Source organism: Colobus angolensis, unplaced genomic scaffold (genome assembly GCF_000951035.1).
Source record: "Colobus angolensis palliatus isolate OR3802 unplaced genomic scaffold, Cang.pa_1.0 Scaffold137, whole genome shotgun sequence".
NCBI classification, from domain to species: domain Eukaryota; kingdom Metazoa; phylum Chordata; class Mammalia; order Primates; family Cercopithecidae; genus Colobus; species Colobus angolensis.
In genome coordinates this window covers 719,245-781,028 of record NW_012114455.1, presented here as the reverse complement: position 1 = coordinate 781,028, position 61,784 = coordinate 719,245, and the positions used below count along the sequence as shown (strand labels likewise).

General features: G+C 47.3%; 2 protein-coding genes and 1 pseudogene across 6 annotated transcripts; 1 reads left to right on the top strand and 2 right to left on the bottom strand.

Annotated features, from left to right (window-relative positions):
* Positions 1-10,978: 10,978 nt before the first annotated feature.
* On the bottom strand, positions 10,979-12,662 carry LOC105506534 (annotated as a pseudogene).
* A 1,748-nt stretch (positions 12,663-14,410) lies between these two features.
* Positions 14,411-29,771, top strand: TMEM218 (transmembrane protein 218). Of its 4 annotated transcripts, XM_011934591.1 has the most exons (6): positions 14,517-14,543; positions 15,371-15,473; positions 21,697-22,387; positions 23,210-23,306; positions 24,191-24,198; positions 26,764-27,485. In XM_011934591.1, exons 3-6 carry the CDS (start codon positions 22,176-22,178, stop codon positions 26,846-26,848), a joined length of 402 nt encoding a protein of 133 aa, XP_011789981.1. In that variant the 5' UTR covers positions 14,517-14,543; positions 15,371-15,473; positions 21,697-22,175; the 3' UTR covers positions 26,849-27,485. The 4 variants fall into 4 exon arrangements, with proteins under 4 accessions (XP_011789980.1, XP_011789982.1, XP_011789983.1 ...); XM_011934592.1 differs by lacking the exons at positions 15,371-15,473; positions 24,191-24,198 and having other exon boundaries at positions 14,420-14,591; positions 21,697-21,772; positions 22,217-22,387; positions 23,210-23,312; positions 26,764-29,771; XM_011934593.1 differs by lacking the exons at positions 15,371-15,473; positions 24,191-24,198 and having other exon boundaries at positions 14,420-14,591; positions 21,697-21,772; positions 22,157-22,387; positions 23,257-23,312; positions 26,764-29,771.
* A 3,975-nt stretch (positions 29,772-33,746) lies between these two features.
* On the bottom strand, positions 33,747-59,769 carry SLC37A2 (solute carrier family 37 (glucose-6-phosphate transporter), member 2). 2 transcript variants are annotated; one of them, XM_011934588.1, is made up of 19 exons: positions 59,407-59,769; positions 46,026-46,107; positions 45,593-45,686; positions 45,388-45,466; positions 43,637-43,772; positions 43,124-43,200; positions 42,140-42,306; positions 41,458-41,495; positions 41,010-41,162; positions 40,583-40,673; positions 39,060-39,122; positions 38,633-38,718; positions 38,081-38,129; positions 37,813-37,886; positions 37,481-37,559; positions 37,279-37,376; positions 36,935-36,999; positions 36,690-36,746; positions 33,747-34,866 (listed from the first exon to the last, which is right to left on the bottom strand). In XM_011934588.1, exons 1-18 carry the CDS (start codon positions 59,463-59,465, stop codon positions 36,695-36,697), a joined length of 1,542 nt encoding a protein of 513 aa, XP_011789978.1. In that variant the 5' UTR covers positions 59,466-59,769; the 3' UTR covers positions 33,747-34,866; positions 36,690-36,694. The 2 variants fall into 2 exon arrangements, with proteins under 2 accessions (XP_011789978.1, XP_011789979.1); XM_011934589.1 differs by lacking the exon at positions 36,690-36,746.
* Between the last annotated feature and the right edge of the window lie 2,015 nt (positions 59,770-61,784).

Sequence of the window (61,784 nt, the reverse complement as noted above, 5' to 3'; positions counted from 1 at the left end):
TGGACTTTGGAACTAGTGATCTGCTCAAACAGAGACTCTTAGACTAATAAAGTGATGAAGGGTAGAATGTCTGGTGCACTTTGTTCCTTCTATGAGCTCCTTAAGGAGAAGAAAAATACAGAGAAGTCTGTCTGACTCACTGCTCCAGTGACCTGGAGAAGAGGTGTCATCTGCCATGTCAGTCTCTCATCTGGCTATCATGCTAGGCTTCTTGGAACACTTCTGACCCCAAACAGGACCTAGAACAATGGATGAACATGGAAAGTGCCCAATAAATATTCGTCAAGTTTAATGAAAAGTAGTTTTAGCATTCTACAATATCTCTGCAGTATTCAGAGAATTCTTGCTCCGGTGTAGAGGCTAAAAGACGCAGAAAAGGAACTGAAATGAGTTTGGCACTGAGACAGAGTAAAGAAGTGTCTATAGCCTGGTGTGGTGGCACACACTTGTAGTCCCAGCTACCCGGGAGGCTGAGGCAGGAGAATCATTTGAACCTGGGAGGCAGAGGTTGCAGTGAGCAAAGATTGCACCACTGCACTCTAGCCTGGGCGACAGTGCGCAGTGAGCTGAGATCGTGCCACTGCACTCTAGCCTGGGCGACAGTGCAAGACTCCATCTCAAAAATAAATAAATAAATAAGTGTCTAAACATGAGCTAGAGATCATGTCTTCCTGTAAAATCCCAGATTCTCCACATGTAATGACTCAGGAGCTAATGTTGGCAGACAGAAGAGAATGAAAACTTATTTCTAAGACTCTCAAATCACTGGAAGTGCTCCATCTCTATGATCCAAGGAACACCCAGGCCTATTTCTGACGAAGAGAAAAAAGGAAATAAAAATTCTTGCTCAGGAAACTAAAAAATTTTTGCAGAGCTGAAGAACTGGCTGTTTCATAGCTTTAGCTAAACACGTCTAGGCTTGATTATCAAATATTAGAATTGGGAGAAACAAGCACTGATGCAAGTAAAAGAATATTCTGCTGCTGATTTAAAGACAAGTGAATCGCTAAATATTTTTATTAGCAGCAAATTTGCTGCTTGCTGGAACTAATTTCACGCCCTGTAGATATGGTGCTTAAGTTGGAAATGGCGTTAAATTGCTCTCTCCTTGAGGCGGGTAGGATTTCTGGTGGCAGCAGCCACTAGATGGCACCGACAAGGTAGCTCCTCAAAGATAGGCAGCTTTGGAGCCAATGATAGGAAAGTCCAGAGGAAGTCCTGCCTTACATTTCCCTTTCTCCTTCCAAAGAAATGCCCGTGCTCCAGATATCCAAACCTTCCAGAAAGGAAGTTGCCTGGAAAGGAACAATCCTCCTAAGGGTCTTGAATTTCCCAGTTCAGTCTTTCTCTAAGCTCGTATAACACTTTTAGTTAGCAAGTCCAGTTTGGCAATCAGTTAGAACTTATGCTTTCTTTCATGTTAACACTATCTCTTCAACCACACCACAGCTTCTAGAAAGGACAGGTTACATTTTATCGCCAGTACTGGAGACCAGGTGAGTAAACAGTGTGTACAACTTGCAGCCAAGGAGTTAGACTAGAAGAACTGAGGCAGAGATAGCAACACAAAGGATGAGACCAGGTCAGATCCAAGGCAGGACAGAATGCAGAGGTCATAGCAGAATTGGGCAACTGAAATCAGGTGGGAATTCCAAAGCAGAGGCAAGTCCAGGACTGAGGTCAAGGAATTGCCGTGGCTCAGAATCCTGTAGGTAAGCCAAAGTCAGAGGACACGTTAAATAATAAAGGTCAGAGCAAGCTGTGGGCGGACACACAAACCAAGGGAATGCAGAACCGAGATGCCTAAGGGAAAAATAAAGCCAAGAGGCCAACAGGTCAAAGTGAAAGTCAGGAAAAACATAAGAGCAGGGCAAAACATATACAAAAAAGGTTGATGTACTCATTAATCAGATGTTTAGTGGTCAATTCATGCTAGAACCAAAATGGGTTAACTGAGAGTAAGTTTTGCTAAATTGAACTTATTTCCTTGTGCAATAGAGTTATGAAGTTGATAAATCTGATCATGCTGCGTACTCTCCTGCTTAAATACTTCTGACTTAGCTAAACCCTTCACCTACAGGATAAAGTCAAAATTCCTTATCTTAGCATTCAAGACCCTTCACACACTTTCTCATCTCTTGACACACATTTCCCTGAACCTGGTACTTAACTCACACTAGAATATTTGCTGTTTCTGAACCATACTGAAGACATTCATTCCTCCATGCTTTGCTTCTCCTATTTCTCCACTCTGGAATTTCTTCCTATCTCCATTCTCTACTTATCTCATGAAAACCCTATGTATTTTCTTTTCTTTCCTTTTCTTTTTTTTTGTTTTTCTGAGACAGGGTCTCACTGTCACCCAGGCTAGAGTGCAGTGGCATGATCTCAGCTCACTGCAACCTCTGCCTCCTGGGTTCAAGCAATTATCATGCCTCAGCCTCCAAGTAGCTAGGATTATAGGATCATGCCACCATACCTGGCTCATTTTTTTGTGTTTCTAGCAGAGACGGGGTTTCACTATGTTGGCCAGACTGGTCTTGAACTCTTGACCTCAAATGATCCACCGCCTCCCAAAGTGCTGGGATTACAGTCATGAGCCACTATGCCCAGCCTAAAAAAACTCTGTATTTTCAAGGCTCAGTCAAATGTCACTTTTTTTTTTTTTTTTTTTTTGTGAAGCCCTCCTTTCTCTTTCTTCACCATGAAGAATTAATCTCCTCTTTCTCTAGGTTTTCAATATACTTTGTTTATACTGCTACTGTATAATGTAATACATATGAGACATTACATTATCTATTATATTGTATATTTCTATCATATATATCTATGCCTTTAACGCAAATTAGAAGTAACACATACATTAACTATACCTATATTAATTTGAATCTGGTGTATATATGTCTGTCACCTCTGCTAGATGTCATCTCTTAAAGACAAAACTAGTATCTTGGTCATTTTTGTTTCTATAATACCTAACAAAGAATCTAGAAGATAGGAGGTCAACCAATATATGTTTATTGATGTGAATGAGAGGAAATACCAAATACAATGTAACTTCATTTAAACAGAATATTTAATAAATCTCTCAGGGTTTCAACAGACTGTTTAATAAATCTTCAACATTATGAATAATGTTGTACAGTGGGTCATTAGGAAAATTGAAGCTGCCTGAACACATACTCATACTGGAAGAAGGTCTCCAATGCTACCAAGTTCTATCCAAGGCAATATTTTTATTAGTGACTTGGATTAAAACATACAAAGAATTTTTATCAGATGTGAAAGGAGACATACCATAGGAAAGAAAAATAAGACTTTAAAAATGAATCTAACTGGCTCACATGTTGGGCTCCAACTGACAAGGTAAAACAAGGTAAAATTTAAGTAAGTGTAAAGGCCTATATGTAAATTTAAAAAGTAAATTGCACATACCAAGTATGGTGGAGATTTGACACAGCAGCAATTAATGTGCAGAAGAGTTAGAAGCTTTGGTTAATCAAAAGCTTTAAAAGCAGTGAGATGTGACCAGTAACAATCTAAGAACATTGGAATCACTAATGGTCACAGGCGTCCAGCGCAGAAGAAGCATCCTAGTAGCATCACTGCACTTCATGCCTTTCAGGGCTGATTTTAAAGGATTATGAGTCATTCTAGCACAAGATTCTAAAAGATACACTGATACGTCACAGTTCCTCCAGAAAACTGTGAGCAGACTGGTAAAGGAGTCTAGAAACAATGAAATAGACAAAGAATGAGGGAGCTCTGTGGAAACCTGGACACTTGAAAAACTGAAAACTAAGGGAAGGTTTGAGAGGCATCTTCAGGTATTTTTAAATGGCCTTTTATGTGTTGCTACAAATGGTAAAACTAGACAGGATGAGTAGGAATTGTGAGGAGACAGAGTTTGGCTCAGTGTAAGAAAGAACTTTCTAAAATTTCTGGTCATCCAACAGGGAAGTGGGCAGCTTTGGGAGGTTGGGAGCTCTCCAACCTTGAACATGCTCAAGCAGAGGCCAAAGACTAGATAAGAGATTCATGGAAAAATAGTCTTTTTGTTGTTTTGTTTTGTTTTATGAAGCATAAACACCCTCCTTTGTAAAATCTTTTAGTGGCTCAACAGAATCTGCAAGATAATATCTAAATTCCTTACCATGTTATTCAAGCTGTTGTGATCCAGATCCCAATGACCTCCTTCCTGGACATCTGCCTCTATGCCTCCCCTGCTTTCAGCTCCAGTATGTCCCATACCAAACGCATTCCACACTGCTTCCCCGGCACCTGTTCTGCCATGCTCTCTCATGCCACTCAGTATTGGCACGTGCTATTCCTTGTGCCTGGAATCTTTTCCCGCTCGCTCACTTTGGCTAATCTGCATTCATTCAGAGAGGCTGTGTCACCTTAAAAATGTCACCTTGGAAGCCAACCCCAAGCCCTCTAGTTTCCTCCTGTGTACCTAGGAAGCACCCTCAATTTGCTACCTCTTGGTTTTTGTTGTTTGCGTCACACAGTGGAATGTGAACAATGTGAAGAAAGGGGCTGTGTCTTATCTCCCTATCCCCCATTTCCAGAATCTGCCTGATGAGTGGGAGAATGCTCAGCTTTTGAAGTGAATTGCATCAGACCTTTATTCCTTAGGTCAAAACATGACCAAGGGGTCACGCAGAATCTGGAGTCTACCCAGTGGGCAATGACCTTCAGAAATAGAGGGTGTGGGAAATCTTGACCAGTTGAAGGCATGGCGATCCCTCTCAACCATGTACCACCTAAAGGACTGCACACTGGGCTTCCTTTTTTCTTTAGGGGCTTTGGCTTCATTCTCTTCATTGCTTAAGTCTTCTGCCCTTTGTCACTCCCCTCCTTTCTTCTCCCTGTCCCCTGCCTACATATTGGATAATGTCCCCTGACTGTCTCAACCTGGGAGCCTCGCTGGCTATGTAATCAAAGCAGTGAGTCCATGTATCATCATTTATTAATTTAAATCACATCTACTGCCTTCAAGGCCTCTGAGTTTTTGTAGCAAACTCATAATGTCAATATTTTCCATTGAGAATTGTTTGGCATGGTGCCACAGAGGTTAGCAAAACAGGGTTCTGGGGCAGAAAGTCCCAGAACTGAAATCTTCAAGGGTTCTTCTCCTCCTTATGGACAGTGTCCCCCAGCCCCTGCCCAAAAGAAAAAAAAAAAAAACAAAGAAAGAAAAAAAAAGTGGAATATTTGTGAGACTACACTCCCAAGCTGGGCCACACCTAGAAATTTGTGAGCTTCTGAGAATATTCTATTCCTAATCCTGATTTAGCTCTTAGATCTCCATCCCAATTATTTGGTTTTTCAGTCCTAGAATACAGCACTGATCTGTAAAAAAGCTTTTCAGTTTGAGCAGCTGAGAGCTCAAATAAGATTTGTCCCCATATTTTAAAATCTCTCAGTCCTGAGTCTGGCCATGTCCCCTTACTCAGAGCTCAAGAACAGTGGTCACACTGCTCACAGCTTCAGCTTGACCTTGTTCTGAAATACCTTTCTGTCAGATAGAACAGATAAAAAGTGGTCATTGCTGTGAACCCACCTGAACGGGAATACTTTCCAGCTGCACAGTGAACTTCAAATTTCATAAGGAAGTGCGGGCTCAGCCTTGTCATGGGCTGTAACGATGCCTCAAGACATCTGCTGATACAGAAACCCCGTGGTTCCTCTAAGACTCTTACACTTTCCCATAAAGTATCATGAGTTTTCTAACCCCCACCACCAAATGTTTCTCTATAGGCTCCAGCCGAGTTTGCAATATAGATCCTCCTAGCTGTTGCCTGGTATTTTGCCTCTCAAGCATAGGTCCTCTCCTTTGCAAGAGCTGAAGGGATCAGAACTCACAGAACCCTCCTCTGGCCAGCCAGTTGATATCCGCTCCCTAGAAAAGATGCCCAGATGGCAAACACAGCGGCTGGGCAGGGCCAGTGGGGACAGATTCTCTCTCTTGATGTTTGATGGCTTTATATCCTCCTCCTCTTCTATAGAACAAAGGGACATTAACCCCAGATTATCATCACCCTTGGCCCTCTCCAGGAAAGGATGTCATTTTACAGATAAGAGAAATCCTGCCCTCCCTGCAGAGAACTGAAATGAGCCTTCCCATTCCACATACTGGGGAGGAATCAGCCAAGGGTTTGGCATCGTGGGAATTAGGCCCACCTGACCATAGACTGCATTCACTGTTATTGGGCTTTACATTTTCTTTTTGGTTTTTGGTAAGTCAGATCTTGTCACACCACTGCTCAAAACTCCTTCGACTTCCCATCTTACTGAGAAGAAAGTTCAAGCTCCCTCAGTGGCCCACAAGGCCCTCTGTGGAGATCCTCCCTGAACTTTGCAGTTCTTGGAGTACACCCAGTGCCTGCCTGTCTCAGGGCCTCTTACGCCTGCTCGACCCTTAGGTGTTCCCCAAATAGCTGCCAGCTCACTCACTTCCTTCAGGTCACTGCTAAGATGTCACCTTATCAGAGAGGTCTGCCTTGACCACCTTATATAAAATGGGGCCCTCCCACCCTACATGCCCCTTCATCACTCTTAGTTCCTTTTCCTCACTTTGCTTCTTCACAGCACTGAAAACCAGCAGATAGCTGATACATTTATTTGTTGATTATCTGGCTTCTCCCACTAGAATGTAAGTTCCATGAGAGGAGGACTTGGTTTTGTCCATTCTTTATCCTCATTATCCAGAACAGTTCAAAGCACACAGTAACACTCAATAAATATTTGTCAAATGAATGGACACACAATGAATGAAGGGCCCTCCTCTTATGCATCCATACTAACGCACATACTGTTACTTGCCTGGTGCCTGGGCAAGAAATATGGCCCACTGCCCTCCATTATGCTGTCAGGAAAACAGAGGACTTAAAATTGAACCTAAAATTCACATAAAGTAGCTACTCTCCCATTTTCCAGAACTCCAGCTTTTTTTTTTTTTTTTTTTTTTTTTTTTGAGACAGAGTCTCGCTCTGTCGCCCAGGCTGGAGTGTAGTGGCCGGATCTCAGCTCACTGCAAGCTCCGCCTTCCGGGTTTACGCCATTCTCCTGCCTCAGCCTCCCGAGTAGCTGGGACTACAGGCACCCGCCACCTCACCCAGCTAGTTTTTTGTATTTTTTTGTAGAGACGGGGGTTTCACCGTGTTAGCCAGGATGGTCTCGATCTCCTGACCTCGTGATCCACCCGTCTCGGCCTCCCAAACTGCTGGGATTACAGGCTTGAGCCACCGCGCCCGGCCCCAGAACTCCAGCTTTTCAAATGATGCCCAGCATAGAGTTCAACTCCCTCTCTGTCCATCAGTCTTTTCCTACTCTTTAGCTTAAGAAGCAGATCTTAGGGCCGGGTGCAGTGGCTCATGCCTGTAATCCCAGCAGTTTGGGAGGCCGAGGCGGGGGATCACCTGAGGTCAGGAGTTCGAAACCAGCCTGGCCAACATGGTGAGACCCTGTCTCTACTAAAAATTCAAAAATTGGCCAGGCATGGTGGTGCATGCCTGTAATCCCAGCTACTTGGGAGGCTGAGGTAGGAGAATGTCTTGAACCCGGGAGGCAAAGGTTGCAGTGAGCTGAGATCACGCCACTGCACTCCAGCCTGGATGACACAGCAAGACTCCATCTCAAAAAGAAAAAAAAAAAAGGAAAAAAGAAAGAAAAGAAAAAGAGAAAAAAAGAAATAGACCTTAGAACTCTTTCTCAGAGTGAGACACCTTCCCAGCTACCCAATAAGCCAAATGAACCCAATCCTGTGGTTGCTGAGTGCCCTAAAACATGTAATTCAGCACTTCATAATGTTAAGGCAAACCAAGCTCCTCGTCTGAAACAGCCGTTTCAGAGAATAGACAAAATATCTGGCATTCAGTTTTTGAGCCAAAAGGTTGAATTTTCTCTGAAAACCATTCTGTTTTGTAAGAACTGGCAGATAACTCAGAAATTAAAAGCCTGTTACTTGTCTCATCCATCTCTGAGTCCCACCAAAGAGAGAATCCTCCCCCTTCGCCAACACCAGAGCGGGGCAAAGGCTTTTCAGAAAGTACAATACTGCATTAAAACTGAAGGAAGCTTTCCAGGTTTGCTTTCCATTCTATTGTCTTATTCTGTCAGCTCCCACATCTCAAAAAATCCAGGCTTAATAATTTACAGCGGAAATACATTTAATAAATAAGCGGCAAGATTGGAGCTGTCAGCTCCGCACAATGGGGTTGTTTGCATCTTCCTGCTTGGCATCAGCTCCTGCTCTCCCGCTTGCTTCAATGAAACAATCCCATTTGCTATTTTCATAAAATTAGTTCCTCTGCAGTTTCTATTAATCAGAACCTTCTTTGGAAAGAATTATACTGAGATTTCATCACCATCTGAGTTCAATCATTCTGTGAATTTGATGAATTTTTATCATCTTTATAAGTGGCAGAAAAGGTAAGACTTGGGTGGGCTGATGTAAGTGGGCGGAGAGCTCTCCTCTCACATTGGGTGAGGTCTGACAGTCCTGGGAACCTGGATGGATCTCCACCACCACACATCTGGGCAGCTTTCTCCTCAAAATACATCTCCTTTACATCTAAGTTCCAAATCTTATTTGCATCATGGACTCTTTTACAAATCTTATGCGAGGTATGAATACTCTCCCTGGAAAAGCCCATATATGCCCATGTACACTACACACAAAATTCAGGACACTCCCTCTCCTCTCCACATATATGGCCCATCATGGATCCCAACGTCAAAGCTAGGTGCCCTCTTTTTTTCTAACCATCCTCACTTCCTTTAAGAACTTTAGGCTGGAATAGAAATTCAGTCACCTCCAAAATCCTTTGTAGAAGGAGAAAGAGAAAACATTTTTTAAAGAGAGAAGGAGCATAAAAGTAAGAAAGTTTCTTTAATATGGCCATATACTTTCTGAGAAGTAAGAAAAATGGAAAACAGAAGGCAGTTCAAATGAGCCGAAATAAATAATGAAGGCCCAAGTATTCATAAATTGATGCATGCTGCACTGCAGTTGTGTGAATGAGACATGAGATCAAAACTTGGAAAAATTTTGATGAATTCTCCCTGCTTCCAGCCTATCTAACATCTATCTCATCATAAAATAAACTCTACACGAGGAAAGACGCAGTCTGGAGGAAAAAAACCAGGACCAGGGGAACTGGGGTTCTAGTATTAATACCACCTCCATCTACTGACTATGCGATTTTAAGCAAGAGGTAGCATAGCTCTATCAATGTGCGATCTTTAAATTAACACTAAATGATTTCCAAAGTTTGTTTCAATTCCCACAGTTTATCAGACATGATTCATTAGGAATCTCTAAGGTAGTAAGAATTAAAACCTTTACTTAAAGGGCCTAATAGTGAATATTTTAGGCTATGGGCCATATAGTCTTTGTGGTAACTACTCAATTCTGCTGTTATAAAGCAAAAGGAGACATAAACAACACATAAACAAATGAGTATGCCTGGGTTCCAGTCCAGTTTTACTTATGGAAATCAAAATTTAAATTTGATATCATTTTCATATGTCACAAAGCGCTTTTCTTCTTTTGGTTTTTTTCAAGCATTTAAAAATGTAGATATCATTCTTAGCTTGCAGGTTGTACAAGCTAAGAGTAAGCCCACAGGCCATATAGTTTGCCAACCCTTGATCTATAACATCAGCTGAATATTGTGATCCCGAAAATCAAGGCGGTAATTCTGGGTGGCCTTGGAAGGTCAGTAATTTGCCTTCAACTACTGACAATAGTTGTTGAGGATATTTTTGTTTACTTGGTTTCTCAATTAGTAAAATTGAGAATTAGCAAAATTAGTAGTTTTTGAGCCTCAGCCAATAACCAACAATTACTTCAGTTTTTGCTACATTTTCAGACCTGTAGAAATGCTAATGTAATCACACAAGAAATTGTGTACAAAAAATTCAGGGCTCACTGGCAGAAAAAGTTTTGATACCTATAAAATGAGCAAGAAAACTTTACATCTTCTCTTGAAATCATTCCATGCCCTTGCTAACCCTAGTGGCCTCTTTGTACTCTTACCCTCTGCTAGGCAGCATAACGAGTGATTTTACACATTTGAGGAGGAAATGAAACGCTGGCTTTTGTCATTATTGTTTTGATTTTTTTGTTTAGGAGAGAAGAAAATAAGTTAACAAAATGGCTTGCATTTATATATGCCGCCTACGTGCATTCTACAAGTATAGTATGAAGAATACATACAGTAGAGATGTGGAGCAATGTGTAGCGGTGCTGTATAACATGTCATGGGGAAGACTTTTCTTTTTTGAGATGGATTCTCACTCTGTTGCCCAGGCCAGAGTGCAGAGGTGCCATCTTGGATCACTGCAACCTCCGCTTCCTGGGTTCAAGAGATTCTCCTGCCTCAGCCTCCCCAGTAGCTGGGAATACAGGTGTGCACCACCATGCCCGAATAATTTTTGTATTTTTAGTAGAGATGGGGTTTCACCATGTTGGCCAGGCTACTCTCAAACTCCTGACCTCTGGTGATCCACCCGCCTCGGCCTCCCAAAGTGCTGGGATTACAGGCATGAGCCACCATGCCCGTCCAGGGAAGACAATTTTTTAAAAGAGAAAAATTAGATAATCAAATAACCAGTCTTTTTTAGAGTGAGGGACATAGTTTTGATTCTGAGACAGCAAAGATGAAGCACTAAGATGACAGCAATTCTTTCAATCTCATTGAGAGGGTATGATATCATTTAATTAGAAAACTATTAATAACACCCCTCTCCTAGTTAAGGGGTGCAACTGGGGAGTACTTGGGAGGTGGGTCCCCTCTTAAGAGAGAGAAAACCTAACAATGTTATGTTCATTCAGGAAGATGTAAAAAACTTTGGAGTACCTCATCATTCATGTCCATTCTTTTATTTATTTATTTATTTTTGTCATCCGGTGACTTCCGAACTTCTTATTGGCTTCCTGCTCCCCAAAGGGTACCCTGCTTCTGCTGGCTCAGCGCCTCAGAACTTTGGTGTTTTTGGTCTCAGACACCACTTTGCCATCCACTATCCTGGACAGTCTTTTGGATGGTTTGCATCGAGTTGCTGCTGTCCAGGGGATGCATCACTACAACTGAAGTCCTCCCCATCTTCCAGCAGGCAGCAGTAGGTGGCAATCTCAGCCTCCAGCTTGACCTTGATGTTCAGCAGGGCCTCATACTTCTGGGCCTGGCATTGCCCCTCTGCCTGGGCCTGTGCCAGCTCTGAATCCAGGTGCAGCAGGGCCCCACTAAGCTGCTCCATATGCATGGCATAGCAGGCCTCCACCTCCCTCAGGCTGTTCTCTAAGCTGGCCTTCAGATTTCTCACTGAGTCTAGGTTTATCTCTAAGGACTGAACTATACATCTCAGCTCCATGAATGTCATCTCAGCAGCTCCTATTTTGGTGGACTGCGTGGTGACCACTGTGGTGTGCTCCTCAGTCTTCTGGGACCAGTACTTGTCCCGCTCTTCTCAGTTCTTCTGAGCCAGCTCATCATACTGGGCCAGGAGGTTTGTATGATATTGCTGAGGTCCTGAGATTTGGGGGCATTTACCTCCGTGGTCAACCCAGAGCTGGCAATCAGGGCTTGTAGACCTTTTACTTCCTTCTCTTGGTTCTTTTTCATGAAGAGTAGCTCCTCCTTGAGAGCCATCTCTGTCTCCAGTTGTAGCTGACTGACATTGGTGTCATCAATGACCTTGTGGAGCCCATGGACGTTGCTCTCCACAGACTGGCACATGGCCAGCTCTGTCTTATACTTGACTCTAAAGTCATCAGCAGCAAGACCGGCACTGTCAATCTGTAGAACAACACAGAATTTCAAAGATATGAGCCCTCAAGTCCTTGATTGTCATGAAGTAATACCCCCAGACTCTGACCTGGGGTCTCTTCTTTTCCAAGTGCTCTCAGATTGTGCTCACCAGCCTCTGACTCTCAGTCACCAGAGTCCTCACTCTGTCCAGGTAGGAAAGCCAGGCAGTCACTCAGGCCTTGCATGGTATCCTTCTCATTTTGGATGTCCCCCATTCCTTCCAGACCCCTGGCCATCCCTGCAGCCAGGCCTCCAGACCCCCAGCCACCCCAGAAGCTTGTGCAGAAGGACCCTGAGGTTCGGGAGCCCAAGCCCCTGAGGCCTGCATAAGACTTCGCCTGCGCTGCTGATGGACCAGATGATATGGCTGTGTGGCTGGATGGAGTCCAGGGACTGGTAGTTGGTGGAGGTGGTAAAGCAAATGGTGAAGTTCATGCTGCCTAAGGAGAAAAGCCAGAGGACAGGACTCAAGTTTTGTCGAGCCACGCCCATTTTTAATTTATAGCTTAACTGAAGCCAGTATGAACATTAGAAGTGTAAGGAAGTTAACTTTTCCAATCTCAAACTTTGAACTTTTGACCACTTTCCTCCAAAATATTAAGGTCTCAAAGCCAGTTCTGACCAACTTGTCTACACATTACTTTCTATCATTTGTCTCCCTATTATTCTCCAGATACTCAGTGCTCATTCTTGCCTTGGCCTCTTTGCTCAGAGCAAACTACTTTCTCTTCCTGGATTCTCTTCCACCTTTCCTGTTCCTACTCATATGCTACGACCCAGCATTAGTTCTAGCTCTATGATAAAGACATACACGTTAATTCCAGCCATAACAAAATATCCCCCAAATAATACAAGGGAAGAAGTGCTCTGGAAACTACAAAATGATCTGCAAATATGAAGTATTATTATATTTTGGAGAAATTAATTGTACAATAGGGTTGGCCCATTGTTATATCTTGTTTTAAAGTGTTTCCTAGTTGTTTCATGTGTTGTTGACCTAACATTACAAAACCACAGGCTATTAAGACAGGAGTCACATCTCATTTCTGGTATATCCTCACAGTTCCTAACAGAACATAGCTGCAGTCAACACTCAATTCCAGTGAAATGAATTCATCAAAATAAAGGATTTCAGCCGGGCGCGGTGGCTCAAGCCCGTAATCCCAGCACTTTGGGAGGCCGAGACGGGTGGATCACGAGGTCAGGAGATCGAGACCATCCTGAGCTACACGGTGAAACCCCGTCTCTACTAAAAAATACAAAAACTAGCCGGGCGAGATGGCGGGCGCCTGTAGTCCCAGCTACTCGGGAGGCTGAGGCAGGAGAATGGCATAAACCCGGGAGGCGGAGCTTGCAGTGAGCCGAGATTGCGCCACTACACTCCAGCCTGGGCGACAGAGCTAGACTCCGTCTCCAAAAAAAAATAAAAATAAAAATAAAAAGGATTTCTTAGCCACAGAGCTTCTCACTGGGCCAAGTAATGTTAAGTTGCTAAACACACAAGAAATCATTGGTTACTTTATGTGACTGCAAATGAAGCCTTGAAAGTAGAATAAATTTGAGACGTGCACTTGAAATTCAAGCATCTTCTTCTTTTTGGTTCATAAAGCTGTGATTCAGGAGAATTCCTTAAATCAGAGATTCAGTGCTCTAAGATTGAATAGTTTGCTTCATGATATTTCTGAATTTTGTTTAGGGTCAAAGGTTCAAACGGTGCAAGTCTCCAATTTGGTACTGATTTTTGTTTTCCCTTCTTGATTCAGTGGTGGAGCACGTAGCCTGTCTGTCCTACTTCCTTTGGTTGTCCTGATTGATGCGTCTTTTGGTCTAACAGGCCATAGCCTCAAAGCAAAGTCATGGCAAGCTTTAGTTGGCAGTAAGGTAACAGCAGTCTGCCAATAGCGTGGGCCAACTCCAGTTCCAGCAGCCCGGCGGCAGAGGGTTTACATGATGGACCCAGGGCCGCTTCCCCAGTCTGTCCCGTGGGTAGAATGATCCTTGCCTTAGTCTGCTTCGCAAGGCTAATGGAAGAATTAAATGCCAAATAAAATAAGGCGAGATAAAGATAAATGAAGCGTGCCGTTATTATAACTGGTGCTTCGTCCTCAGTTTCCTCCAGGAGGGTTGTTGGGGCACTTAATGACCGGGCCTAAGCTGACTTGTCCCCCACATCTTGCGCCCCACTCGAGCCAGTGGGTTGGGGAGTGAAATGTTCATCAGACCCCAGAAAACGCACTTACGTCTAGATGACTGTGCAGCTCTCCAGAGTTCGAGATCTGAGCTGCCCAGCCCTGCCGCTTCCCTGCCTGGATGCGCCGTCTCTATGGTGACCCCGAGTGAGGCCGGAAGAAGCCTCTCTCTTCCGCCCAACAACCCGCCCTCGGGCTAGACTGACCAATGGCCCAATGAGTTACGGAGAGATGATGTGATTGACATGGGGGTGTGTGGCGTGCAGCTCGGACCGCTGCTACCCAACTGAACTGAGGTCGGTCCAAGGGCCGACAGGCACCGACCAATCGGAGGGCGTAACAAAGGGTGACGAGCCAACCCACCGCGCTCGGCGTTGCCGGGAGCCGCGCTAGGCGTAAGCTAATAAGGAAGAAGTTGGGCGTTGAGAGAGCGACGCTGATTAGTGAACGTTAAATCACCTGAATGAAAGCCCACTTGTGATTCGCCTTAAGTAAACCGGAGACCGGTGGGCTGGAACGGGCCGGAATCTGAGGTGTGAGTACTGCCTGGGTGGACAGTGGGATCCAGGTGAGGGGGGCAGAGGTGAGGAAAGCAGGGCGGCTGCGGAGAAGGGAGAAAAGTGGCGGGTCGGGCTGAGGTGGTTGGAAGAAGGCGTGGGCGGACGGCGGTGCACGGACCTCGCAGACCACCCTTACCGCTGATCTGGACCCAAGGCCCGGCTAATAAATACTTAATGGGAGGCAGAGAAGGAAGGGCTGTTTTATGTTTCATACTCTTAAGAAAAGGAAGTGTCAGTGCCTGATTCAGATCTCTTATGATCAAACCTTAATCCCTCTCCAGCTACTGGGAGGTGGCCAGGTGAACATTCTGAAGACGAGACATGGGGGGCATTGTTTTCCTGTCGCCAGTTTGAATCTGCAGCAGGGTTGGGGAGAAGCTTAGAGTTCCAGTAGAGTGTTCCCAGGCTGCAGTGCTGTGAGATGCAGAGAGCGGAGAGACCGAGGCTCTGCAGCCGTTCCAACCCACAACACCGTCCAGGAGAGAGATGCAAGGACGAGACCTAGGTTTACTGATCCTCTTTTTCCATCAACGTGTTAAGAGCTGATGCTACATCGGTGGCATTTTGGGAGCTTGGCAACCGATTTTTTCCCCAGGCTTGCATTTTATCTAATTACAAAGGTAGAAGCGTTATTCTAATATTTTAAAATTCAAAAGATAGTGAAGTGTTTAAAGTAGAAGCATACAAGTGTGGAAGTAACCGCCCAGTTATTTTTGAAGGGTTGGAAAACAGCTATAAAGCAAAGTGGAAAGGACTCTTCCAGAAGAACTCCTGTAACCCACTGTTTTCTGTTGCTTTCAAGGGCTTGAGTCAGTGTGAAAATCGGGGGATGGGTGAGATATCTCCCACCAGCAGCAGCACTTAGGCCACATTACCCTCTGAGGAATCCACATTTGTCTTAGATAGTAAGTCATCTTATAATGGCCGTTAGTATTCTCACTCATGATGATCAGCCTGGTGATGAGTACTGTGTTTTTAATCCATTAGGTTACCTGTGCAGGGATCAGTCAATTTATTCCTGTTTTCTCTTGACAGCTGATGAAAGGGTGTGTAGAAACAACCATTAAATGAACACACACATCTAAAAGGTTTTGAACAAACTCTTTCCAAAGAAAAACCTCACAGCATTGAGCACAGAAGGAAAACATTGGCCTTGTAGTTGCTCTTGTCAGCTACTGAACTGTTCAAATTTAAATTACTTTTTTTCCACTCCAGTCTACCTGCTTTAAATGCCACAGATATTAAGTAAATGGACTTACCCTTGGAATTGGGTTGGACAAGCCATCACTTCTCAAAGAAGGTTTAATGACGGCGTGAACAGTAAATAAAAACACTTTCGTTTTTATATTTTATTGTATTGTACTCAATAACAATAATTTAGCTATTCTAATATGGGAAATTATCACAGATATTATTCTCACGTTGAAATCAGATAAAAATGACTAGATGTTCTCTCTTCCCCTATAGCAGCACTCTATACTATACCCAGCCCTTCTTTTCTATGCTTAGTAAGAAACTGTATAGTTTGCTTATAAAACTATGAGCTCCATTCTTAAAAGAACTTGGGAATATTTATCTTATTTACTTTAAAGCCATACCATATGTAAACCCAGTGTCTCATGAACTCTTAAGCTACTAAGGGGTATTGAAGGGCAACATTTCTAATGGTGCCAGCCAGCTTCAACTACCATTTGCCCTCTATTCTAACTGTTAAGAGTTGATCCAAGTCTTCTAGGTTATTTGTGTAATATCCAGAATAGCACAAATTAAATTTAAATAGTTGTTTTCTTAAGGGCAGTACCATCAGGTCAGTCAACTAAGCTAGAAACCTGTGTCATTTCTAACACCTTCTCCCTTGACACAGCTAAGACTGGAGTTCAGACCCTCATCTCTTATCTGGAGAATTGCATTTCCTAACTGATCACCCAATTCGTATGCATCCTGCTGCCCATTACCTTTTTAAAAATTAAAAATTATCACAAAAAATTTAAAAACAGAAAATAGTACATTGGGTAGTATAATATCTATGTTTCACCAATCAGATTAATAAATATTAACATTTTGGCACACCTGTTCAAGTTTTTTATTTTAAAGAAATAAAACATCACAGATTTAGTTCAGATCCCTTTTATTTCCACTCCCAACACTATTCCCTTTCCTTCCTCCCTCTCCAGAGGCAAACAGTCTTTTGAAATTGTCATACATCATTTATGCCCATGTTTTTATACTTTTGCTGTAGATATGTATGTCAGAAACAATACATCTTACTGTTTAAATTGTATTTAATTTAAAAAATACAAGTAGTATTGTACTGTGGGTTCCATTTTGCAACTTGTTTTTGTCACTCAACATTGTTTTTTTGATATATTCCCATCAATACATATAGATCAATTTCATTTTAAATATTCATTATGAATATATAATATTGTATCTGTTCCCTGACTGATGGACATTTAAGTTTTTTCCTGATGTTTTGCTATTGTAAACAAAGCTGCAATAAACACCTTGTACATGTCTCTTTATGCAAGAGCTTTCTAGAACGGTGGTTCCCCAAAGAGATGTTGCTGCCCATTTTAGGGTGTTTGGAATTTGTGAAGATGTATTTTGTTACTCTTTGATTGGAGGCACTACTGGGGCTTACAGATCAGGAATGAGGGATACTGGATGTTCTGTAATGTATGGGACAGTCCTTACAACGAAGAATTGTCCTGTATCCTGTGCAACTTTTGAGTATCCCACAAGATACTCATTTATAATTATCTGAGTCTAGAGCCGAACTCCAGTTTTTGTATAAACATAATGTATTTTTTGGCACAGTTTAATATAGTAAAATTTCCAGGAATGCAGCTCTAATGTAAATCAGAGGAAAATTATACTTATTTGTGGTTTGGAACTTTAACAAGAGTTGTTCATCACTCTAGCAAATCACATAACTGAAGGCAGCACAGCTCGTGGTATTTGAGTTGCCAGAACAACACACCTGCATAGTCTGCATTTGAAGCTTTTGCGTTCGTGGTGATTCTAAGTTTAGGTGCAAGCATCTGACTACTGTACTTCATTATGTATTCTCGTGTAGTCAGCCTGAACATTTGTATATTTAAACATATGCTATTTCATTACGAATTACTTTCCATTTAAAATCGACTTCTGTATATCATACAGAGATCTAGTTTTATTATTTTCCTATTGGAGAATCATTTGTCCCAGCACTATCTATGAAGTTCTTTACCCACTGAATCATAAAGCCAGCTCTGTGCTTATAGGAAGTTCTCACAAATGCAGGGATCTGTTTCTGGGTTCTTGATTTTATACCACTGGGCCATGTGTCTTTGTGCCACTATCACACTGTTTTAATTACTTTGGTTTTTTAATGTGTCTTGCGGCAGCTGGTAACAAGAAAGGCAAGTTGCCATCCTAGTTCTCAAAATTGTTTTGGCTATTGGGTTTTTGCTCTTCCATATGAATTTAGGATCTGTTTTCAAGTTCCACAAAAAATTGTTTTTTAGACGTTGGTTAGAATTGCATTGAATTTATAGGTTAAGGAAAATTGAGATTTTTTAATTGAACCATCCCATCCAGAAACACAGGTTATTTCTCTGTTCAGGTCGGCTTATTTCTCTACCCAGGCCTTTACTGTTCAGGTCTGCTTTATTTCTCTAATCAGGTCTCTCTCTCTCTCTCTCTCTTTTTTTTTGTCTTTGAATAAAGTTTTATAATTTTAGCTATATAAATCTTACTCATCTTTTGTTATAGTCATATTTATACAGATATACATATACATATCCACATCTTTTTGTTATGAAAGTTTCAAATATTCAGATGTATAGAAAATTCCAGGATAGCAAACATCTACATACTCATCACCCAGCTTCAACAACTAGCTCATGACCAGTCTTGTTTCATGCCAGCCCCTTCACCTCCTCTCACTCAGACAATAGAAAGCTCCTAGAAACCCTTTTCTGTTACCTGTAATGTGCTACATGTGTATATGCATATATCTTTATCATACTCTTTTAACAATATAATAATAGCATATTTTTCAATAATGTTTTTTCACTGAAAATACAAACAGTAATTTCCTAATATTATCAATTATCTGGATGTTCTTCAGATTTCCCCAGTCATTTCATAAAAGGTTTTTGCAATGCTTTGTTTGAATCAGCACCAAATAAGGGTCCGTATACTACACTTGGCTGACACATCTCTTGATATTCTTTCTGTAAAGTAAACATTTTAGTGAAGGGTTTTACACATACAGAAAAGTATATAAATCCTAAGTGCATGGTTAGATACAACATCACCGTATGAACAAAGCCAGGTGACCAAAACCCAGATCAAGAAACAGAATTTTATCAGCATCTCCCTGAACCCCCTACAGTCACTACATTTCACAAGCCAACCATACCCCTAACCTCTAGCCCCTAAAATTAGTTTGACCTGTTTTTGAACATTATATAAATGGAATCATATACTATGAACTCTTTAGCCTCTAGCTTTTTTTCATTCAATATTTGTGAAATTCATCTACATTGTTGAGTATAGTTGTAGTGTGTTCTTTCTCATTGCTTTATACTATTCTCATTGCTTTATACTACATAATGCTTTATATACTGTATGAATGAATAGATTGTAGATTGTAGAGTACTATATCCACTCTATTGGTAGATATTTGGATTGTTTAAGGTTTTAGCTATTTCAGGTAGGGCTGCAATGTCTTTTTTTTGAACTTAGGTGTGCATTTCTGTTGGGAATGCATCTAAGAATAGAAGAGCTGGATGTAGGGTGCATTTATATTTAGCTTTATTAGATACTTCCAATAGTCTCCAAAGCAGTGGTTGACAAATTATGGCCCTTGCCAGCCGTATATGAGGGTTCCAGTTACTCCACATCTTTGTCAACACTTGGTGTTGTCTGTCGTTTCATGTTAGCCATTCTGGTGGGTATATGAAGCTACTGAATTTGGTTTTCATTTGCAATTTCTGGATGACTAATGAAGTTGAGCACCTTTTTACATATTTATTCTCATTCAGGTATCCTCTTTCTCAAGTGTTTATTCTTTTTTATCTGCTTGATCTATCAGTTTCTGAGACATATTTAAAATCTCCCACTAAATTAGTGGTTTTATCCATTTATTATAGTACTTCTGTCAGTTTTGGCTTTGTATATTTGGAGGTTTTGTTGTTAGGTTCACATTTGTTTCAAGTTGTATCTTTTTACTGAATTGTTCCTTTTGTGACTGTTCTTATTAGTATGTTTCAGAGCTTTACGTCTATTTTGCTTGGTACTAATATTGCTTCAGTAGCTTTTATTTTGTTTCGTTTGTTTTTTTTTGAACTGTGGCTTAAAACAAAAACAAAAACAAAAAAAACATAAAATTTCCTGTCTTAACCATTTTTAAGAGTGCAGATCAGCAGTGTTAAGTATATTCACAGTGTTGTGAAACACAGCTCCAGAACATTTTCATCTTGCAAAACTGAAATGCTATACTCATTGACGGTCTCCCTATTCCCTCCTTCCCTGGTTTTTGTCTTGTTAATATTTGCTTTGCATGTCTTTCTCAATCTCTTTATTTTCAGCCTCTCATTATACTTTCTGTAGAGCTTTTGTACACAGGTATTTTTAAAAACAAAAATCTAAGAGAATTTCTTTTAGTAGCCAAATATAATGTTTCCTTGTACTATGATTTCTGCTGTATTTGGGTTCATTTTTACAATCTTATTTTGTATTTTCCATTTTCCTTGCTTATTCTTTGTTCTGCCACCCACCTCACTACCACTGACTCTTGCCCCACTTTCTGTTTTCTTTACTTTTTTTTCACTTTACTAGTATAGAAGCTATTTTTTCTATTTCTGTTGCTTGCTGTTTACCTATGTTTTTTTAAACTTGTGTACTTAGCTTAAAAAACATATACCTCCTCCAAAACAAAATAACTGTAGAATGCTTTAACTATGAACTATCCTTTTCCATCTACCATATAACTGTTGAGTAACATTTAGTTCTTTCTGATTTTTAACCCCTCAAAAATTGTCATTATCACAGAAATCTTTACTGTCAATATTTCTTAGTATTTTTCTCACCAATCTTCCTACATCTCATACCTCCTTTCTTGGTTCATTTTCCTTCTTGCTGAAATATGTCTCTGAGTAGCTCTTCCACTGAGGATCCATGAGAGGTACCAGTCTGCATCCTCACCCCTGGAATCTGTGACCATGACCTCGTTTGACAAAAGGGTCTTTGCAGATTTAATTAAGTTAAGCATCTCAAGATAATACTAGATTATTTGTACAGACCCTAAATCCAATGACAGGTACCTTTACAGGAGACAGGAAAGGTGAAGACAGACACAGCAGAATGCCATGGGAAGATGGAGGCAGAGACTGGTGTTGTGAGTTAAAAGCCAATGAACGGTGCCTGGAGCTACCAGAAGTTGGAAGAGGCAGGGAAGGATTCTCCCCTAGAGCAGCCATCCCCAGTCTTTTTGGCACCAGGGACTGGTTTCATGGAAGACAGTTTTTCCACAGGTGGATGCAAGGGGATGGTTTCAGGATGAAACTGTTCCACCCCAGATCTTCAGGCATTAGATTTTCCTAAGGAACCTGCAACCTAGATGCTTCGCACATGCAGTTCACAATAGGGTTTGTCCTCCTATGAGAACCTAATGCCGCCACTGATATGACAGGAGGCGAATCTCAGGCAGTAATGCTGCCTTGCCTGCTGCTCACCTCCAATGACAGAAGGTGAAGCTCAGGCAGTAATGCTGCCTTGCCTGCTGCTCACCTCCTGCTGTGCAGCCCAGTTCCTAAAAGGCCATGGACCAGTACCAGTCCATGGCCCAGGGGTTGGGGACTCCTGCCCTAGAGCCTTTGGAGGGAGTACAGCCCTGCTGACACCTTTATTTTGGATTGCTGGCCTCTAGAACTGTGAGAAAATAAATGTCTATTTTGAGCCGCTAATTAGGAAACTAATAGATACCCCATCGCGCTTATATCTCACCCATCTGTAACATGGCTATAGTCATGCCTTTCTCAGAAGCTTCACGCTGGGATTAAATTTAAATGAGATGTGTTTGCATGGCACTTAGCACACATAAATGTTCAAAAATAGTGATGGCTGTTCCTCTTCTTTAAGGACTGAGAGTTTTCGTCCTCTTGAATAAGAACTCGACAATAGAGTGAGAACTATCTGTCTTGTGATCGATTGCCTGGTGAGTCAAAGCTCACACCATGGATTTAACCTGAGAGCTTCAACTTCTGCTTTGGCCCTGGAGTTCCTTCCCATGCCCCAGTGTCTTCTAACAGTTCTTAGGGTTTTGTATCTTGAGAGGGTTCAGTTTTCTCCCGTGGGCTGGGGGGAAGAGGTCAAAGTAGAACTCAGGTACCAAATTTGAAGGGAGACACTCAGAAAGAACTTCTGAGTGCAGAGCAGAAAACACCCCTCTCAGTCCCCGCCAAAGAGAAAGGCTTTGGGTTCTAAATTTCCAGTTTCCATTAAGGGACTCTGGGACTGGACATTTCTGAAAATTAATGACCTGTACTGAGTAATCCTCCTGACACACTGATCATCAGAAAATTCCCTGTACTGAGTTTAGGCTTTCTGTATTTGTCTGAATGCCTTCATGGGAATGTGTGGCAGGAAGGCGGCGCTGGAGCACAGAGGACACTCGATCGTGCGGCGCGCAGGGCGGGGGGCCGCCGCCGTCTCCCCGCGGGATGGCTGGCACTGTGCTCGGAGTCGGTGCCGGCGTGTTCATCTTAGCCCTGCTGTGGGTGTCAGTGCTGCTGCTGTGTGTGCTGCTGTCCAGGGCCTCCGGGGCAGCGAGGTAAGGCATTCTTTCCAGCTGGGAGTCCCAGGTAAAGCAATTAGAGGCAAAATCGCTGATGCTCATTAAACATTTAGAATTTAAGAGATCAGTTTTGTAATTACTGGCAGTTTGAATGAGTTGCATTTTAACCTCTTCTTATAAGCACGAACTGTGTTATTTATGCTCGGAAGCCGAGATGGGAGGAGAAGGAAGTGGTGTTCTTGAGTTCTAACTGTGGCAAGAAATTCTGCTTTCACTGCTTATTGAATTTCTGGAGGTCGTACGTGTGTGTGTTTATGAATTGTTCAGATTTATGGCAGAGGCTTGGTCCAGTCCCCGAGGCTCTAGCCCTGGACCCAGGAAAACTAAAGCAACATGTGATGAGTTGGGCCTGCTTTCTATATCACGCGTTGCCTTCAGAACAGGGTTAGGCCATAAACCGACTGAAAAAACTGTAGAGTTGCACCAAGATAGTGTTAGTATGAAGCAGAGAGTTGTAGAATTTTCTAAAGTATTCTGTTCTAAAAACAACAGAAGTGGAGGTGGAGAGGGGATGCTTTGTTTTTTCTCGATTATGACTTTGGGCAGAAGTAAAAATAAAAACTACACATTTCCGTTCCTAGGAATTGGGAATTACCAAGAATAAACGGGAATGCACTTAGCTGGTACCTGTCTAGGAAGAAGGACTTTGGGATGAAGGGATTGTTGACAGCAGGTCTCTGAACATTGTTAAGGGACTGAAATATAGAATATTGGCTCTAAGGAAGAGTCTTTCCAGACCTAACTGATCAGAGAAAAAACTGTAAACAGTGCTTTTAATATTTGTCTTTTTGACTCCAGGTTCTCTGTCATTTTTTTATTCTTCGGTGCTGTGATCATCACGTCAGTTCTGTTGCTTTACCCACGAGCTGGCGAATTCCCAGCCCCAGAGGTGGAAGTTAAGGTAAAGCTGTTGGTTTTGTTTTGCCTCCTGAGCTGTAACTCTTGTTTCTCTTCATCTGTGTGTCCATCCTGCCCTCGATGTTCTCTGACACCGGTTTCCCAAGATGTCAGAATTGTAAAGTTCAACCAATGGTAGGGAAAGTTCAGAGAGAGTTTTAAGTTTCCCTGCCCCTTCACTCAAGAAAAGAATCTTACTCTGAATTCCACCTCTAACCCCACCAGGCAGTTATTTGCCTGATTTGGTCTCATCTCCAGTTTGCATCAAGTGGAAAACAGCCTGTTGGAAAGCCACATCGTACCATGGGGACAGAAAAAAAAAGAAAATGAAATAAGGATAGTCACAGGCCTGCACCCGAGGTGGAAGTGTTCCCATTCCTGGCAGCCTGGGCTCCTAACGGCAGATCCTGGACTGAAACTGATGTGGTGCCCTGAAGGTGCTGACGACATGCTTCTCCAACTGCATGTGCTAGAATTTTCCCAACAGTCTTCTGAGAGTTCTTTGGTCCTCATGCCTGGGACCATACCTGCCAGCACCCACATCTTTAAATGGATTTTTATCATCTCAGAGTCCTTCTCTGGAGTTCTTTACCATGGCTTTACCATGCCTGGCTGGTCTCAGACCCATGGGATCTTGACAATGGCATTGACCTCTTCTGTCCCATTACTCCTTCTCACAGCTTTCCTCTTAACCTTCATTTTGATGTTTTAAGTGATAGTCATGAAACTAGCTACAATTCTTTAAGGGATTTCTGTGTGCCAGGTCCTGTGCCAAACACTTTGTTTGCACTGTCTCATTTAAACCTCAAGACAGCCCTAAAGAGTATGACATAGGTACCATTATCATCCCCATTTTGTAGGTAAGAACACTGAGTCTGTCAGAGGTTAAGGTAACTTGCCCAAGGCCACATAGCAAGAGGCAGAACAAGGATTCAAGCTGAGGTCTGTCTTCAAAATCTTCATCGTTGAGAACTTAACAGAATATCCAGGGCAGTCCCAGAGAGCTCATGGGTTAGCATTTTGACACTAGACAACAACAGTATACAAGAATATGCGTGTAACTTTTGAATTAAAATCGACACTCTAGGATTAACTATGGCAAGAGGAAGGAAATTAAACTCCAAGGGAAATAGTACTTACCACACGCACTTAAGGAATTATTTCCATTGATGCCAGTTTGTTGTCAGTATTTGGAAAATACTCTGGAGGTCTGGGTACCACGTGTATGAGCCAGGGGCAAATTCCCACCTCACTTATCTTTTTTTTTTGAGAGAGAGAGTCTCGCTCTGTCGGCCAGGCTGGAGTGCAGTGGCACGATCTCAGCACACTGCAACCTCCATCTCCTGGGCTCAAGCAATTCTCCTGCCTCAGCCCCCTGAGTAGCTGTGATTATTGGCATGTGCCACCACATCCAGCTATTTTTTTTATTTTTAGTAGAGATAGGGTTTCACCATGTTGGCCAGGCTGGTCTCGAACTGACCTCAGATCACTCAGCCTCAGCCTCCCAAAGTGCTGGGATTACAGACATGAGCCACCGAACTCGGTCGCTTTCCTTGTCTTTTAAGGGGGAGAGTGATGTAGGCTGGCACATTTCTGGATGCTGCACATATATACATTGGGAGAAGGGCACAGAGCAAACACATTTTTGAAATCAATCCCTCTATTCTCTGTCATATGAGTTTCAGACCCAGGAGACAAGAATGGGGTTTGAGCAAAATACTTTTGTCAGCATGGCCGACAGAATTGGAGTTCTCATTTTCAGGTTTTGAGAGCTGGCCTTTGCAGCAGCGTGGCTCAATGCGTTATCAATAATACATGGCCTGGGCCTTCTGCACCCAAGGCCTGCTAATTGGCTAATTAAAAAGTGAAACGTGTCAAACGAGCAAACATGTGGCCCGCAAGAGACTTGTTCAGTACCGGAGCCAAGGTCAAAGTTATGTTAAAGCTGTTTTATCAAACTGACCTTTGTTGTAAGTTGACTGTTGGGGTAATCTCTGGAGCAGCTGAGGTGTCTTTGGATCTCAGGGATTCCACCAGGGCTTGAGTCTGAGAGGTGCTTTGCGTGTGGCCACTGTGTTAGTTTTCTATTGCTGCTGTAACAAATCGTGTGAACTAACGGCTCACAACACAGATGTATTATCTTACAGTTCTGTAGGTTAGAGTCCAAAATCAGTCTCATTGGGCTAAAACCAAGGGGTTGGCAGCGCAGCATTCCTTTCTGGAGGTTCTATTGGATACTCCATTTCCTTATCCTTTCCAGCTTCTAGAGGCTGCTCGTATTCCTTGGCTGACAGCCCCCTTGCTCTATCTTCAGAGCCAGTGACATCACACCTCAGTGACGCTTCCATCCTCACCTCTCTCACTCTGACCCTCTCTTCCACCTCCCTATTCAACTTAGAAGGATCCTTGTGATTACACTGGGTCCACCTGGATTGGATAATCCAGGTTAATCCCCCCTTTTTTAAGGGCAACTGATTGGCAATCTTAATTCTCCTTTAACATATAATCTAACATATTCACAATTTCTGGGGATTAGGATGTGGATATCTTTGGGCCGTTATTCTGTCTACCACAATTGCCTTTCAGGTGTTTTGGATTCTCTCCTAGGTACTGGGATTTCAAACCGGTGAAGTTAGTCAGCCACTTGGTTGGTTGTGTTGCTCCATTAGGTCTGTAGATTAAATTGCTTTTTCCTGCCCAAATTTAAGTACCACCATTTGGATCTGGGGAGAGTGGAGTTCTGGAAGGGGACAGTGGACAAGTGCGTAGAGCCAACACCAATTATAGGGTTTTGTCAGCAAAGACCAACATCTTTGGGGCCTCAAGTGTAAGGCCAGGCAGCCCATTGTCTGCTTTGGGGTAAGTTACCTATCCTCTTAGTGTTTTAGTATCTCAGGTAAATTACCATTTTCCCTGCCCAGTGGCAAGGGACTCTTCCGCTGACAGCTTTAAAGTTAAGTCACCTTTCATTTTGAAAATGAACCCTCCTGAAATGGCAATGGATTGATGATTTTGGGGGTTGGGTCTTAGATACATGGGAGTTTATTATACTACTGCATTTTTATGTATGTTTAAAATTCTCTGTAATAAAATGTGTTTTAGCAACAACAAAAATGAGCCTTTCTAGGACCCAGCAAAAGCTTCTCATTAACTCTTTCAGATAATGTATTTCAGAATATAAAATAATTCATCCAGGGACTTCAAAGTGTCTACCAACCTCCTAAATTGAGCCATTTGTTCCCTGTACCTCATTAATCCCTTCTTGACCTGTGTCTTCTGCTCAGGGAGTTGAGGAAAAGATTCTTTTTTCTCCACGTACAGAGGAGACTCAGGGCAGGATGTTACTGGAAGTTACACTCATGAACTAACTCTTGGCCCACTCATCACGGAGTTCAGATTAACCCAGCCAGGTGCCTAACTGGTAGTAATTTCATTTTGATGTTTTCTCTCTCCAGATTGTGGATGACTTTTTCATTGGCCGCTATGTCCTGCTGGCTTTTCTTAGCGCCATCTTCCTTGGAGGCCTCTTCTTGGTTTTAATCCATCATGTTCTGGAGCCGATCTATGCCAAACCACTGCGCTCCTACTGATCACTCTTCAGGAAAACGAAAACCTGTTCTCTCCTTCATTGTGATGATATCGATGAGCAGAAAGGCACGATTCAGAGCCTTGTTTTGACAGCCCTTCTGCCTTAAGACTAGAGGAGTATCCATCCATCTCTAAGACAAATCTCCTGAGTCCTGGCTTCCAGAAACAGGATTGCCAAATTGTCCCTGTGGGGCTAGATTCTTACCAGCTTAAGAAGGATATTGCTATCTTCTTAGTACCCGTACCTTAGGATTTCCAACTGTTTTGAAAGGGAAATAGTAACAGTGATCTGCTTAGAGTGGATTTTCACTCAAGTCCTTAGTAAGTGGATTTTGGGGAAAGGAGCACATGGGCTTCTGGTTCTTTTTGATAATATATAAAATTCTTTGTTATGAAGTTGCGGTCGTTTGCAAAGGAGAGGCACTCAAATTCGAAAGGTTATTTTAATGTGATAATTTGGAAGACTTATTCAAATGTTGGTCACTGACCACTCTGTGCATATATTTCTGCAGAGCTCCATAAAGGCAATGAGTGTCACTTCCCTCTGCTCTAATAAAGCAATAAATAATAGCTAAAGGGCTGACTTTCACTTTGAACTCTTGGCCACGGCTTTTTGAATCAAGTATCTTTAGGTTTCCTTGGGATTAGAGGAAAGGTATGGAAATATTGTGTTTTGGTTTTTGTTGTTGTTGTTTTGTGTTGCCATGTATCTGTAGCTTTTTTTCTTCTATGATGTGGTGGGCTCTGAGTGCCTTATTTAATTACCATGAATCCATTTTGGGGTGTCTTCTCTTTCATCTTTGTAGCCCTTTCTCCAAAGCTCGTGAGGAAGGTATATTCTCAACATTAGATATAACTTTATACTTATCTCCGAGACCAAATGAAATTTGCATTAAATGGAGGGGCTCTGGTCAGGTTCCACTTTGGAAGTCTGATCCTGACTTCCTAGAGCCATTTGAAAAAGAGTCTTCTGGCTTAAAATTAAGAACCAAGAAAACAAGTTGGAAAGAGATCACTGATGGAGTACGTGCTCTATGCCAGTAGTACACTAATTCCTTTGGGGTTTAATTTATTTAATTTTTACAACAGTCTCATTTTTATCATCCCCACTTTAAAGTAGAAAAACTGGAAACTTAAAGAGATCAACTGACTTGCCCAAGCCTCACCTAACAGCCAGTGTGCAAACCCAGGTGTGATAGGCCCCAGGGCTTGTCTCGGAAAGAAAATACACGAGGCTTTGTGGAACTCTGAGAGCTTGAGGTAGGTTAAGGCCACTGTTCCTTCACTTTCTTTCCTCAGTCCTGTTTTCAGGGTAGAGAAGGTACCCAGTGCTGCCACCCCAGAGGCAACTAAGCTCTAAATTCCAAGAAGAAAGAACAGGTAACCATTGAGAGTCACGGGCTGGTGAGGGGCAGGTATAGTTATCCCTGCATCGAACCATTTCCTTTGTCTTACTTACTTTGTAAAAACTTTGCAGAGAAGGCTTTGTACAGAAAACTTCAAAGGAAATAGTTGCCTAATCTGGCCTAGGGCACACAGGTAAGAAAAGAAGAAACATCCTCTAAGCAGGTTGAGGGAGAGAAAAAAGAATGCGTAAGTCTTGAGGGAAGTGAGACAAGCTGGGATCCTCATGTTATTGTGTTACTCTGTGAGTCTCCCTGTGGCCCAAGTGGAAGCTTGGCTCCTAACAAACTCGAGCTGCCAATTGTTGCCTTCCTCTGAGGGCCTTGCTCAAAAAGTAACTCTGGGAAAACTCTTAGAGGTTCCTGACCATGAATCCACCTTTTTTATTCCCCCCAAAAGTTATTCAACTATTAGATCAATGGATAATAACTGTGAGGTTTTGGGTGCCTATTTAGATGGAGGAAAGTGTATTAAGGTTGGAAACTAAATTCTATCCTTAATACTACTGTTTTCTATTTTTTTTTTTTTTGCCTGATGTGACAGGCTTATATGTTAAAAGATTGGCTTTAGGCAAAAAAGAAATACTCTGTGCAAAGTTTATTTCAGCTTGACTTGACCTACCATCTACAGACCTGGAGTCTGTAATTACCAGCTGTGGTGAAATGAATGATAGATTTCTTTCTACCTGCATACTCAGTGCAGTTATGCAAAAAATCCCCACGGGGTTGGGATAAGACGTAGAAGGCTGAGAGGGCTCAAAATGAATTTCACTGAGAGTTTGGCATGGGATAACCCTACAGTCAATGTCTGTTATGGTGCCCTGTATGCTCGTGGCCTTCTTGGAGACAGGGCTCAGAGGTCGTTCCTTAAATACAGACAGAAGTCATCTTAGTGTTCAGAACCATTCTGCGATCAGTGGCCTTAGAGCGTGTTCCCTCCTACCCTGCTCCCTACCCAGACGGGATCCTGTGGTAGACTGGTCATCCCCGCCGTTTGGAAGGTGGAGAGGGAGAGTAAATCTGGGTTTCTATATAAGAAAATAGGTGATTTCTTCGCTTCTTAAAATTGTATCCTGACAGAAGCTGAATTAGCAGGACACCACCCTATCCCCACAATGGAGATCACAATGGGTAATTTGTTGATAAGTTCCTTAAAGTTTTCACTTATAAAAATGGAAGTAAAGCTACCATTCTTTGTGTACAATGTAAATGTAATGTAAAACTGCATCAGAGTTACCATACCAATGTCCGGGGACTAGGGAGTACACAGCCATTCATTCTCGCATCCTGCCGTTCACTCAGCATGTAGCCCGTAGGGTGTGAAGCGCTAGTCCTGGTGGAGTAAGCCCATCAGAGAACTAGGCTGTGAGGTGTCCAGACTGTCTTCCTCTCTCCATCCTGGAAGGAGGGCATCCAATTGATTTTTAAATGTTTTTATTCTAACATAAAGCAATCCATTTTTTGTTCTGTTATTTAACAGAAACTTTAGTATCAACTCTATTTCATGGTTGTTGCAGTTGAAGTGCTTCTGGTTTATTTTTTGCTCAATGTGTAAAGAAACCTGCTGTGATTATTTTACAGATGAGAAACAGGCAGAGAGGACAAGGGATTTAAAAAGTTTCACAGTTAATTAGAAGTGGGGGTCCAACTTGACATCAGGATTCCTGACATCTCATTTCTCAAATAGTTTAAAGATCACTTTTGGCTTTCAAGTAACTCCTTATTTTTACATTGGTTAATACTGTTTCTTAGCTATTTTTACCTGACATTTTCCTAACACATATCCAAAAAGGTAAAAGTTTCATTAAAGGATTCTAATGATCATTTTTAGTAGAAATAACAAACATTCCATCATAATTCCTTTGCTTAAACCTTTAATATCTGGCTGTTACATAGAAATGAATTTCCAGATGTGAGAATCAGAACCATATGGAAACGAATCTGGAAAAGTGTTGATTATCCTCATAGGAGCCTAAGAACTCAGGATTGGAAGAGATTTTATAGTTCATAAAGTTCAACCTTTAATCTCTATTTTCATCCCAATACTTGGAAATAAGTCTAGGGTTCCACATGTCAAAATAACAATTTTTGTTACATTTAGCAAACATATGCTAGGCATTTTTCTCAGTGTGTTGTAAGTATTATGTCTTCCTCATATTGGCCCTATGCAGTAGGTACTCTTCATATCCCCATTTCACAGATGGGGAACAGGCACAGGGTGGTAGCGGTAAACAGGAGTCAGGATCTGAAGTCAGGCAGTTTGGCTCTAGAGTCTAAGAGCCTGACTACTTTCTGTTATAAGGCGTCACTCCATAAGATAAACTCGAAGGAAAAGGAGGGGCAAGGGCAGGCAGTGAAAATCCACTTGACAGAAATACCAAGGAAAAGCAGCTGAGCCTGGTGGAAAAAGCAGAAGCTTAGGAATTGTGCAGGAGTCTGGGGGAAAGCGTGAACAGGCACGCAGGCCTCAGAGAGATCTTCACCCGTTAGCCCCGTGTTTCTGGCAGGTCTCTGCTGTTAGACTTTGGTTTTCCCCTTGCTCAGAGCTACTAAACAGCTGAGCTGCTAGTAGACTAGGTTTTCAAGTTTCAAGAACACTGCCACCTCTCTTGTAAGCACCATCCAGCTGGAATGTTGAGACTGGGTTGGTTTTCAGAGGTGCCAGTGGCAGAATCAAAGCCACACACTAGGAATTTTTGTTTTGTTTTCTACTTGACCTCTGTCTCTAGCAGATTATTGGTGGTGACTGTTTATGCAAAAAAAAAAAAAAAACATTCTGAGTCCCTATCACCCGCCCCCACCCCCTCGCTTCTCCGACCTTTTCTCAGTTTCCTGCCACCAAAGAAATGAGAGCTGGGATCGAAATCAGGCTCAGTGCCACAGACAGAATGAGGAAGTGTGTTTTTAATGGTTTTCATCACATCATGCTGGGGATGATACAGTCTGTGCATTTAGTCCAAGTCCTGCCCTCAGAGAACTCTTGGGTGAGGTCATCACACAGTAGCCCTTATGCTGTGCCTAACTGTTACGAGGCCAGCCCCTTCACTTGTTTTAAGCTTTGGGGATTTCTTTTGTTTGCCTGTGGTTATTTTCCTGCCTTTAAACTGGTCATACCCCGGTTTTACACTGGGAATATTATCAATTTCCTATTACTGTTGTAACATTGCCATAGACTTACTGGTTTCGAACAATTCACATTTATCGCTCCAGAGGTCAGAAACCAGAAATGGGTTTCAGGGGTGAAGGAAAGGCTTTGGAGACTCGGGAGAACCCTTTTCCTTGCCTTTGCCACCTTCTACAGGCCACCCCCGTCCCCCTGGCTGGTGGACCCCTCCTCGGTCTTCAAGGTCAGCAGAGCGGCATCTGCCAGTCCTCAACACTCCTGCCTCCCTCTGTGATTCATACGGAGCCCCGATTCCACTGGGTCCACCCCATCAGTCTTTCCCTCTCAAGATCCTTAATCACATATGCAGAAATCTCATTTGTCATGTAAGGTAACATTCACTGGTTCTGGAAATTAGGATGTGGACATTTTGTGGGGGCACATTGTACCTACCACAGAATATAGGGCCACTTCTGTAACTCGAAGCATTGCCTCCTTCCACCCCCATCTGCCACCCTTCCTACCTCCACACCTTTCAGTAGGAGGTCTGCTCCTTTGTCACGTTTCAAGATTCCCAACAGCAACTCTCCCACCCCCACTCAGACACCCAGGACGTGCTGGGTTCCTCCTGCCAGCCTCAGTCTTAGTTGTGGCCTCATGGTGTTAGGACGGACCAAGAGCTTCTGTCCCTTTCTTTTCTTTGCCTCTTGCCTCCTCCTCCTCCCCCAGCCACCCCACACACACTTGCCCAGCTTCCCAGTGGATCTCTAAGGGAGAAACGCAAAGAGTTATTGCTTTTTAATTACAAGTGCTATTGTAGCATCTATAAGGAAGTACATTTGAAGCTTAATTGAGACCAAATGTGAAGTTAAATTAAATGAATAACTAATTAACGTAATGCTCCTACATTAGCCCCGTGTGAGTGCTGAGGCCCAGGGAGAAGGCAGGTACCAGGCCTCTGGTGAACAGGCCGTGCCCAGAGCTGCCCAAACAGGGCCAGCAACCTGGGACCTGGGAGATGGGTGCAGACAGGCAGATCTCAGGGCTGGGGTTCCGCCAACCTTTGGTATTTTTCCCAACTCCCTACCCACAGCCTAAGTCCTCATTTCTGAGGCCAGACCCTGAGCTCCCACAATGCCTTTTGCATGGATCTAGTGCTACACTTACCTGCTGGTAGGAGCCAATGCCATTTGTTCAGTTTTCTGTCTCTAAGGCCTAACATTGTAGGAGTTGGATAAGTATTCATGTTAACTTCCTCCCTCTTCCACTACCCCTCACTACCTTAGCAAATGAATCATCCAGGTCCTGAGAATTCTGCCTTCATAAGGAAGAGGGACTCTTGCCGTTGCCCCTGGAATCGCCCTCCTGCCAGCCCTGTTCCTGCATGGCTGGACTAATGAACAGCATAGCTCTCACCTGGAGCCACTGTCTCCGTGTATTTTCCTACTTATCCCCTAACTAGACAAGTTCTCCAAGGGCAGGAGTGTGGTGAGTATGTTTGTCTCCCTTCATACCAATCCTATGAGGTAGGTAATGTCACCATTTTCCTGATGACGAAACAGGCTTAAAGTTAGTAAGCAGTGCAGCCGGCGAAGAGAAGACCTCGAGAGGCCCATTCATTCCTCTTTCCCTGCCCTCTGAAGCAGAAAGCAAGCTGAAAGTCGGAAAAGTCGAGAGGCACCTGCTCCTGTCTCCCTTCCGGGAAGCAGGATGGACCCACAGCCCACCCTGGGCTGTATGATGGGATTGGGTCACCATCTAGTGGCTCATGTAAGCAACACAGCTTCTCCTTAAGCTCCTTAATTACAAGTGCTATTGGAGCATCCATAAGGAAGAACATTTTAAGCTTAATTGAGACCAAATGTGAAGTTAAATTAAATGAATAACTAATTTCATTTCATTCTCAATGTCAAAGAGCAGTGGAGAGCAGCTTTCGTGAATGCTGAACATAAGGCCAGAGTATAGCTCTTGCCCCTGTGGGCTCTGAGGACTTGGAGGTCCCTGGCTGACTCCTGCACTCAGAGCTGAAGTGACTGCAGGCAGGAGGAGCCTTCCCTGTTGGCTGCCATTGGTGCCTGTGCAGCCTGCTTCAGCGTGGAAGGGTGTGTGTCTGGCTAATGCACCAGCCCACCACATCCCAGGAAATGCAAGGCTTGTATCTTGTATGGCACCCTAAGCTCCCAGTTCGCCCACACATCATCAGTGTCCTGAGCATCCCTCTCAGGAATGCCCACTGTCAGCAGCTTTAACCTACCCCCAGGTGGTCCTGGGACCCCACTTCAGCAGCCCATGCGAGCCCCGCTCACTGCCGAGCCAAGCCCCAACAAGGATGAGCATGGGCGCAGCAGGTCAAAGGGAATCTATTGGTGCCAATGGGCAACTTTAGGGTCAGACGGAGATGCCAAGAGCTAGCCAGAAGACTGAGTGATCTGGGACTTGGGGTGGAAGGAGGATATAGAAAAGTGGAAAAGGGAGCGGCAGATGGCGCCAGGCGACCACACCTGCAGCAACTGCCTGAATGAACCATGCATGCCCTCACATCTTGCCAGTCTTGTCACCGCTGGCACCTGTGCTCAGGGTGTAAGTCCTTCTTGTGTCCACTGTCTACTCCATTCCTAGAGCAGAGCTGGCATACAGTAGGCACTCCTTGACATTTCATTCGCAAAATACTTAATACACATACTGGTATTTTTAGTCATGCCAACCCCTCTTTCTACTCTCCCCACAGCACTGGCCCCCAGTCACCTTCCACTGAGGACATTATGGGGCCAGGATCAGAGTGAGGCAAGGGAGGCACTCAGGGCCGGCATGTGCCCAAGAGGGAGTGCCCCCTCAAAGTATGTACCGAAGGCAGCTCCCCTGTCTCGCCCGAGTGTTGGCCCTGGAGAAACAGCAGTGACGGGCGGGTAAGGGTGTTATCAACAGGCCTATTTAGGCTGTAGAAGAGGGCCCAGCTTGGGGAAATGCACAGAGAAGGCTGTTTCATGGATAGAGGAACAAAGAGAGGCTGGGCTCCTTTGACGGAGTGAGATGCCCACCTATAGATACAGGCAGATTACAGAGATTAAAATTTAACATGGGAAGGAGAGACACACATTTTCCAGGCCTTGGCCTTGTGAAGCCTTCTGTCTTGGAATCTGAACAAGCAAGAGTCTGAGCATATCCTTCCCTTATCAAAATGGAGACACAGCTCAGCCCCAGTCCCATGGCCTTTGCTTGCAGCTTCCAGAGCTCAGGCCCCTGAATCTTCTATTTCCTCATGCTTGGCAGTCCCCTTCCCATGGAGCATCTCTGTGTCCTTAGGCAGCCCTGGGTCTGGACTGGGCTGGCTGATGTTCAGTTAAGAGGGGTTGCCTTCCTTACTTGTGGAAGTTTTCACTGTCTTGCCCATGGGGAGCACACTGGGGACCCAACTGGGGCGTTCCATGCTGCTCTTCCAACTGGGGCCTCATATTTCTTTATACCTGCATGAAGAGGAAAGAGGGGCGGAAGAGAACGTGAGATGACTTCATAAGCTCCTGCTGACTGGGGAGAGGAAAGACAGGGTCCCAGGTCCCGTCATCATCGCTTTCATCTCAGTTCTCTGTAATTAGACCTCCCTTTCACCTCTCAGGCAGGACATAGCAAGCCACATTAATATTTAAAACCTGGCCGGGCGCAGTGGCTCACGCTTGTAATCTCAGCACTTTGGGAGGCTGAGGCGGGCGGATCACCTGAGGTCGGGAGTTCAAGACCAGCCTGACCAACATGGAGAAACCCTGTCTCTACTAAAAATACAAAATTAGCCGGGCGTGGTGGCGCTTGCCTATGGTCCCAGCTACTCGGGAGACTGAGGCACGAGAATGACTTGAACCTGGGAGGCGGAGGTTGCAGTGAACTGAGATTGTACCACTGCACTCCAGCCTGGGCAACAAGAGTGAAACTCTGCCTCAAAAAAAAAAAAAAAAAAAAAAAAAAAGAAATTAAAACCTTACACTGTTCATGCCACATTTGACAGCTTTACAAAGCAACATCACATATCCCCTCTTATCTCAGCCTCAGGTCAATTCTGCCGGGTATTCAGCGATAAGCATCCCCGTTCATACACAAAGATGTGGTGGTTCAGAGAATCTGGGTGCTATGCCCAAGGTCTCATGGAGTGAGTGGAGAAAGCGGGACTGTCCAGGGGTTTTTGGATTCCAAGTCCAGTGCTCTGTCTGCTCTGACAAATCACTGCACACCTCACACACAGGCCTCCCGTGGAGAAGGACCAGCCTGGGACAGCGGTGGCAGTCCAGAGAAAAGCGAACGACCCCCAGGCCCAGGTTCAGTGTTAGGCTGTGCCCGAGCTCTGAGTCTGCCTCTCACCTCCAATGAGAGGCTGCTGTGAGGCAAGCTCACACATCCAAAGCCAGACACAATTCCAGGCACCGAGCAGTTGCTCACTAAATACTCCTTGTCCCTTTCCGCTGCTCTTCCTCCCCTCCCACCCTCAGGCCTGGCTCCAAGGAGCACAGGCACAGGAACTTTGCCCTTCCAGGACAGGCAGGGCAGGACAGGTGCTCTGCGTGCTTCCTGCATCATGTGTCTTCCTGCTCTCACTTCCTCTCCCCTGCGTGGTGTCTTCCTTAAGTGGAAGTGCGTCCCCGGATGCATGCTGGTTACCATGACCCAGGGGGCTCCTCCTCACGTTTGCCATCCAGCCCAGGTCCACAGCTCCGGCCAGCTCGTGAGCAGCCTCCTTGTTAGCACAAGGCTCCTGCTCAGGACGCCCAGCGGGAGAGGGTCGCCCACCAGCAGACCACCAGCACTGTGCAGCCTCAGCCACTAACCTACTGGTGCCACCACCACGTCCACCACCACCAGACAGGAGGCAGAGAGCACACCAGGCCAGCACGCATGCTTGATTCACGTTTGTTTCCGAGACTTTGATTGGTAGTTGCTGTTTTTCTGCATACCCCAGGCAGAGGGGCCAGATGACCTTGGTTTCTGAACTTCAGGAGGCACTTGCAACTCAGTCTCAGCTCAGAGGGAAACTGGTTTCCCTATTTCTGCCTCCTCTGTCCCCGGAGGGCATGTCCAAAGTTCTAACACTGTCCCTCAGGGAAGAGGCCGCCAACCTCTGTGGCATCTCAGACCCCTCGGCAAACACTTCCAAAGCACTACGCTCTGCTGAGGTGGAAAGTCTTTACAAGTGGCCCACAAGAAAAAAGAGAAAGTTGGAAAAAGTCAGACTGCAGGACAGAGGATTTGCATGCAGCTCGCATTCGAATGGCACTTGAGTCACAGACTCGAAGTAAATACTCACAAAAGTCATGGGACTTGAGGAAAATACTGTCGCTGGTGGGTTAGGACCACACTAGAGCTATGGAGACACACGGGGACAGCAGAGGACAGGTTAGCAGGGTGGGGGCCACCCAAGGACTGGCTCAGTGCCCCTCAGGGCTGGGCTGGATGAGCCTCAGCCTGCGTTTGGAGAAACTGAGCCCTGGGCCGATTCCCATGAGAAGTGAGTTTGGCAGAGGGGCAACTTCAGCTCCCCAGAGGACTCACCCGCTGCCTCTGCTCAGGGACACCTTCCAGGCCAAGATCTCTTTGTACACTAACCGACAGAGGAGCTGTGGAACGCAAGGCACAGAGGGAAGCGAGGGCACCATCAGCATTGAGCACTGAGTACCCAGCGCCAGGTGACCTGGGGACTGGCAGTGGAGAAGGGGGAGAGACACACTCCCATTTGGCAAGGAGTCACTCAGGGGAAGGGAGAGTGCTTCTGAGCAAAGGGCAGCTGCTCTCATTACCCCAGAACCCCCAATGGCCAATGCTTTGGACCTCCAGGGTTGCAGCCTTGCAGGACGGAGCATCCCTCAATACCTATCTGTGAACCCCAAGACTCTTACCAAGCAGGCTAGGACGTCGGCAGAGATGAGCATGTAGAAGACGTTGTTCCAGCCCGTGGGGGAGATGAGACCAGCCAGCAGAGGCCCCAGAGCTGCACCTGAATGGAGCACAGGCTCGTGAGCAGGGGGACCTGCACCTCCCCTGCCCACCGGAGGGCACTATGCCCATGGGCCGGCCCACAACAGAGCTACAGTCACAGACCTATGGAGCCGGTGCCATCGATGATGGCCGTGACCGTGGACAGGGCTTTGGCGTTGCCCTTCAGGCTCTTGTGAGTGCCCTGGAGAGAGAGAGTGGTGTGGGAAAGCCCAGCCGAGCAGCAGCATGAGCGGAACCAGGACAGGAGAGGGGCTGACTCAGGGAAGGTGGTGACTGGGGTTTGGGCTTGAGAGGAGAGGGGCCCATGGTACGCTGAAGGACCTTGATGGTTTCTCCTCTGCAGGATGGGAGACAGTGAGAAATGGACCTGGAGATGGTGGCCCTGACCAAGCCCCCAGAGTGGTTCCTGGCCCTCGGGAGGTGGCCCCACTTACCAGGTCAGCAGAGACAGCAGTGGTGATGAGCGCGTAGGGGCCGTTGACCAGGCCCCCGCAGATGATCAGCATCACTGGGATGGCACAGAGACAGCCCAGTCAGAGAGGAGGCACCACCCACAGCCCCAGCCCCAGGGCAGGAGCACCCTCTGGCCTTCAGCCCTCCCAGCCCCTCCACCTGCCAGTGCCCCCACGTGGGCCAGCCTCATGGGACCCCCAAGGCAGTGCCTTTCCCGTGGCCTGGCAGGACTTGCAACCTCCTCCTCACCTATGGAGCTGGTAATCCCGTCCTGGCCAATGTAGTTGTACAGGAACATCTGAGAGAGGAGGGGGGAGAGGCAGAGTCACCCAGAATCCCTTTGCCGGCCTGGAGCCCTGAGGTCTGGAACAACCGTCTCCTGCCCTGAAATCCCAGAAGGCATCCTATTCCTCTTCCCTTGCATACCCAGATTGCTCTGGTCTTTAAATGTCCCAGGATGGATGGTCGAAAACGTGGTACTCTGTCATCTCCCTTTCTCCCAACAGTCTTCTCTCAGATTCAACCTCAATCTCTTCTTTCCTTGATCAAGAAGTTTAGGAGGTGGTCTCCTTCTCTACCAAGGCCAGTCATGAATCTCCCTCTAAAGGCTGCAGTCTGGCTCTTTTTCCAAGGTGCCTCTGCTGACCCTCGCCTCTCCTCCCCCGTGTGTGCACAGGGATGCACATGTACGTGTACACAGAGCCATCCATGTGTGTAACGTGTGGACCTGCACACAGGCCAGAGGCCCACACAGGCTCCTGCTCACATGCATTCGCACTTTACCCTCGAGGTTATACGCACCATGGGGGCAGCCAAGATGAGCATGACGCAGCAAGTGGTGGCCCTGCCATTGGTGTAGTCAGAGATGAGCCCTGCCATGATGCCGCCTGGAACACACACCCACTCACACACTGCCTCCCAGACAGGACCACCCATCCCCTCGGCTGGCACCCCAGCTGTGCCCAGTGCTGGCCTGGGCCTGTCAGCAAGAACCAGCAGAGCTGCTTTGTCCGCAGCCCCCGCTTCCTCTAGTGCCCTTCACTACTGGAGACCAAACAAAAGGGCATCTTTCTTAGGCCCACCCAGCCAGGCGGGAGCGGAACTGAGAATAAACCCAGGAGCCATGTTTCCTCTGATGCCACCTACCCATCGGACCTGTCCCTTCTTCCTGCACCCCACAAGAAAAGAGGGGAAGGGAGACTGCTGGCAGAGCAGGGCAGGGCCTCACCTATGATGCCACCGACATCAAAGAGTGTAGACAGGTCCCCAGCCTCCTTGGCACTAAAGTGAGCTGTGGAAAACACACGTATGTGGTCAGACCTGGGACTCAGGACAAACATCCTGAGCGTCCCAGCTAGAAGCCCTGCAGAGCACGATCCAGGCCACTGCCCCCTCTTCCGAGGAAGAGCTAGGGACGTGTGGAGCAGGCTGGCCAGGGCCACAGGGTGAGACCGCAGCAGTTTGGACAGACGCCCTCCTGGTCCCGTCCTGTATTGCCCTCTTCCCCTGCAGGATGACCTTCACCCCCAGAACAAGCCCTCCCTGGCGAGCCGTGGGATCTGGCCCCCAAGCCTGCTGTCCTGTGGCCACCTTTCCCCTGGAACGCAACCTGAGGCTCAGCCCAGCCCTTTCTCTGCTTCACTGGGGCCCTAGCAGCACTAGGAGCTCTTCCCATTTACCTTAGGCTGTGCCTAAGGTACACAGAGCCAGGAAGGAGACTTGCAGGGACACAGGGGCCTCAGGTAACAGGCCTTGGCTCCATGTTTTAAAAAAGGAATGTCCAGAAGCCGAGATTGTAGCCCCACCCTCGAGATTGCCTCATACTCTGAAGTCAGCACCAAGGCCACAAAACAAAGAGTCACGGTGTCCAAGAAGCTGCCCTAGCTCTCCACACTGTCAGAGCGGCCCCGACAGAGCTGCAGGGCAAGCTACGGCTTGAGACTTGGCCATGAGTAATTCCTACAGTATCCTGTTCAGAGCAAGCACAATGTGTGTCAAGGCGCTGTTGTTCCTCCCCAGGGCTGGGAGGGAGGGGAGCAGTACTGGGTGAGAGGTCCTCAGCCCTGGTGGAGCTTGGAGGCTCCTGGGGGCTGGGCAGGGCGGGGTGGGCTGCTCTTTGGTAGCCTGACCTGTGGCAAAGCTGAGACCCAGGCCAGGTGGACGTGAAACTTCCTTTTTCAAGTGATCTCTTCTCATCTGTACATCCCTGGGCAGGGGCAGCAGGGAGTAGGTCCAGGAGACAGGGCAGAACACCAGTGCAGCCCAGCAGACCCAGGCATAGGGGTATCAATCCCATGAGGTCCCACTGGGAGACCACCATGGTCACCACCAGGCTACAAGGAGTGGGGTCGCTCATTAGGCCCTCTTCCTTGGACTGGGGACAGATCCAGCAGGCAGGCCTTTCCTAGCACCTGCCAACCCTACCACCTATGAGCCAGGCAGCCTGGAGGGGGCTTCTCCTACACTAAGGGCTAGAGAAGAAGATAGCAAGAATTGCAGAACAGAGCTCTGAGTTCCTAATCCCCAGCTCGTTTCCAATGGAGGGAAGGTGGCTGGAGTCAGGGTCTAGGGGGTAGTGTGCTGGGTTTAGCTTTCATTTAAATAAAGAACTAAATCAAGCTCCTTTCACTCTAGGAGAGGTTCAGCAGGAATTCTGCCTATATACTGGAATCACAGGTATCACCACGACGGGCTTCCTCTCCCAACAGAGGTGGCCTTGGCCTCCTCAGAGACCCTTTCTCTTGGACTTACCCACATTGGAGATGTAGAGGGGCAGCCAGTAGAGGAAGGTGTAACTGACCAGCTTGGCAAACAGCAGACACAGAGAGAACTCGACCACGCCCTGGGGAGTGCAACAGGGGGCACATGGGAAGGGGTCCAGAGGTCCTGGGTTCAGTGGTGGCCCCGAGGGGTGCTCAGCACCACCCCAGTACTTTCCATCACCTGCCACACAAGGCAGCCTCCAACACATCCAGTCCCAATAAAAGCAACATGACCACTGTGCAAGGTCGTTTCAAGACAAGTCTCCCACACTGCCCTCCCCAGGCAGGCTGCCCAGCTTACATCTCCCCTATAAAGAAGTTCTAGAAAAATAGATCACCCAAGCACCCCATCTCCTCATCACCAACAGAAAAATATGGAGAGCCCCCCTCTTTCCTCCATTCCACAAACTTCTTACTGGGATCCGGAGCGCCCCAAAGAAGTCGATGGCAGCAGGCTCTTCGCATGGCCCCTTGGAGGTTTTGGCCACAGTCTCAAGGCCGCTGTCTCTGATAGAGCAGGGACTGTTCCCAGGGTCCTCAGGGTTGTCCTGGTTCTCAGCTGGCTCACCCTGAGCAGAGGAGATGAGCCCTGATGTGGGTGCGTCTGTGTGCTGCCTCCCACCAGCTGAAGGTGTAGCCCAGGCAAGAGACACTGACTCCCAGGCTGGGGAGGCACATGTTCGTCTCGGGCTGGACTGACCTGCCAGACCCATCAGGCTGTAGGGCCAACCCATGTGCCTAGCACTGGGCCTGTGAGGTCAGTGAGGGCCAGAACTCTCTGCTCTAGCTCCCCAGGCCTCTCTGCGTCCAGCGCTCGGGATGGAGTTGGAGGGCAGGGACGGGGCTGGGAGGGCTCACACTCACATGGTGCTGAGGAGGGGAGCAGTCCACATCTTCTGGGTCTGGAAAAAAAAAGTCGCCTTCTAAGAAGCTTCCCAACCCCCAAAATCCCAAGGTGATTGCCAGGCCTTCACCGTGCACTGGGTCTAAGCCATCCCAGGAACCGGCCCCACCTCCAACTCCTAAGGTGGCCAGTGTGTGTCCCAGCAGGAGGGAGCGGGGCCTAGGCCTCAGGAGAGAGCTTTCTAGGCCTGGCTTTCCTAACGGCCAGCTGTGTCACTACTGCCTCTTGGACTTTAGTACTCTTTAGCTACAGAGTGGCTCTCATACCTGGCCTGGCTAGTGCACAAGGCCACCTGCAGCAAGTGGAGAGCCTGGTCACTCTAAGAATGTCCCTTCAACTCCACCTTCCTTGCTCACACCTCTCAGATTCAACCAATGCTTGCCAAGCACCTCCTATGGGCCAGGCATTTTAACTATGGTATCTCAGTGAAGCCTGCAGAAATCCTACAAAATAGACATTATTATTACTATTATTATTTTACAAATGAGAAAATAAAGGCTCTGAGAGATTGTCCAAAGTCACAAGGCTGGTCCTCCCACTCTGTGACCAGCAGTCTTTCCAGGAGATCCAGCTGCCTTCTCCCAGAAATCGAGACATTCTAGGCTCACTTGTGGGTCTGTGGGGAGTGAGGGGCCCACTCACGTTCGATGAGGAAGAGGAAGGTGATGACGCCCATGATGGCAGTAATGATGCCAGGCACGACGAACGACAGGCCCCATTGCCCGTTCACCCAGATGCCGGCGATCAGGGAGCCCAGGATGTTGCCCACAGATGTGTGGGAATTCCAGATGCCCATGATGAACCCCCGCCTGGAAGGGAGGGAGAGAAGGGAAGAGGGTAGAAAAAGGAAAAAGCAAAGCACATTGTTCATAGCAACGGCCCCAACCAAGCTCTAAAGCTGGGCTGACTACAGCTTCCCCAAGGCACCAAAGACTGAGCCCCAAAGCCGCAAGTCAGCAAGGAGTGGGAGACCTTGGGTGGTGTCAAGCAGGTGGCTGCAGGGCCTGGGGTCTCGCTCCCCCTGCCCAGCTCCCTGAGTGAGTGCCGATGGGAGCTCGAGCCACGCTGAGGGCATGGGGGCCCAGCCCTCGTGCTTTTCTGTCCCACCATCTCACTCTAAAGCACTGTCCTCAACCAGGGACATCTGGTAACAGGTAGAGATTTTTGATGGTCACAACTCGGGGTGTGCTACGGCATCCAGTGAGCAGATGCCAGGAAGGCTACTACTAAACAGCCTGCAGTGGTAGGACAGTCCCCAAACAAGGGTCCAATAGCGCAGAAAGTCAGTAGTGCCAAAGTCGAAAATCCCTTCTCCGAAGCAACTTTGTTTTGCACACAAGCCAATTAAGGGGGAGGGGGAAAGTTTTACAGGCTTTTTGTCTTTGTTGAAAATAGAAATTCATCTATTATTAGAAAAAAGCATAACTAAGGTTGCCTGCTCTATGGGTTAAAGCCTCATCAATGAGAAAATCAGTCCTGCTTTTAGCCACTGCTAAGTATATGAACAGCAACTCAGAGGCCGCTTTCTGACCCTTCCCTCTGAAATCACATCAGAGGCCACAGTGACCAGCGCGGGACTCCCAGCCCTCCCAATCCTTCCCACTCCTCCTCCCTTGTCACACTCACTTCCCCTTCCCGAACCAGTTGCCAACGCAGGTCACCACAGAAGGCCAGCCTGTGGTCTGGACGAGTCCATTACAGACCTGCAGGGAGAGGGGAGGGAGGGTGGGAGCAGACCTGGGCTGAGCAACTGGCTCCCTGCTCTGACCACTCTGGGCTGAGGAGGTTCAATTTTATGGCCAAGGAGCCCTCCATACCCCACACTACAAACGTTGCTCTTCCCTTACACACATGCCACACCTCCCCAGTGTCATGAGCTGGCTTCCCTCGCTCAAGATTGTTCAAGCAGAGACCAAGCCTCCCGGGCATCAGAAGTGACCACGGCATTGTGCTCAAGGCCAACTCTCTGAGTGAATAAATGCAGGGGCAGTAGGACCAGGAGGTGGAACCCAGTGCAGTGTAATAGAGAGCACCAGACAGGGAGCCAGGAACACAGGCTCCCATCCGCTGTGAGCGGCGGTCTCCCAGGTCCTTCCCGAGATGGGAACACAGGCCCAAGTGCAAGATGGTGACTCATACCTGGATGACCACAAAGTACCAGAGCTCGTGGATGTTCCAGAAATATCCCAGGCCAAAGAGTGAGGTGAAAAGGCCACTGAGCAGCATTCCAGCTGAGAGGTAGTAACGGAGCGGAAGCCGCTCCCCGAAAACCCCACTGGGGAAGAGAAAGTTGGATCTGTGGTTAAGCTCCTCGGAGTCCACCTCAACTCCCTACCACATTTCTGCCCCCACCACACTAGGAAGTGGCTCTGGCCAAGGTCCCACCAATGACTTCTGTGTTGCCATGTGACGGGGCCAACCTCTGTCCCCCACTGCTTCTGTGACACCTGGCCACGCTCCATGGCTTTAGCCTGCCCATCTTCCCCGCTTGGCCAGCCACTCTCTGTCATGTGTCTTCCTCTCGGAGCAGCCTTTTGCATCACTTTTATGGTTGTAACAACCACCCATAGGCTAAATAGCTCCACATGCGTATCTTTAGGCCTGATCTGTCTCCCAGAGCTTCACAGTCAGTCGCAGCCAGGTGCCTCCTTTATTCAGATGCCCCTGGGGCATTTGAAACCCAGTGCTCTTAAGCTGAATTCCTCTTCCTCCTCCTGCCAACCACCCTGATGCCTTCATCATCCTGCTATCCTTATCTGAGTGAATGCCACCCCTTGGCCACTCAAGCCAGGCTCAGAGCTCCCTCAGACTCCCGCCCCTCCTCCCCACCCCTCACATTCAGTCTCCAAGACTCACCGGGCTACCTCTTAGCTAGTGCTCCAGTACATCACCTCTTTCCACTTCTATCACCACTATGGTAACACAAGCTCAACAGCTTGGGCTGTTGTCAAATTGGTCCCTCTGTGTGACCAGTCTCATCCACCTCAGCATCACTCTCAGAGTGAGCTCTCAGAAATGCCCATCTGCATAAGACGCCCTGGCGAAAACCCTTCCATGCATCTCTGCCCGTGGACCTCATGTGCAAATTACCTCAGCCCTCAGCCCTCAGCCCTGCTGCTACCTTCCCTACATTGTCACTCCCTCCATACACCTGCCCGCAGTTCCTCCCGTAGGTCATGCTGCTTCTTCACATTTGCCCTACTTGCTCTTGCTATTCCTTCTGCCCAGGTCTCCATCTGCACCACTGCGCCCAAGTCCCTTGCATCAGGTCAGGCACCATCTCCTCCAGGAAGCCTTCCCTGACCCCTCTGCTCTAGCTCAGCTTGGACTGAGTAATGACCTCGGAGCTCCCAGAATACCCGATGGCCACGTCTGTCATGGAGCCGGCCACAAGTTTTAGCACCAGCTGCCGATGCATCCATTGCCCCCACTAGCCTGTGAGCTCTTTGGAGGCAGTTTGCAGCCTTATTGATCGTGGCTTCCTGGCAAGGAACAGCATGCTTCCCGCGCTGGTTTGGACGCAGCAGAGGACAGGGATTCTCCCAGCTATATGTGCACGCAGGGCCCTCCTTCAAGGGTCCCAGTCCATACCTACCGACTGTGATATGTGAGTGAACAGACTCAAAGGCAACATCCAGGAAAACCTTTCCAGGCAAAAGAGCTGCTACCACTGGGAGTCTACCAGGCGAAGGAGCAGTCTCTGCGACCGTGGTAAGGCAAGGATGGCTGTGGGTGGACTGTACGTGCAGCATCCCTGATCTCACTCCCACACTGGGGAGCCATCACTCCCTGGTGGGAGTTCGCTTCAACCCAGCTGCCCCCAGGTTCCTCAAGGGGAGGTAGCAGCTCTAAATCCTCCTCTTGGTCACAGGCTCAGCCTCTGTCCTTACCTGATGAACATGCCAATGGCATAGGCGACGAGGAAGGCGTTGTCCACGCCCGCCAGCAACTCCTTGTAGTTGTCCTTGTCTGAAAGCAGATGGGAGGAACAGAAAGCTGACTGCATGGATGCCCCTGCAGGAAGCCCTCCCTGGACAGCCCCTTCTTGAGGAAGAGGGAATGGGGAATGGGAAGAGCACCTTGCCCTGTTCTTACCAAATGGGGCCCAGCTGCACCACATGGTGTCATTGAGACTGTGAGTATCATTGATGGGTTGGATCTGCTCCGAGCAGTTCTGGTGCAGACGGCTCTGGAGAGGCAATGGGACACACAGGTCAGGGGCTGACCCAGAGGGGAGCAAGCAACCACCTGCCCCAACCATACCAGAGACACTGCCTCCTAACCAGATTCCATGTCCCCCTACTGGCACCTCCTCCTGCAGGAACTGGCTGCAGGGGAAAGCGGCCACATCAGAGGCATGAGCAGCATCCACATAGCCCAGGGGCCCTGCACGCTTATTCCATCTACAGCCACCCACACAGCTGTCTTGGGGAATAAACTCAAAAGGAGCCTCGGTGGCCATGGGAAGGGGTAAGGATGGTTATGACAGTATGCTTCTGCACTCCTCCTTGCTGCCAGCCAGCCTCACTTTGACGACACTGATGGGCTTCCTGGACATGTGATAGCAGGTGTAAATGAGGAAGGTCAGCAACAGGATGGAACCTCGGAACCTGCAGGAAGGGACAGCATCTGTGTTAGTGGGAAGTCAGCCCCGGCTGGAAGTTCTGGGCCGGCATCCCCGACCCGTGTCCCCTCTGGCAGTCCCAGGGCCTGGACACCACCAACTCTTTCCTTCTTGGTGCAGAGGCCAAGGGGAGGCTGGGAAAAAATGCCCAGAGGCCAGGGTGCTCAGGGGACCTGTCTCCCTGGTCCCAACTCCTGAGGTCTCTGTTGGAGCTGGCTCGGCCCCAGCTCACGGGAAGCACCTCCGTCTGCTCTGACCAGCTGGCAGCACCTCTGCTTTTTGTCGGCCTCCCTGAGGTCAGGGCGCCTGTGTGTGTGCGTGTGTGCGGCAGAGGTGGGGGCAGCGAGTTCGAGTGGTTTTCCCATGTCTGAAATGATTGACGGTAGGAAGGAGACTGAGTCAGTCAGGAGAAGTGTCTGTTTTTAAAATGAGGTCGACACTCCTCTGAAGCTTCCACCAGGGCAGACACAGCACCTCCTTCAGCCAGGCGGTAGTTGGAAAAGAAGTGGCAGTGGGACAGCTGGTGACAGACCCAAGCCTTCTTCTTAGTCCCAGTCCGTCCATCCCACTGGACAGAGCCCATTCTTTCCATCTGTGACTCACACACATGTGCTCTCTCCCACTCCTCACATCTCATCCCATGCCCTGGCCCAGGATGGAAAGAACAGTCCATTTGGGTGGCACTCAGCGTTTCCACTGCGCCCCGGCTGCTCCCCGAGCCTGAGGCCTGGGGAAGGACCCCAGAGCCCTGCTGAGTCACTGTCTGCTTCCTCGCCGCAGCCAGGAGCCAGGACATGCATGGAAAATAGGCCTCAGAGTGGAGCCCCAGTCCAGGAGAAGGGGCCAGGAGTTAGGCGAGACCCAGGGGTCACTGAAGACTTCATGGAGAAGGGTCAGGAAAAAGGGTGGGAGGGCTCCTGAAGCTCTTTCTGTCCTGGCTCCAAGAGCCCAAGGGCGGGACACTGGATGCTCCCTCTGCCTAGGAATCCTCCTTCAAATCCACTTCCCCCAAATGTGGCATGAAGCAACACCCACGACCACTTGGGAAATAAAGGGGCATTTCAGCAAAGCCCAAAATGGGCTTGGGCTACAAGGCTCCTTCTCACTTTGCCCCTGGATCGAGCTTCCTACCTGAGTCCCCACAGTCTGTCTTCTTAGGAGACTGGAGTTGCTCCTGCCCCTCCCCAGCTCTGCTAAAATGCTTTCAGTGCCTTTCCATCCCATCCAGCATGAAAGTGCAACAGTGTAGTCTGGAATGCAGGCAGCTCCACACCCCAGTCTCTCTGACCACCGGTTCCCAAAGGCGCACATGTGGGTCGGAGAGGTCCTCTAGGGACTCAAGTTGTCTAGGGAAGCTGGGGCTACTCCAAGTGCCTGTCACAGTGACTGACATGGGCAAGCTTGTGGCAACCATGTTTTCCAGGTTCCACCTATTGCCATACGGCTCATGACTCTTAGTTCAGGGACTTCTAGAATCTGAGGGAAATCTTCTGAGAGACTTTGAAGAGGTTGTCCAGCTGGCCTTCTGTAAAGAGCAATGGATGGAAGAACCCTGCAGCCCTACAGAGAGCACCCACCAAGCCCTGCCTGGGATGCACCTGGTTCAGGGAGAGGCAGGAAGCTTTGCGTGGCACCTCTTACTAATTGCCTGTGTAGCCTCCCGGGAATCCCTAAGCCTTTTTTTTTTGCCTCTGGTTTCCTCCTCAGTTACCCATGGCTGCTAGCATCAGCCCTGTCTGTCCCACAAGAGAACACAGCATGACTCTCCCCCAGTCCCCAGGTCCCTGGTTATACTGCCGGGAAGGCCCCCCAGTCAGTGGGACCAGCCTTCATGATCACATGGATGTGCCAGGGCCTTTGCCAAGGTGTTTGACCACTGCCCATGGTGACAAATCAGATCCTCTCAGTGTCTGAAAGATCCCTGGGGGCCTCGGGGCCCCAGCTATGACTGTTCTTTCATCACAGGCTCGGCCGTGAAGCCCTTGCTGGCTACATAGCCTGGGGTTGACTAGGAAGCCAGACTGCACCTCCACACTCATGCTGAGCCCTCCCAGGGCTGGTCAGAGCCAATGGGGGCCCGGAGGCACAGCCTGCTGCTAGCACCCCTTCCCCTCCCACCCCACTCCCCCGGCTGCACTGTGTCAACTCCAGTCTGCCCTCCCTGACTCCCCTGCTTATGGCCCCAGGTGTTCTACCTTATTTGCCCCACGGCCCTTTTGTCTGGAGTCCTGTCCCTGCCAACCTCAGTAGGAGGAGCTGTGCCCATTTCTAACATCTTGATTCTCTTTGGCCGAAGCGAGGCTGCTCTCCCATGCATCCCTGTGCCCATCCTGCACCAGGCACCATGCTACAATCTAGCACTAGCAAGAGAACCTGTGAGTGGGCTCTCCACCTGCCTGGGTGCGCAGGTCAGCCGGGAAACAGTTAGACCTGGTGTGAGGACACTGTAAGAGAAAGCCCTGGATGACACAGAGGAGACACTCCGAGCCAGAAGGAGGGAGCAGTGTCGGGAGAGGATTCCTGGAGCTGAGGCTTCAAAAACAAGCAAGACGAGGCCAAGCCAACCATAGCTGGGGCAGGGAGGACTGCCAGGGAGAGGAAGCAGCGTGCACAAAGGCATAGAGGTGTGAAATGACACTACCTGTTTGGGGAACTCTGTCTCAGTGGGGATATCTGAAGAGTGAAACTAAGTCAAGCAGAGGAGCAGAGGCGGCTGGGAAGGGCAGGGGCCTCAGGTGGCAGGGCGCCGGGCCTCAGATGCCAAGCTGTGGCATTTAGACTGTCTGTGGAGGTGATGGGAAGCCACTGAAGAGAGTGGGAGTTCCCAGGTCAGCGGCTCTGAACCCCAGCCAGCCTAAGCCAGGTGAAGACCCAGGGCTGTGCCCTGTAGGTTTTGGTGGGAAGCGCAGACAGGCTTCCTCACTAGGGCTCAAGGCCAGTTCCCTGGGCCTTTTTCATCCTGCCAGCCACTCCCAGGCACATGGCAGCATCACAGGGGACCCCAGGTGGTGGATGTCTATAAGAGAAAAGAGTAAGGACTTGGGAATCAGGCAAAAGCTGGTTTCATTCCTTACATCTTTTTACTCATCGGAAAAGCAGAGTCTGTCACCTTTCTCAGAACTACTGATGAACCGGTTAGTGAGATGCACCTAACCAGTCTGAAATTGCTCCTGATGCCCAGCGAGCGCTTAGATGACAGCTAGTGTGCTTCCAATTTTCAGACAAGGAAGAAGGGCTGGAGGGGTGGAGGCGGCCCACACTGCTCTGTTAGGGGAACCAAGTGGGGTCGGGGCTGAACCAAACTCTCCTGGGAAGTGGAGGTTCTAGGCCCTGGATTTACCCGGAAGGCAGAGATGTGGCTGCCAGCCTGGGACCCTCCACCCCACCTCCCACTGTGCATAGCTGGGTCTAGATGAACATAAGGATTCTCTGGCTCCTAGAGCTCTGGCCTTGCCTGTGGTGGGCTCTAGGGCTTCTTGGGGAGCCTCCAGTGGGACACAGGGGAGACTCCAGCCCCGGGGCCCTCCCACCTGCTCCCCTGGGCAGACAGGCATGTCAGCAGGGGTCCCCACTTACATCCTGACCTGGTAGGTTCCTAGATTCCAGCCCTGCCCTCCTCCAGGTGGTGGCCTGATATCCCTGTCAGCTCTGACCCCAACTCCCTGAAATCCACCACCTGGAGTCCCCCATGATCCTGCCGGTAGAAAACCTGACACACCCAAGATAGCAGGAGAGTCATGAGTCTTGGGGGTGCAGGGGGTCCTCAGCTGTGTTGTGTGACACTAGGCCTGGCACTGGCCTCTTCTGGGACTTCCTTCCTGGCCTCCAGAGGGATGGAGGGACGAGCTCAAAGTCACACCACTTGCTGGGCATGGCATAGTTGGAGCTGGGCCTCCTCTGAGTCTGGTGCTCTATCCATTCCCCATTGTCAGGTGTTCTAAGAGAAAGACCAAGGTGCCATGGTTCACAGGAGGCTGGGAACTTCGGTCAGGTTAAGGGCTAGGCTAGACGGAGGCCAAGATTGCCAAGCTCACACTAGCTTCAGGAAAGCAGCTGACGTGCTCCTGCATTTAGAACCCGCAGGTTTCACTTCTCCTGTCACCAGTCCTTCCCTCATGAGTCAAGAGGTCCCAGAAGAGAAGCCGGGCACAGAATATGAACAGCCAGGCCTTGCCTAGCTGGCCCCAGGGTGGCTGTGACAGGGAGGATGGCAGCCCAGGGGCTGGGCCAGGCTGGGCAAGTAGGCCAATGACCAAAGGATGGAGGGAAAGATCCCTGGCTGCTCCAGATGGGGTGGCTGTCTGATGACCCTCAAAGACTTTGTTAGCAAGAGGTGGCACTTCTCAGAATCCCACCTCCCCCCACCGGATACTGGTTACTGAATAACCAAGTTAGATAGAGAGGTCGACTAGCTATCTCTTAGCTACTAGCTGACAGTCCAACCAACTCTTTCAAAGAAGCCTGATAATAACTTTATGACCTCGTTGAGACTTTGCACTAGGAATGCTTCTGGAGTAAAAATCAAGAAATGGCATCTCCCAAAGCAGCAACAGATTAGAAACAAACAAACAAAATCCCCAAAAGACCAACTGCCACCACCACTGCAACAGCAAAAACCAAGAAACAGCCCAGCAGAGGGACGCTGCCCCCGGGAGATGTCAGAAACAGCCCCTGTTCCCCAGTGGCTCCCTAGCCACTCTCCCATCCCAGGCTGGGCTGGCTGTGGCTACAGGTGACTTTGGCACTTGTCCTGAGAAAACGGACTCAGTGGCCTTTTCTCGGATGTGACTGTTCTGAGACTAAGCAGATCTGAAAAGGATAGAGGGCTGGGCACAGTAAGAACTTGGCTAGAGTCAATGGTGACAGTGCCCACCTCCCCCCGCCAAGCCCTCCACCAGCACTGGGAGATACCCTGCTAGGAAAAAGCCAGCCAGGAACAGATACCACAGGGGCAGAGCCCTGAGCCAGGCCTTTAGCATGCAAGACAGGACAAGGCTCCCTCTGGGAGGCGCAAGGCTCTCCCAGGGCAGCAGCCAGCCCCTCAGGGAACCCTCTGTTTGCTGTCCTTCCTCCAGCTGGGACGTGGGTGCATGCTCAGAGAGATCAAGTTGACTCAGGGCTTGCCCCGAGAGCCTTCCCAGAGAAAGAAGCCATTGGCCAGGAGCCACAAGGAACTCAGGACGTTTGAGAAGAGATTGGTGGCTCAGATGACAATCTGTTTTAGGAAAGAGGAAAATACAGGATAGATTGTTTTGCTTTGGGAAGAAAGCTGAGTAGGGGACCCTGAATGCTCAGGCAGAATGAAGACAGGCTTCACGCTGCAGCAGGGGCTCCGATCAGCAGCCAGAATAACGGGGAGGGTGGGAGTGTTGGTGGAGCTCAGAAGAGGCAGCCAACAGGTTTTAACTTGGTGTCTCTTCTGAAGAAAGGTTGTGTAAATAGCACTGATGGAAGCATGTTGATGATGGCAGAGCTGCAGTCCTGCTTAGAGGGGTAGGAGGATGGCCTTCCTTCTCCTGAGCAGGAAGGGTCCAGGAGACAAGACCTGAGCCAAAAGCCAACAGCAGAGTAGTGACACTGCCCCCCCGCCCCCCGCCCCACCCCCCCCACACACCAACTTAGTGTCTGTGTCTGTTAGTGACTCAGATCGGAGGTCCTGGGCTTCAGGGACTCTACGCCTGGTGTCTGTCCTCAATTCTGCTGTTACTTTGGGACTGTCAACTCCGACCCCAGCTCTCAGTTGATACAGAAACTTGACTGGAAAAAACAAGGCCTTGGCCAACCACACAGACTATTTCGAAACCTTCCTGCTACCTTCTAGACCAGCCCACAGGGCCTGCCTGAGTCAGACAGCCCCACCCCAGGCCAGTGAGGTGCACGCCAGTCCACTGTAGGGAGGGAAAGAGGAAACAGCAGGGTGGAAGAGGAAGCCCAAAAAGCAGCTGGGGGAGAAGCTGCTGTCACGAGGGGTGGGGGATGGGACCTCCACAGGCTCATGTGCCCCTTCTTGGGGGCTGGAGTAGGGATCAGGGGCTGAGCCTCCAGGTTCTCCCCAGGAGCCCTCATTTCCTATTCCAAGCAGCGTCTTCCCATCAAAGCTCATTTTAAGCAGCCCTTTCTGCTGCCCTTACCATGCACCTCTTTGCAGTCAGCAGGAAAGTAAGATACGAGAGAGCTAGCCCACAGAACAAGGAAACGGACCTCAGACTTCAAGCAAAATTGGCTGAGTCCTTATTTCTGGTTCTGCCACTTCATGTGACGTTGGGTAAGTTGTTGTACGTCTCTAAGCCTCAGTTTGATCTTCCTTTAAATAAGATCACACACTCCTGCTGAACGAGAGTGTTATAAAGATGAAATGAGATATCCTGGATGTGAAAGTGTCTGGCACACAGCAGGTTTTCTCTCGGTATGTGTTTGAATGTCTTTCTCCTGCGTCCTCCTCAGGGTGGGCACCAGGAACCGGCAGTGAAAGCCCTTAGCTAACTCCATAGGGCAGAACCATCCATCCTAGCTCAGCTGTGGCCTTTTCCAGCTCACAGGGGAAGATCGAGGTGTGGGGAGCTCACAGCTCCTGCTCTTCCTGCCTGCCCAATTTGCCTTCCTGCCCATTCCTGCTCATCCAGCTGTGGTCACCCTGGTATTTACTCCCACAGGCTTTTCTTCTGCACGTTCTGGGCTGTCCCCTCAGAGGGCCCCGGGAAATGGGCCCAGCCCCATAAGCACCAGCCGCAGTCATCTCCCATGCTGCCAGGCGCCCCCAGACACACCCACACAGACACTGGCACAAAAGGCAGGAACCAGCCAGGCTCCGGGCTGGGGAACCTCTGGGTGCTCTGTGGCTCTGAAACACCACGGACAAGCCATTCATCGTCATCCTGACAACGAAGGCCTAACAGCAACATCTTCCTGGGCAGAAACTCCACCGTCTCTGACTCTTGCTTGGATGTCTGCAGCTGTCTCCACACACCTGGCGCCATATGACTCCCAGCCTCCTGTCTAGGGGCGCCCTTTGTTCCTGCCAGCTGGAGCTACATGTTACTACTTCACAGACAGGGGACGGGCCATGTCTCCACTTGCATGCCTTTGCCGGCTCTGTGACCTCTGCTCAGAACACCTCCAGATCCAAGTCAAAGACTTCCTTCTCCTAATGGAGATGAATCTCTCCCTTCACAGAAATGTATAAGCACCTAGCCAATACCAAGTATGCTAGACACTGGGCTAAGTGCTTTAAGCAGTTTCTCATTTAACTTCACCAAAACCCTGTGATATAGGTACATCATTATTTCCATTTCATAGATAAGGAAATTGAGCCTTATTGGAGATGTTAAGTGATTTGTCCAAGGCCAAATGGTCATGTAATCTTTTCCCCACCCAACGCTATCGTTAGGAAGGAAGTGGAAAGACCACGGGCTTACGAGTCAGACTAATCTTGATTCCAACTCCAGCTCAGTCATTTATCAGCTGTGTGGCACTGGACAGGCTTACGTAACTGCTCTGTGCCTCATTATACTCATATGTTCCACAGGGAAGCTAACATTCACCTTGCAGTTCCACAAGAATTACAAATAAACAATGCCTGGCACAAAGTAGTAGGAAAAGCAAACAGAATATAGTCAATCATCAGTGTTTACTCAGTGCTTCACACCAGCCTGGCACTGACCTAAGTACCTTACACATAGGACCTCATTTCAACCTCAAAACACTTGTGTGATACAGGTATTATTATTACCCTCATTTTACAGAGGAAGAATCCAAGGCCCAGGGCCAATCCACTTTCAGCTTCCTGTTCTGTCTTCTTCACTTCTTAAATGGGGGACATGTGAAAGCAGTTAAATGTGACAGAGACTTGATTTCTCATTTTCAGACTATAAGTCTTTATTTTTATTTGTCTCCACCCTGGACTGTATTTTGTTTAGCACAAGAAAGGTGAATTGGGTTAATATGTATCTGTAATAATAACATCATCATCACTAATAATGATGGTAAAAGCCGCCACGTATTCCATGCTTCCTGCATGCCAGGCAATGTATACACATAATATCTAACCTTTTATGTGTTAAATGCTCAACAAGTCAGTTTTCTTCAAAATCTCCCCAACTGACTTCTGCACTCCCCTCGCTGGTCCTCTGAATGACATGGCACATGGGAAATGTCATCCTTTGGCACTCAATAAGCAGAGCAGGGCCTTCTAAAATTGCTGACTATGCGGACACACCCTCTCTCCGGCTTGATTCTTAGTTCCAAGAAGGTAGAACCCTGTCTTGACTGTCTTTGCAGGCCTCAGAGCTCAGCATAATAATGGACCTACAGAAGAACTACGTGACATTTAGTGTTTGATAGGAATCCAAACCTAAACTTATCTGGAAGGAAGGAAAAGGATCCCTGTTGAGTACCCTCCAACAGCCACAAGACGTCAAGAATATTTCCTTATATTATCGCATTATCCTCAAGAACCCATCTGACTTTTACTGATGAGGAAACTGGGGCTCAGCAAAGTCAAGGCTCACAGTAGTGAAAGGATTTCAACCCAGGTCTGTCTTAAATCCCAGAGAGGTTGGGGAACACAGTAGCTGAATTCACACCTTGAGAAGTGTGAAAGTGAAGAGTGCTGGAGGCTAGAGAAAGTCATGTTATGCATATTACTGAGCCCTTCTAGAATGCTAGTGTGTTCTAGATGGTTTATGATGATCCACCCTCCCCGCTCCCCATTCTCTCTGAAATGTTAATTACTTTGGTTAAAAGAGATAACCAATATACTTGAATGAGACTCTACTAGGTGCAATAGTGGCAGAGAAGTATGACTTTGTATACATCGTATTGAAACCTATTTTTGTTTATTAAAAGGAAAAATATTACACATAAGAAAAATGACTGGTTGCTCCAGAATAAGAAAGAGAACAGTGAAGCTCAAATCTGAATGGATAAATTTGTAGGTTTGTAGAAAGGAAATTTGATTTGTCTTATAGTACATGCAAACAATAAGTCTGAAAATAAGCAATTAAATGCGTTAAAATTTTGCCAAAGTTGGCAAAATCTTGATGAGTTTGAATATTTAATTTAAAAAGGGGGAGGGCTCCTGGAAAACCACAAAGATTTGTTCTTTCATCTTTTAAAAAGAGAGGTGCTAGAAATAATTAGATTTATTTAATATGTTAATATCGATCAATTGCTCGGAAATAATTGTCAAGTCAAAAGAGATGCTCAGCCTTCTCTAGGTTAAATCTATATTGGTAAAATAATATTATTTATCTAAATATTTGAGAAATTATATACTATATGAGAGTTGTGCCGATTTCTCAATGCCCTCTCTGTACATGACATGTTTCTATTTATCAGCACCCTGATGGTGCCTTCCCTGATGACAACAGTATACGTGTTACTAGCCACAATTTCAATTATTATTTAAAATGTTACTGGAGCCTGGGCACGGTGGCTCACGCCTGCAATCCTGGCACTTTGGGAGGATGAGGTGGGAAGATAAGGTAGGAGGATGGCTTTAGGCCAGGAGTTTGAGACCAGCCTGGGTAACATAGCCAGACCCTGTCCCTACAAAAATAAAAAACTTAGCTGGGTGTGGTGGTGCATGCCTGTAGTCCCAGCTACTTAGGAGGCTGAGGCAAGAGGATCCCTTGAGCCCAGGAGTTTGAGGCTGCAGTGAGCTATGATTGTACCACTGCACTACAATCTGGGTGACAGGGCAAGACTCTGTCTCGAAAAAATAAAATAAAAAAATAAAATAAAATAAGTTACCGGGCTGCAACTTTCCTTCTTTAATTTAAATCTAGCATCTTCCAGGCCACTGGTTTCCAACTGGAGTTGTACATCAGCCTTTCCTATGCAGTTTTATTAAAATACAGATGTTTAGGACTTACCTCAAGCTTACTGAGGCTCTTCAGTCGATATTCTTGGCATTTTATGTAAATTATATCTCAGACATTTTATCTAAGATTTTTTCTCTGTAAAAGTCATGTTCATTTTTATAAATTAATATCATGTTCATTGTGTTTTTTGAAATTAGCCTTATATTTTTAGACACTGTCTAGATTTTTTTGTTGTTTGGATTAGCATCTTTTTGTTTTGCATACCACAGAAGCAACCAAATTTCCTTGTCAGTTGTATTATTCTTGTCAAGAATTTTTATCAGATCATTCATTCTTGAAAATTATCAGTAATAATCAACACTTTTTAAGTCTCTGTCACCTACAGATAGTTTTTATTTTACTCTGATGCTTCTTAAAGGCTCTGTATTCAGTTATAGAATAGAGGGGGAGTTTTTGTTTTCTGTTTTTTAAGAGATGGGATCTTGTTGTGTTGCCCAGACTGCAGTGCACTGGCTATTCACAGGCATGATCATGGTGCACTACAGTCCCACACTATTGGGCTCAAGGGACCCTCCCACGTCAGCCTCTTGAGTAGCTGGGACTGTAAGCATGCCACTGGGCCTGGCAGGCCAGAGTTTTTATTTTTAACAACCGAGAACTGTCTCAGAAAAGCACTGTACTAATTGTTCTCGGGTATAGGCTTCTGATGGCACCACTTAGACAACACTAAGAACATACTAGTGGACTGAGTCAGGAGTTCCAGAACTCTTTAGTCAAGGAGCAGATAGGTTTTTGAGATTGCTAACCCAAGATTCAGCGGAACAGAATTAATCACACCAGACCGCATGAACTGCTGATGGATGACTGTCTTCTAGGTTCAGAATATTGTTGATGTTGTTATAGTGTTCTATCTTCTGGACATATAAGGAAGACCTATCTCTTTCTTCTTAGGCTATATTAACCCATAACAACTTAGTAGATTCTGCTTTCATAAACTGAAATGTAACACTTATAAATATATTTTTCTCCCTACCTGACTCCTCAGAATTCAGAAACTCTCATGGAATCTTCTTGCTTTTCATGGCAATATGGTTATGTGCACGGGTTCAGTAAGTTTTTTTTTTTTACCAGTACATAATTAGAAAAATTGGTTATTCAACCAAGACCTTGCCTGGATGTTGTATTTGATCAGGACGTCTATTTAATCAGATTCAACCAGCCTCCTTTAAAAACTGAGGTTCACTCTATGGAGCCAATACTAAGAAAACCGTTCCAAGAAAATGGGCTTACTGGGTTTCCAGGTTTACAAGCCAAAAGGAAGGTCACTCCCTGGCTAGCCCAGAAACTTTAGGATATTTTGGGGATCCTGAGAAGAGGAATTTGCCCAAATATATAAGTACAGTAGGTAAAACCTGGTGGAGACAGTTTCTTGACTTGGCTTCTAATGTCAGGACAATAAATAATTAAAGGCTTTAAAAAATCGAATCTAGGATTCCTTATGAAAACTTCCAGTCAAGTTTATTAACTTAACAAGGGCTATAGGGTAAAACACACTTGTAGTACCTATGTACATAATCAAGTCAAATTCAATGAGACCAGCTTTATTTTGTGATCAAGAATAATCTTTCTAAGAAATTCAAAAAAAATCAAAACAGGAGAGACTGTAGAAAAACAATGTATGTCCATGGAAAACTATGCCTTGTCTAGCGGATAGTCCTCCAGGTTATCAGATTCCAGCTTTTAATTGACCTTGAGCTATTATAAAATTCTTTGAAGTGGTAGGTAACTGAGAAGTCACGCAAAATATGCCTATGAAGATTATTTCAGTAGTCTTCCCTCACAATCTGTAGAAGACCAGTTTGGTCTCAATATTCCTAACCTATAAATGAATATGTTCTTTAGATTCTCTTTCTGAAATTGTAAAATATACATAATGTAAATTTTGCCACTCTAACCATTTTCAGTCTACGTTTAGGTGGCATTAAGTATGTTCACATTGTCTCTCAACCATTACCATCATCCATTTCGTGACCCTGTTCATGTTCCCAAACTGAACCTCCATACCCATTAAACAATAGTTCCCCAATCCCCCTCTCTAAATTCTCTTTTGAACCAATTATAACATCTTCTGGCTCCTTTATTATGAGTAAAAGAAAATCTTTAACATGGGTTCATTTTTATGTCTTTGTGAGTCAGAATTTTAACCTTTTTCTGAAAAATAACTTTTAACAGTCTCCAACTCAAAAAACACTAGGTAGATAATCTAAATTGGTGAAGAAGGTTAGAATTGATGAGGGCTCTCAACAATGAAAAAATGTGTAGGGTAGCCAATTGTCTCATTTTGCCCAGGATTGAGAGGGTTGCCGACAAAAGACTGTTTCAAAACCAGGACAAATTGGCCATTTTAATAGCATCTGCCCTATTTAAAGGGGACTCCTCAATCCTGTTCATTTAATTTGGAAATTTAGGCCCGGTATTGCCACATCATCCATTTTTCTTTTCTTTCCTTTTTTTACTTATAGAGACAGGGAGGGGTGTGAGCGGGGAACCGGGGTGGGGGTGGTGGTGGTGGTCTGGCGATGTTGGCCAGGCTGGTCTCAAACTCCTGGCCTCATTCAATTCTCCCATCTTGGCCTCCCAAAGTGGTGGGATTATAAACATAAGCCACCATGCCCGGTCCACATCGTCTATTTTTCAAGAGAAGTCGGGAATCTAGCTATTTTTGTTAAATTTTATTTGTAAATAATGGTAACTAACACAATATTTTAAAAACTGTGCAGACCAAATGGACTGCTCCAGTGGTTGACTGCCTCTAAGAAAGAGTGGCTGAAACCTCTCCACCCCACCTTGCAGCCCAACATGTGGTCCCTGCGGTCAGGAAGAGAATCACTGTGAAGCCCCTCGCCCATTGCTGAGGGGCTGCCCTGCCCTGCTCTGAGAGCTGTGCCCTTTCTAGGTGCTGAAAGGCCTCGAGACGAGCTCCCAGGACCACTGAGTTCTGGCCTTGGCGTTTGAGGGCTAAAGGAGACCAAGAGGGACACTCACAAACCCCAGTGGCCACCCCTTTCCTCTACCATCCCCTGGTCTCGGTTCCCCAGCCTGCGAGCCCAGGTTCCCCAGCTGCTCAACTACAGAAAGGCGCTCTGAAAGCGCCCTGGGTGTGTGTTAGGAGGGGAGGATGGAAACGGGAAACGCTGGAGACCCTCCCCGGCAGCCTGTTCTTCACCAGTGTCACAGAGCCAGCGGCGCGGGGCCTGGGGGAGGGCGGCGGAGTTAGGCAGGGAGGGTTATCAACCTCCGAGGTGGGCGCCGCTGGAGGAGCCCGGGACCAAGTCCCGCCAGCACCCCTGGCCGAGCGGCGACGCCAGGGCCGATCTGGGGGTGGTCTCCGAGGCCCCTCGCGGCCCCCCGCAATCCCCAAGCCTGGGAGGTCCTGGTGCGCCTCCCTCCCCTGCCCCGCTCACCAGCTGTCCCTGGAGAAGGCGCGGAAGAACCAGACTCCCGGAGCCAGAGACGACCGCATTTTGCCCGACCGGTACCCAAGGCTGAGTCGACGGAGGAGGCTACGGAGCTGGGCGCGTGTCCCGGGCAGGACTGGCTGTCAGCGGGGTTTAAATGCCCCGCCGGCCGGCCCGCCCTGACCCCGCGGCCGGAGTACGGCAGCGCCCGCCCCCTTGCGCCTGACCGCCCTCGGGGTTGGGTCCAGCGCAAACCTGCCGGTCATCCCTAGTCCGGCTGCTGGCACCGCAGCGCTCTGGTGCTTTGCTTCTTGGCCATGGCCCGACAGCTCTGAGGTGCTGGGGCTCCTCTTTCCGCCCTGCGCTTTCTGCCTCACCGCCCGCCGGGGAACCGAAAGCAGCGATCTGGTCGCTGTCCAGTGTGACGTGCCCGCCCGCCTGCACTACCCCACAGCGCTTCCTGTCCTGAAAAGCCGTGGTCTCCGACACGGGTGGGGCACGAGATGCTGGAGGGCTGGAAGTCACACTCAGCGGCCCCGCATGACACTAATCTCAGTACTCGCACCTTCTGGGAGCACAGTTTTTTCGTGGGCAGGGGCAGGGGGGCGACAATATTTGGCCCAAACACAGCACAGGTTCAGGCTGGGGCTTCCTGCCCTGCTCATATTCCACAGGACCCCACTCTTCCCCCACTTCACAGACACTAGCCCTCACACGCTCCCGCCATGACAATATGGCAGTCGCTCCTGCTCTGCCTTCTGGAGGCAAGCAGCCACCAGGCAGACTTCTGTGGTCCTGAAAGTGACTGCCTCTAAACTGAAGATTTCAGGGTATGTTTCCACTGATAATTGTGAGATCTTGTATATGAACCCAAGGGTGAACTGCAGAGGCCTGCAAAGGGAAGTATTCCCCTGAGGAATCAAGTTACTAGAACATAAAAGAGGAGTGTCTGAGCAAATGGGTTTCAGCCCTAACCCCACCCTGCCCCTAATTCCTAGGAGTGCCCAGGCCCTATGTGCAAGGTCAGAGAAGTGGAGTAACAACTCCACCAAACAGATGAGGACCCAGAATAATGGGCTTGGCTGGTACCAGCCCTAGAATCAAGAAAAAGAGGGTAAGCAGAGTCGTAAAAGCCTCTGTTAATCCCAGGCAGTCAGGGGCATAGGTCTAGGGGCAGAAATGAAGACGGTAACACGCCAACGACAAAAGGTAAAGGAACAGAGAAAAGAAGAAAGGCAGTAAGTAGAAGGGAGGCCCAAATAAGGTGCAGAGGCTTGAAACACCAAAGGACCAGTGTCATTAGCGGCGATTCACTGAATCAAACCCGATTAGACCACTCACTGTGCCTGGGGGTATGTTCCTTACACTCTTTCAAGTCAGTTAGGTGGCTATTATCCAGCTAGGTAAGGTGACTCTATGTCTTGGTTTGCCTGGGACAATGCCAGGAGACACCTGCTGTCCCAGAACCTCTGATGGACCCACTCTAGCATCAATAATCACAAGCACCCCAGGTTAAGGTACTCCGTTAAGGGGTAGCAAATACACTAGAGGCATGAGCTGATAGCCCAGGAAGGGAATTATTTCTACGCTGCTTATTTCTGAGGGACTAAAGGGAAGGATAAAATTGGAATCCAGCGGAGCCAAGGAAGCAGCTGAAGTTCCTTGATGCTACATTTCAGGAGTAGGTGGACATCAGCAGAGGAATGGAAGAGACCATCTCCAGAGCTTCAGAGGTGCTGTCCAGACTTCAGTAGTGTGGAACATCTGTCTTTCCATTCCAGACAGACAGAAGCCAAGAATAAGGGTCACTCCTGCTCATTTGTCAGGAAGCTGTGTTCCTGCCTCACAGGAGACCATGCTTGTCTGAGGCTGGGACTCTCAGAAAGGCACTAGGAATATGCCCTCATGGTAGTACGGCTATTGTTCACAGTGCACCAAGTAGCTGGGAGCAGGGCCGGTACTGAAACAGACTTTGCCTTGTCACAGTTACTTCCTGTGAATTCCAGCCAAGTATTCCTGTTCAGGGGCCAGGGTGGCAGTGGGAACACTCCTACCAATGATGGAACTCTTTCCTGCTCGCTCCTGTTGGTGAGCTGGATGATCTCTTTGCTTCCTACTGCTTGGGGGAGTGGCAAAGAGGGATATTGTGCCTCATGGAGTGCCTTCACTCACCTATACAACCTCACCACTCTCGACTCACCTTCTTGTTATTATCAGGTCCCCCTCCCACAACCACCTCCTCAAACCCTGCAGAATGTGGACAGGATCTGAAGGAAATAAAGAGAGAGGGGAGGAGCTCCTGAATCAAACGCTAAAGGAAAAGATCCTCAGTTCTTATATGGATAGCCTTATACTCTGTCAAAAATGCTTCCTATGGTTCAGTA

What these genes read in the sequence shown, in the direction of transcription:
- TMEM218 (XM_011934590.1), top strand. Translation starts at nt 22,176, where the DNA reads ATGCCTTCATGGGAATGTGTGGCAGGAAGGCGGCGCTGGAGCACAGAG. An exon ending in AGGGCCTCCGGGGCAGCGAG is followed by an intron (nt 22,388 to 23,209) that starts GTAAGGCATTCT and finishes TTTTGACTCCAG; the next exon opens with GTTCTCTGTCATTTTTTTAT. An exon ending in CCCCAGAGGTGGAAGTTAAG is followed by an intron (nt 23,313 to 26,763) that starts GTAAAGCTGTTG and finishes TTCTCTCTCCAG; the next exon opens with ATTGTGGATGACTTTTTCAT.
- SLC37A2 (XM_011934588.1), bottom strand. Translation starts at nt 59,465, where the DNA reads ATGCGGTCGTCTCTGGCTCCGGGAGTCTGGTTCTTCCGCGCCTTCTCC. An exon ending in GCTCCCCTCCTCAGCACCAT is followed by an intron (nt 41,163 to 41,457) that starts GTGAGTGTGAGC and finishes TCCTCTGCTCAG; the next exon opens with GGTGAGCCAGCTGAGAACCA. An exon ending in CTGCTGTCTCTGCTGACCTG is followed by an intron (nt 37,560 to 37,812) that starts GTAAGTGGGGCC and finishes CTCTCTCTCCAG; the next exon opens with GGCACTCACAAGAGCCTGAA.